A 72,089-nucleotide genomic window follows, 5' to 3' on the forward strand; every position below is an offset into this window, starting at 1 on the left:
GTGGGGATGCTGACCCTCCAGCCAGTGGCCCATACAAAGGGGGGAAGGCAAGCAGTGATGCAAGAAATTGAATAACGTCTGGCAGTACACAAGGGTGAATGGCACTGCCTCTCCACTAACCCACACTCACAGTGTCATCATTCTGGTTAACTCTGTCATTGCATAGGGATCTCACGACCAGTTATAATCTACAAGTCTCAACGCTACATATATAATATGCACTCACCTCACCCTCTCAAATACTAACTCCTTCTGGACATGGTGCTTCCTGTTCACTTATTGGGGATGAATCATCACTTGAAATGGTCATACAGGCTCTCAAACTGATCCTGACTCCATTTCCATTACATATCTTCTGTTTAGCTCATTGCAAATGATGCTGGCACACAACACTATTGAGAGGGCTAAGACTGACAGAGCTGTGTCATGTATAAATTGATCGTCTGTTAAGCCTTTCATCTGTTAGAATACAGTGATAGTTTCACTTCTTTCATGTATAAATCACAAAACCCTTTTTTTAAAAGTTCGATTCTCGGGTTAGCTGTTAAAGTGGTGATAGCTAGACAATCAATTTTTTCAATGTATAATTTCAGTTACATCACACTGCAACTTTTTGCTATAAATTCTGTGTTATGATCGAGCCCTCCAAAATCACCTGATGAAGGAGCATCGCTCCAAAAGCTAGTGTGCTTCCAGAAAAACATTGATCTGCGTAAGTTATTCTATATACACAGCAATTAGTTATTTCTCTTCTCTTCAGCAGACAGCAGTGCCAGCTAATACCAGGCCTTGTGCAAAAGGTTGCAGGAAAATGCAATCCCTACACAGGCAGTCACCTGAGGGTGCAATCAAACCCAGGTCCTTGGCACTGTGAGGCAGCAGTGCTAACCACTGAGCCACCGTGCAACCCTTTAATAAAATAGAGCAGAGTGATAGGAGGAGGTGAGGCTCCTCAACATTAGTCCAGTTATCTTTCCTCTTCTAGCAGGATGCACAGGAAGGAGGAGTGTGAAACAAGCAACCCAGCATAATCCTCTCAGGATATTGACTTCAGATGTAGCCCGTAACAACGTTGTCAAAGAGTTTGCTGAGGCATTGCAGGACTTGAGTGCATTCTCAGCTCTGTAGAAATACTGAGTGCATAAGGTGCTTGAAGAGCATTCTCAGGATGTGGACTGACTCTACAGTCCTAGCCAGGCAGTGGACTTCTTGGAATATATACGTCTTTTGTGTAAGGACCCTTTAATGGCAGTACTCACTGTATCACAGCTGATTTAGCACTAATGTTATTCATGGATAAGATTTAAACAGGCACTTTAGCTTTTACAGATATAAAGATATTAGTATTATATAAATTCAACATTTTATTGCACAGATAAATCCAATTAATCAAATCCTAGAATCATTGGTGATACTGGCATGTAGGACGCAGAGTGCTGTCATCCATCCATATTAACAAAACTTAAAAAGTCGCAACAACTCACAGTCATCCTGGAAGAAAGTGGTTAGAATGTTGGCTCTGGCTGCTTTGGTTCAGTGGACAGTTTCCCTCTCTGACTGTCATTCTGGCTTATCTTGGGATCGTCACCTTCATCCTCATCCTTTTCTTCAGAGGTTTCTTCTCACACATGCATCTCCCCCTCAGCCTATACATTGAGCCTTTGGTGACTGAGGTTGGGGAGCATTCAGCAACCCATGACACTGCAGGATACCCCTTCAGGAGGTGTACCAATTGATCCTGGTCCAGACATTGGGACCTCATGTTGGTTGTGTACGGTAGTAGCTCTAAATTTGTTAGTAATGGTGATTGGATTAGATTTCATCCTAATCTGATGATATCATGGAGCTGTGGATGGAGAAAGAGAAGTATTCATTGCTAAATGGGTTGAGTTTAAAAGTAGAGAGGTAACATTATAGCTGCACAAGGTGCTGGTGAGGTCACGTTCGGAGCACTATGCATGATTTTGCTCTCTTGAGAAAGGATGTACTGGCATTGGAGGGGTGCAGAGGAGTTTCACCAGGTTGATTCCAGAGTTGAGGGGATTGGCTTATGAGGAGATGCTGAGTAGGTTGGGATTATATTCATTGGAATTCAGAAGAATGAGGGGAAACCTTTTGAAACATATAAAAATTATGAAGGGAATCGATAAAATAGAAATAGATAGGACGTTTCCACTGGTAGGTGAGGCTAGGACTAGAAGGCATGGCCTCAAGATTAGAGGAAGCAGGTTTAGAATGGAACTGAGAAGGAACTTCTTCACCCAGAGGGTTGTTAATCTGTGGAATTCCTTGCCCAGGGATGTAGTTGACGCTACTTCAATGATCATTTTTAAAGCTTTTGAAAAATAAAGGAATTAAGAGATATGGTGAAAACATGGGTTAATGGAACCGATTCCACGAGAAGATCAGCCATGATCTTACTGAGTGGCAGAGCAGGCTCAAGGGCTGGCGGCCTACTCCTGCTCCTAGTTCTTATGTTCTTATTACTTGAAACCCTGCTGAGCTCAGGTAAATCAACTCTGGCTCTTCATAATCTTAGTTATTTAAGTAGCCAACCTAACTTGCAACAATTGCATTCATGCAATAAACTACATCATCTTGTTAAGCCAAGTGCCTCATTTTGTTCAGACTTGAAAGTGGTTTATTCTCTATCATTGTTAACCCTTAGTCTCAGTATGAGAAGGAAGATTACTGGCAGCACATTAACCTAACCATTAACTGATTTGTTCCACAAGTCATAAAACAATTGGCTTGGTCAAACATGGACAGTGTTCTGTCTATCGGTGACAGATTGAGCATTATTTAGCTGTATCATCAGCCAGGAGTGGAAGGGATATCACTTGTTGCCCAACTCCCAACCTTGTACAGGGTGAGAGCCTTTGAAAGAATCTGGTAGCTGTGGGTGGATCAATGATATAAGAGTTGTGGTAGTTCCTTCAATATCTAGAATAAACCTGCAGTGATGGTTGTGGTCATAAATAATTTGTTCATTAAGAGGGTAGTATCGTTTTCAGATTTAAAAGGGAGCTAAGAGACAACTTGTTCATGCAAAGGGTGGTGCATGTATGGAATGGGCTGCCAAAGGAAGTGGTGGAGGCTGGTACACTTAAAACACTTTAAAGGCATCTGCATGGATATATGAATAGGAAGTGTATAGAGAGACATGGCCAAGTGCTGGCAAATGGGACTAGATTAGGTTACGATATCTGGTCAGTGTGGATGAGTTAGACCAAAAGGTCTGTTTCCATGCAATACATCTCTATGATTCAATGGCTAAGTTTGCTAGGGTGTTGTGATTGCTATGTATGCATAATTGATTGTACCCTGGATCTGTCGGAGACAATTGATGACTGAGAATCTAAGCCTGGGCAGACTTAGTCCAAATCGTTGTATTATTCTTTTGATGACGGCTCAGAATGATAATATACTTTGAAGAAATATAACAAAGAATTGCAGGTGCTGGAGATTTGAAGCAAAACAAAAGAGATTTCTGGAGAAACTCAGCAAGTCTGCAGCATCTGTGGAGAGGAAGCAGAGTTAACATTTTGGGTCCAGTGACCCTTCTTCAGAACTCAACTGCATATCTTTGAGAAAGATCACATCATGAAATGCAGCATTGCTAGAAAGGGACTCACCTTACCTTCAGTAACAGTAGTAATAGCAGTAGCAATATTCTGCTTGTAGTTGCTATATCTTTGCTCTATATAATCAGGAAGCACAGAATCTAGGCTCAATGTGAGTCTGAGACATTATCACTATATAAGTAGCTAGTTGTTAAGAAATTCCACAACATTTATCTCAAAAGTTCCGAGTCTTCATGGTATATGTTACAAGAGTTAACATATAGGGAATACTGGCTGAGGCGTTTTACCCAGAAACCATATCAAGATATATAAGTCAGGGTATATAATCAGCTATATAAATTTAGAACTGAAATTTGCATGATAAAGAACATGAGAGAAGATGCTTAGGCCCTAAAATTATTGCATTCAGTATAGAGTTCTCCTGCTGGGTCCCCAGGTTCTTCCAGCTTGAGCTTCACTTCGCTGGAGCACTGCAGCAACCCTGAGACAGTGATATCGGCCAGGGAACAGGGTGGTGTGCTGAAGTGGCAGGTAACTGGAAGCTCAGGGTCTATTTTACTGATAGAACACAGGTGTTCTGCAAAGAGGTCAGTGCTTCAGTTCCTCTATGTGGAGGAGATCATGGTGTAACCCCAATTCCCACACACCAGGCCTTGTCATTATATGGTCTGTCAACACAATTAACCCATTATCCCCATTAGCAGCTATTGATTCTCTCAAGCTGACCTTTACCAGGTCCTTTGTCAGTCCAACTGCTGTTGTCTCTCTCTGTCTCTCTCTCTCTAGACTCCATTTTCACCTATAGTCTACTGCTCACACTAATCACCTCTCCCCCCAACTCGGTCCCACACATCTTCAACATTTATGCCTTCCTCTAACCACAATCAGTTCTGAGGAAGGATCATTGGATCTTAACATTAACTCTGCTTTGTCTCCACAGATGCTGCCAAGGGTGAAGAGTTTCTCTAGTATTGCCTGTTTTTTTTGTTACAGATTTCCAACATCTGCATTTCTTTGCTTTTTTGAGGAGGTTTTTTTGTTTTCTTTCTCGTGGTGTTTTGTGTTGTTTTTGTTTTTCTTTGTTATTTTTGATAATAAAGAACTACTCTTTGGACTGAAGCATGTCAGTTTTCAAGATACTTTCTGAGAATTTGGGGTGGCACGGTGGCTCAGTGGTTAGCACTACTGTCTCACAGTGCCAGAAACCCAGGTTCGATTTCAGCCTTGGGTGACTGTCTATGTGGAGTTTGTGTTTCCTCTGGGTGCTCTGTTTTGCATCAGCAGTTTCAGTAGATTGGCCATATGATCTGCAGGCTAAGTGAGTTAGTCACAGTAAATGGAGAGTTACAGGGAGACAGTAGGGTCTGAATTGAGGTGCTCATCTGATGGTCAGTGCAGACTTTGATCCTTCCACACTGTAGAGGTTCTAAAAAAAGTATAAATTATACTCTTCTTGTTAATTTAAATAAAATAATTCCAGAGTATCCTGTGATCTCGAATGCAGTGTTTTAAATTTTCTCTTCCAATCACAGTTATTTAGTCTAACCTCCATCCTTCAAGCCGGACAACCATTTCCCTTTGTAAGAGTGCAGATTGCAATAGTTACCTTCCTTTTCCCAGAGGAGCTCAGCAGGATTTATCCCCTAGATATAACCATGACTGTGTTTAACTGCTGAGGATTTCTTACCCTCCTGCTGTCGGGAGCTGGATTTACATGGACAGGTTGTGATTGCTACTTTAATTATTTTCTGCCAGTTTCTGTGAAAATGCTGATTTGTTTTTACAATTAGAGTCCAGCCTTTACTGGCACGTGTGCTTTGCTTTGTAAGATTGGGAGTGTCCCAGGGAAAAGCAGAACCAGAGCATCACATCTCACATAAACAGTTTCCCAGACAACCGCTTTGCATATAGAGCTGGGTTTTATTGGTTCAGTGGGTTCCAGCTTCACTCAGTGTTGTTCTCTTCAAATGGTCTCGGCAGTGAAACAGTTGTTCAAGATTGCTGATGATTTCCTCCACACCATTCCTGGTAGCAGTGTGCCTTCCTGCACACTTCCATGCAAATGGCATGGGAATTAGGAGTCTGAAGTAGACCTGTCACAAAACAATAAATATCTGGCTCATTGTGGTCAGCCAAAGGTGTTAGGTTAGCCCCAACCTGCACAAGATGGGTGCATCATTGCTAGGATGGTGGACATTCACTGAAAGGATTATTTCAGGGGTGGTTTCACAGTAATTGCATACTGCTGGGGAATCAAAGTCACCATGCTCTTTCCAACCCCTGTGGCTGCACTCTGATTAGAGGGAGACAACAGGTGGTGGTTTAACCTGAGGGTCACAGTGCCTCTGGCAAAGGGAGAGGTTGAGAAGGAGAGTCCTTCATGGTAACCAGAGCCAGAATGGGAATTGAACGCATGCAGTTGGCATCACTCTATATTACGAAATGACTGTTGAGCCAGCTGGGTTAGCCAGCCCATAATACACATTATCCATCAAACAATGCCGTACTGAGGGAGTACTGTGCAGTGTGAGGTGATATCTTTCAGATGAAATGTTTAGCAGATTCCAAATCTGTCTGCCCAGGTGGATGTAAAAGACCATGACATTATTTAAAAAAAGAGCAAGCTAATTGTCATGAGGTGTGTGTGTGTGTGTGTGTGTGTGTGTGTGAAAGTTTGTGTGTGTGTGTGTGAGAGAGAGAGAGAGAGTGTATGTGTGTGTGTGCGTGTGTGAGAGAGAGTGTGTGTGTGTGTGAGCGAGAGTGTGTGTGTGTGTGTGTGAGAGAGAGAGAGTGTATGTGTGTGTGTGTGTGTGTGAGAGAGAGAGTGTGTGTGTGTGTGAGAGAGAGAGTGTGTGTGTGTGTGAGAGAGAGAGAGAGTGTATGTGTGTGTGTGCGTGTGTGAGAGAGAGAGTGTGTGTGTGAGAGAGAGATTGTGTGTGTGTGCGTGTGTGAGAGAGAGAGTGTGTGTGTGAGAGAGAGAGTGTGTGTGTGTGAGAGAGAGAGAGTGTGTGTGTGTGTGTGAGAGAGAGAGAGAGAGAGAGCGATAGAGAGTGTGTGTATTGTGTGTAAAAGAGAGAGAATTGGCAAGGCCAGCATTTCTTCCAATCTCTAATTGTCTTTGGTCTGAGTGACGTCCTCCACCATGTCAGGGGGTGGTTAATAATGAACCTCATTGCTTTGGGTCCAGAGTTCCAAGGAGCTAGACCAGATGAGGATTACAGATTTCCTTCATCTGAAGGATATGACTGAATCAGATGTGTTTTTCTGATAACCAATGATAGTTGTCATGCTTACAATTACCAAGACCATCTTTATATTCCAGATTTAATAATTGAATCTAAATTCCATCAACTGATGTGGTGGAATTTGAACAACCTTCTCCAGATATTAGGCTAGCCTCTGAATTATTGGTCCAATGATATTCTCACTATGGTGCAATCTCCCTCTGTTTTGTCCAGTATCCTGCCAATATTTATCCCTCAATCAATATCCAAAAAAATGGATCATCTGTTATCGCTTTGCTGTCCGTGAGAGTTGCTGAGTATAAATTATACTGTCACATTTTCCACATTAGGATATTGACTACATTTCAAAAACAATTCATGTGAAGTGATTTGAAATATCTGGTGGTTGTGAAAGTGCCGTACAGAGGCAATTCTTTCTTTTTATTAAAGATGCAAAAAACAAGCTCATAATATCATACAAATGAGATATTATGTTACACTATAGGAGTATGCTTGTTGTAACCTGCTGTGATCACATTGACAGCAAGTATGTCAAATGAAGCATAAGAAAGGTTACTGGAGCAGAAAAGTTTATAATTATTCCACAGTTGGAAATTAGAAGGCCCAACTTTCTTCTTGACAGTACGTGTCTTGTTCTAGTGAAGAAATTAGGCGGCAGAGGGAGCATTCACTCAATTCATGCTCTAATTCACTTATAATTGCCAACTTAACTGCATATTATAACTTGTCTTCCATTATGTACAGTTATAACATAATTTGACTGCATCTGTATGGTTACACTGATACGTTATTCCAATACTTAGAGCAGGCACTGTCTGAATTCCTTAACATCAAATCCCTAGACAACCTGCAATGGAAGGTGAGTTTATAAGGTTCAGAACATGAGCTTGGTATAATAGTTCTTGGCTTGCCTGAGTATGACAACTGTGAGTTCAAGTCCCAATCCAGGGCCTAAACATAATAATTTAGATTGACATTTCAGTGCAGTACTGGACCAGTGATGTGCTGTTGGTGTTCATGCCTTTCAGATGAGCTAAAACACTGTCAGCTCAGGTGAAAATAAAACAGTCTACGGCAGTTCTTCAAAGTAATCATCCGATGCCCAGACCAACAGTCAGCCCGCGAACAAAAGCAAATTGTTTCGTGTTGATAAACTCTGTCTAAATTAGATAATTAACAGAATAATTGAATGAAACAAGCTGTGATTACCTCCTTGCATAACAATTATTTCAAAAAATATACCCAGTTAACAAATAAATGATTTGGGGGTGCAGGTGTTGGTCTGGGGTGAACAAAATTAAAAATCACACAGGGACTGCCATAGTGTTAAAGGTTTAGATGGAGAGGAATTTCTTAAGTTCGTACAATACAATTTTCTGATTCAGTATATGGATCTACCTACTAGAGAAGGTGTAAAACTTAACCTACTTTTGGGAAATATGGCAGAGCAGGTGACTGAGGTGTCAGTGGGGGAGCATTTTGGGGCCAGCAACCATAATTCTATTCATTTTAAAATTGTGATGGAAAAGGATAGACCAGATCTAAAAGTTGAAGTTCTAAATTGGAGAAAGACCAATTTTGACAGGATTAGGCAAAAACTTTCGAAAGATGATTGAAGGCTGATGTTCTCAAGTAAAGGGATGACTGGAAAATGGGAAGCCTTAAGAAATGAGATACCAAGGATCCAGAGAAAGTATATTCCTGTCAGGGTGACTGGAAAGGCTGGTAGGTACAGGGGATGCTGGATGACAAAGGAAATTGAGGGTTTGGTTAAGAAAAAGACGGAAGCATATGTCAGGTATAGACAAGATAGATTGAGTGAATCCTTAGAAGAGTATAAAGAAAGTAGGAGTATACTTAAGAGGGAAATCAGGAGGGCAAAACGGGGACATGAGATAGCTTTGGCAAATAGAATTAAGGAGAATCCAAAGGGTTTTTACAAATATATTAAGGGCAAAAGGGTAACTAGGGAGAGAATAGGGCCCCTCAAAGATCAACAAGGCAGCCTTTGTGTGAAGCCACAGAAAATGGGGGAGATACTAAATGAATATTTTGCATCAGTATTTACTGTGGGAAAGGATATGGATGATATAGACTGTAGGGAAATAGATGGTGACATCTTGCAAAATGTCCAGATTACAGAGGAGGAAGTGCTGGATGTCTTGAAAAGGATAAAGGTGGATAAATCCCCAGGACCTGATCAGGTATACCCGAGAACTCTGTGGGAAGCTAGAGAAGTGATTGCTGGGTCTTTTGCTGAGATATTTGCAACATCGATAGTCACAGGTGAGGTGCAGGAAGACTGGAGGTTTGCAAAAGTGGTGCCACTGTTTAAGACAAGCCAGGGAACTATAGACCAGTGAGCCTGAACTCAGTGGTAGGCAAATTATTGGAGGGAATCCTGAGGGACAGGGTGTACATGTGTTTGGAAAGGCAAGGACTGATTAGGGATAGTCAACATGGTTTTGTGCGTGGGAAATCATGTCTCACAAACTTGATTGAGTCTTTTGAAGAAGTAACAAAGAGGATTGATGAGGGCAGAGCAGTCGATGTGATCTATATGGACTTCAGTAAGGCGTTCGACAAGGTTCTCCATGGGAGACTGATTAGCAAGGTTAGATCTCATGGAATACAGGGAGAACTAGCCATTTGGATACAGAACTAGCTCAAAGGTAGGAGACAGAGGGTGGTGCTGGAGGGTTGTTTTTCAGACTGGAGGCCTGTGACCAGTGGAGTGCCACAAGGATCGGTGCTGGGTTCTCTACTTTTTGTCATTTACATAAATGATTTGGATGCGAGCATAAGAGGTACAGTTAGTAAGTTTGCAGATGCCACCAAAATTGAAGGTGTAATGGACCTTCCAGATTACAACAGGATCTGGACCAGATGGGCCAATGGGCTGAGAAGTGACAGCTGGAGTTCAATTCAGATAAATGCGAGGTGCTGCAGTTTGGGAAAGCAAATCTTAGTAGGACTTATAGACTTAATGGTAAGGTCCTAGGGAGCGTTGCTGAACAAAGAGACCTTGGAGTGCAGGCTCATAGCTCCTTGAAAGTGGAGTCACAGTTAGATAGGATAGGCATTAAGTATGCTTTCCTTTATTGGTCAGAGTATTGAGTACAGGTGTTGGGAGGTCATGTTGTGGCTTTACAGGACATTGGCTAGGCCACTGTTGGAATATTGCGTGCAATTCTGGTCTCCTTCCTATCGGAGAGATGTTGTGAAACTTGAAAGGGTTCAGAAAAGATTTACAAGGTTGTTGCCAGGGTTGGAGGATTTGAGCTATAGGGAGAGGCTGAACAGGTTGGGGCTGTTTTCCCTGGAGCGTTGGAGGCTGAGAGGTGACCTTATAGAGGTGTACAAAATTATGAGGGGATGGGATAAATAGACAAAGTCTTTTTCCTGGGGTCGGGTAGTCCAGAACTAGAGGGTATAGGTTTAGGGTGAGAGGGGAAAGATATAAAAGAGACCTCAGGGGCAACTTTTTCCACACAGAGGGTGGTACGTGTATGGAATGAGCTGCCAGAGGATGTGGTGGAGGCTGGTACAATTGCAACATTTAAGAGGCATTTGGATGGGTATATGAATAGGAAGGGTTTGGAGGGATAAGGGCTGGGTGCTGGCAGGTGGGACTAGATTAGGTTGGGATATCTGGCCGGCATGGACGGGTTGAATCGAAGGGTCTGTTTCCGTGCTGTACATCTTTATGACTCTATGACACAGCTTCAGGTTATAGTCTAACAGGTTTATTTGGAAGCACTACCTTTTGGAGCACTGCTCCACAACCACCTGATGAAGAAGCAGTGTTCTGAAACCTAGTGTCTCCAAATAAACCTCTTGGACTATAACCTGGTGTCGTGTGATTTTTAACCAAGTAAAACATTGTTACTTGCTCCCTGTCACAGAAAAAGGAAGGGAGAACCTTGGTTGCAGATGGCAAGAGATGGATGTGATTGTAAGTATATTGTAAAATGGCAGCCCCAGGGCCTGTATTGCTGATTATCACTAGGTAATGTTAGTTTATGTCATATGGTTGGATGGCACATGGAGAAGAATTGGAGAAAAATGGTATCGACTTCATGTGAGTTGTATTTGTAGACAAAGAGACTAGATTAGCTGAACTCAGTTGTGTTGGCCAGATGTCGGAGAATCTGCTGTACTCTCATCGAAAAAACATTACCACTATCATTAATTATGTTAGTTTAGAACAAAACATTTAACATTTAGTAAGCATCATTTTGTTTACATGGTTGAAGCGTAGCCCACTATAATTCTTCTGAGAAAATATAACCAGCAGGCAGCACAGGAGATTAGGTACTTTGCTGATAACAGAGACCTGACTTTAAAAAAGCATTAGGATCAGATATTAAATATTTGTATAATTTAGGGTAAAATGAATGTAATCTGTTCTGTGGTTTGCCCTAATGACTGACCTGGATGATATGTTTATTAAAGATTACAGGGTGACTGGGATTGTTTTGTTTGGAAATAAGGTGCAAAAATATTTAGAGCCAATGGCAGCAATATTTGTGTTTCGGGTGGTTAGGCTGCTGGTCTCTGAAATCTCAGAAAGGTGTTGAAAATGCCAGATTATAAACGGCTTTATATTTTAAACTGTTTGTTTACTTCCAAGATAAAAGCGAGTAATCGACACTTCTACCTGAATCCAAACCACGTTTTATGGAGATGATTTCTCAGAGGGGAAAGATTTCTAAGGTATCACCAAGAATATGCAGCCAGAGGCAATCTGCCCAGATCCAGCAGCGAAGGAGCAGCTAAAGTCCAGAAATCTTCATCATACAAGGAATGCACATGGAAGCTCACACTCCGATTGAGAAAACAAATTTGATATCAGGTTGAAAGACTCGCCTGGCTGGTGCTAGAAGGAGAATCTCTGAAAAAAGCCCTCACCATGATAAAAAGAGTTCTGGGGCAGAAAGGCTACAAGACCAAGCAAGGAAAAGAATGGAAAGAAATCCTCAGGAACTAACTATAAATCATCTTGCACTGCTCCCAGGAACACTGAATGTCAGACATAATTGTGAAGTGAGTTTTTTTGACTGTGGTAGGAATAAAAATATTTTTTTCTGTTTGTATTTTGAAATATCAGTCACCTAAGAGATAACATTGAGCTAACGTTTCTTTTATTTTGCTCATCGCAGTTTTAATGCCTTAATATTTGAAATATTGTGATGTCATTCTTTTTGCAATTTGGCTCAGAGAGAAATTGAAAAAGCAAATAAAAGAAACAAAACCAAATTACAAGAAGATAAAAGCTAATGGTAATGGTAACTAATCTAAAAGGGAACCCAAAATGCAACGGGATCTATTAGGTATCAAAAACAGGATTAATGCATGGAGATAGAGGGCTAGATAAGCTATTATATAGATAGTTTGCACCTGTTTTCCCCAAGATAGAAGATGCTGATTAGGATGTAGTTAAACAGAAGATAGTTCAGACATGTGAAGAGTTTCTAACTGAAAAGGAGGAAGTCTTGATAGGCTAGGGTTGTTAAAGTTTATATGGCACTATGACTGGATGAGATGCATGAAAGGATACTGAAGGTAGTGAGAATGGAAACTAGGAAACACTGGCCATAATTTTCCACTTTCGTTAGAAACAGCATTGGAGCCAGAAGACTGAGAAATTACAACTGTTACATATTTGTTCAAAAGCAGGTAAAAAGGCAAGCTTCAGTAACGAAGGCCTAGTCAGTTTAACCTTAGTGGTGGAGTGGCATTTAGAAATGACCACTAATATCCACTATAAATAGTCACTTGGGAAAATGCAAGTTAATTAATGCAAGCCAGCATACATTTGGTAAGTGTAAGTATGTTCAAATAACTTGCTTGAGTATTTTTAATGTAGTAGCAGAAAGGTTGATGAGCTTAATTCTGTTGATGTGGTATGCATGGATATCTAAATATGTTTAATGCAATGCCACTCAGAAGACTGGCAATAAAAGTTCATAGAATAAAATGGACAATAGCAACAGGAATAGACAAATGATTGGTGTATAGGAAACAGAGAGTAGTGTTGTACAGTTGTTTTATCTTCTTGATCTATATCAATGATGTGTAAGGTACAATTTCAAAATTCTCAGATGATACAAAATTCAGAGGCGAAATTGTGGGGACGATAGTGACAAAAGTCAAATTTCAAAAAGATATAGATAGTCTGGTGAAATGAGCAAACAAATGGCAGATGAAATTTAATGCAACAAGGAATGAAATTGTTCATTTTGATAGTAAAGGTGCAGAACAACAATGCAAAATAAAGAGTACAGTTCAAAAGGGTATGTAGGAGCAGAGGAACCTAGGTTTATATGTTCATTAATTATTGAAGGTGGCAAGAACACATTGGGAAAGCAATGAATAAAACATGTCGTCTCTTGACCTTTTTCAGTGGTGGCATTGAGAAGAAAAGCAAGGAAACTTATTTAAAAAACAAAAGAACTACAGATGCCATAAATCAGAAACAAAAATATAAGTTGCTGGAAAAGCTCAGTAGGTCTGACAGCATCTGTGGAGAGAAACCAGAGTTAATGTTTTGGGTTTGGTGATCTTTCCTCAGTACTAATTTTCTTCAGGTCAGAGGGGTAACAATGAGCACTTGCATGGGCCCCAGTTGTGCCTGTCTCGTTGTTGGGGTACATGGAATATTCCTTGCTCCAGTTCTATTCCGGCCCCACCCACAACTCTTTCTTCGATATATCTCTCGTCTGGAATTGGCAAAGTTGATCAATTTCGATTCCAATTTCCACACTGCTCTCACTTTCATCTGGTCTGTCTCTGACTCTTCCCTTTCCTTCCTCAACATCTAAGTTTCTAATTCTGGAGATAAACTGACAACTAATATCCACTATAAACCCAATGACTCCCACAGCTAGCTGGACTATGCTTCCACGCACCTTGTTTCCTGTAAAGACTTCAGTCCATTCTCCCAGTTCCTCCATTTCTGTCGTGTATGTTCCAATGAGGCCAACTTTGATAAGGAAGCCTCTGAAATGTCCACTTTCTTCCTCAACCAAGGATTCCCCAGCATCGTTTTTGACAGGGCCCTCAACTGGTTCCAACCCATTTCCCGGATTTCCACCCTCACTATCCCACTTCCTTCCTGCAACAACAATAGGGTTCCCATTGCCCTAACACACCATCCCACCAGCATCCACATCCAGAAGACCATGAGCTGCCGTTTCTACCACCTCCAATGAGATGCCACCACCAGACACACTATCCCCTTCCCTCACTTGTCAGCCTTCTGTAGGATTGCTCCCTCCGGAACACCCTAATCCATCTTTCCCTCACTCCTAGCACACCCCCTTACAGCCTCATGGCACTTTTCCATGCAATCGCCGATGGTGTAACACCTGCCCATTTTCCTCCCTCCTCAGTGTTCAAGGGCCCAAACACACCTTCCAGGTGAAGCAGCACTTTATCTGCACTTCACACAATCCAGTCTACTGCATTCACTACTCACAACGTGGTCTCCTCTACATCGAAGTGTAGGCTCGGTGACCGCTTCACAGAACACCTACATTCTGTTGGCAAAAAAGACCCTGAGCTTCCAGTTACCTGCCACTATAACACACCACCCTGTTCTCTGGCCAATATCTCTGTCTCAGGCTTGCTGCAGTGTTCCAGCAAAGCTCAGAGCAAGCTGGCAGAACAACACCTCATTTTCCACTTGGGAACCTGCAGCCCTCTGGACTCAATATCGAATTCAATAACTTTAGGCCCTGAACTCTCCCATGTTCTTGCCCCTACACAGCCTTGTTATCACATAGTTTTCCATCACACACTACCTATTGGGTGACACAGTGGTTAGCGCTGCTGCTTCATAGTGCCAGGGTTCCAGGTTTGATTCCAGCCTTGGGTGACTGTCTGTGTGGAGTTTGCACCTTCTCCTTGTGTCTGTGTGGGTTTCCTCCCATAGTCCAAAGATGTGCAGGTCAGCTGAATTGGCTATGTTAAATTGCCCATAGTGTTAGGTGCATTCGTCTAGATTTGTTACTCTTCAGAGGGTCGGTATGGACTGGTTGGGCTGAAGGGCCTGTTTCCACACCGTAGGAAATCTAGTTGTTAAACACTAACAGTCTCCATTAACAGCTATTCATCCTCCTCGGCAGATTGTTATCCACTTCTTTGTCTGTCCAAGTGTTCTCCTCTGTCTTTGGGCTATAACCCCACCTATAATTTACTTCCTATCTCTACCACGCCCACTTTACCTTCTGCATGTAAACCCATAGAAACTTACTTAATTGGTAAGGAGAAAGTGAGGACTGCAGATGCTGGAGATTAGAGCTGAAACTGTGTTGCTGGAAAAGCACAGCAGGTCAGGCAGCATCCAAGGAGCAGGAGAATTGACGTTTCGGGCATGAGTCCTTCTTCAGATTTTCAGCTCTGATCTCCAGCATCTGTAGTCCTCATTTTCTCCATTCCTGAAGAAGGGCTCATGCCCGAAACATTGATTCTCCTGCTCCTTGGATGCTGCCTGATCTGCTGCGCTTTTCCAGCAACACATTTTCAGTACTTAATTAGTAAACCAATTCTCAAAGTCTCAATTGTGCCCAGTTCTGGGTGCCACAATTTACGAAGGATATGAAGATATTGCAGAGGATACAAAAAAGATGCATCCATTGTTCCAGGAGCCGGGCTACAAAATCATGAAAGGTCTGGACAGAGCAGACAGAGAGAATCTGCGTTTGTGGAAGGATTGAGAATCAAAGAGCACGGCTTTAAGTTAATTAGCAAAAGAAGAACGTTTGAAACGAGTAAAATCATTTTCCCACCGTGAATTATTTGGATATGGAATGCACTACCCTTAAGGATGCAAGAGGTTCAATTTTTTGATGCTTTTGAAAGAAAATCGAATCATTATCTGAAAAGAAGACAGAATTCAGAGCTGTGTGTGAGTGGAGGGAAGATGCAAAACCCTCAATCACGGAGGTTTGGAAGTCCTCATGCTTGAATCTCAAAAGCTAGAATTCAAGTTCAGCTGGTAATAGGGAAGACAAATGGAATCTTGTTTTTAAGGACATTGAGAATAAAAATAGAGAAGTTACTTAAACTGTACAAAGCACTGGTCAGACCACACATAGAATACTGTGAACAGTTTTGATTCCCTTATCTAATGAAAGACCTCCCAGCATTGGAAACAGTCCAGAGCAGGTTCAGTAGGCTGATTCTAGTTATGGAGAGATTTTCTCATGAGGAGAGGTTGAATGTGTTGGACTTGTAGTGATTGAATTTTAGATGGATGAATGGAGACTTTATTCAAATATATCAGATACTTAGATGGCTTGAAAGGTTAGATACTGGGAAGTTGTAATTTATCCTTTGTTGATGAATTCTGGATCACAGGCCACAAAATCAGAATAAGGGTCACCAATTAAGATAGTGATGTGGATTTTTTTTTCTCTCAAATGATAGTGAATCTTCAGAATTCTTTGAGTATGCAAGGGTAAGAGAACATATTTGAAATCAGTAATGGAATTGAAGATTAGGAGAATGGAGTTGAGAACTCGAAGATCAGCCATAATCTCATTGACTGGCAGAGCAGACTCCTTCGGCCATATGGATTCCATGCCCACAACGGGGGACATGAATTGCTTCTCCAAAGGGCAAGCACAGATATGCTGGGCACAATGGCCTTATTCTGTGTTGTAACCATTCATAATCCTATGGGTCTTGGTATTGAGTATGATATTTGACCAAATATATTTGCTCTTTCTATATATACTTTAGGTTTATGCTCTCATGGACCTCTACCTTTAAATCTCTGAAAAAAAAATCCTTTTTGACCTCTAATTGTAATTGAGGAAAACTCCAGATTATCTCTTGAACTTTACAGCCCCCATATTTCATTTCCAGATGGTCGAAGCCCATGGTCTAGCAGAAATGGAACAACAGTTTTATAAAGTCTTAGATCATTTCTGCCCAGCAATTTCAATCCTGTTTTACTTCTTATCTGATGATTTTTGAATTGTAGTAAAAAAATTGCATAAAAATTGTACATTGATTGAACACAAGACAGTTTAGAGAATGAAATTGAATTTTAATAAGAACGTATTTTAAAATGTCTTATTAATAACTGTGTTATCAAAAGCTTACAAAATGGATTGTCATTTATTTATAGGTTTGACAAAATGCAATAATTATGTCATGTAAAAACGGGCATTTTAATTAATGTATTTACTTCTAGTTTTTTTTATAATTAGGTTGTTACTCAGCATTGATCTGTTTTATATTGGGATGTGTACTGAGAAACTTCATAGAAAGCATAAAATGAGCCTTATAAATATGTTCTTGTTCATAGTGGACAGGTTAAATAAGATTACATCCAGACAGTTTAAGGATATGCAAGCATACATTTGTTTTTTAAAATAAATTGGTTATCGACCTCAACCATTGGGGGAAGATATATTCTCTTACACTGGGGGCATGGGGATCCTGAATCAGGCAGGAGAGTGTGAAGTGAAGACCTCGTTGTTTTCTGGTTCACCCCAATTATCGTTTATTTTCAGGTGGGAAGGCTCATGTGCAAACGTCCCACTCAGAAACCAATTGAGGTCCTTAAGTGGCCATGTAAGGATTTTATTTCTTTGCTGCTAGTTCTTAACTATCAGGTGTGACCATGATATGTAGCATCCTGTAGCCTAGTAGAGGTCCCTTCTACTTTGGTAGTCCATGCTAAACCAAGATGACTGCTGGAGGTATGGGTCACTCTTGGTTAAGAATCCCCCTGCTCTAAATACTAATCCCTCTCCACTTCATTATTAGGGCTTGCCTTTGCTCCAAGTGAACCTGCTCCACTTATCTTACTCCTGGACATTATAAAACACCAGTACTTGCCACCTCTCCTACTGGTACTGCTGTCATTGGTGAATTGGCAGCATTCATTAACTCTCAGAAGTAAGGAATTTCTCCTGAGAACAGCAAAGGTCCCAACTCTGACCAGATAAATGCCTGATTGGCACTTAAACTTGTTGGGGGTAGCAAAAGGGCACCAGCTCTCTCTCTCTCTCTCTCTCTCACTCACTCACTCACTGTTGTGCATATTAAAACCCATCTGCTCAGTCCAATTTTCTCTCCCTAAGTATTAGCAACGTTGTTTGATTGAATTTTGAGTTTCCAGCAGCTGCCGTATTTCACTCTTGTGTTGCTTTCTTTCACCTATTTCATTTTGGTTTAGTGTGCTTGCATCTAAAAGGTCGCTGTGAGTCATCAATATGTGGATGCAGAGAGTTAGTATGCTTTTTGTGATTGCACGCAATGTTTTGCTTTTCATTTTCATTCCTCTCCCCTTGCTCGCAGCAATGCAATGAAGAGAGCTAAAGGTGAAAGGTTCTCCTTATCAGCACACAGCCTTGCTATTGGAAAGTTCTCTGCTGTACGTCCTCATAATGATATACAGAAACTGGATCCCTTGTGGCCCCTGTCTAAAGTTTCACAGGATCTTCGAGGAGCTTCGATTCTTACATATGTATTGGCACATGGACACATTCTGACACTCATGAGCTGAACACCCTGCTGTGGGCAAAATTCTCAACGGCCTTGTGGATATCTTGACAGAATTGAAGACTGAGGGAATAAACGCTAACAAAATATCTGGAGTAGAGCCCAAGACTGGGCTGTTGCCTGAATCTTTCCAGCAGTTCCTGAAACAAAGCAGGCATAAACTCTAAATCTTTACATTCCTTTGGATTCAAATGGAATGAGTGAAAGGGGAACCCATACAATAGGCAGCTCAGGAGTTTTATAATTTTGCTTGGGCCTATGCTCTGGAGCAGGCCAAGCTTGGATATTTTTCTTGCATTTGCAAGTTCTTGCAATTGGACATACTCTCCTTCAGTCACAAATGTTTTTGAGCATTGTGCAATCATCAGTAAATCTCCTCCTTCTGTCTTTACGATGGAGGGAGGGTCATTGATGAAGAAGCTAAAGATGCAACAATGGCTCAGGACATGACACTGAGGAACTCCTGCATGGAGAGTAGATTGATAGTTTAGTCATTGGCTTAGTTACAATTGCTCCTTTTTTTGAGCACAGGTCAGCTCTGGGTAATTTTCCATATTGCTGGGTAGATCCAGAAATTGTAGTTGTACTGGAACAGTTTGTGCAGCATGTTCTGGAGCACAATTCTTCAGTACAATTGCCAGAATGTTGCTGGTGCTCACAGCCTTTGCAGTATACAATGCTTCAGCCACTTCTTGATTATCACATGGATGAATCAAATTGACTGAAGACTCACGCCTGTGATGTTAGGAACCCCTAGAGGAGGCCAAGACAGATCATCCACTTGGTTCTTCTCGAGTTTTGAGAAGATTTGCAGATCATGTTGAGGTTCTGGATGTAGGTTTGCTCGCTGAGCTGGAAGGTACATTTTCAGATGTTTCACCACCATACTAGGTAACATCTTTAGTGAGCCTAAGGATGAAGCACTAGTACTAGTGGCATGGCCCACTATTTATTTATGTGTTTAGATTTCCTGGGCATGGTGATGTCATTTCCTGTGGTGACATCATTTTCTGTGGAAATGTCATTTCCTGTTCCTTTTCTCAGGGTGTGGTAAATGGGATCCAAGTCAATGTGTTTGTTGATAGAGTTCTGATTGGAATGTCATGCTTCTAAGAATTCTCGTGCGTGTCTTTGTTTGGCTTGTCCTAGGATGAATGTGTTGTCCAGTTGAAGTGATGTCCTTCCTCATCCGTATGTGAGGATACTAGTGAGAGTGGGTCATGTCTTTTTGTGGCTAATTGATGTTGTTTTTTAGATTAGATTACTTACAGTGTGGAAACAGACCCTTCGGCCCAACAAGTCCACACCGACCCGCCAAAGGGCAACCCACCCAGACCCATTCCCCTACATTTACCCCTGCACCTAACACTACAGGCAATTTAGCACGGCCAATTCACCTAACCTGTGGGAGGAAACCGGAGCACCTGGAGGAAACCCACGCAGACACGGGGAGAATGTGCAAACTCCACACAGTCAGTCGCCTCAGGCGGGAATTGAACCCGGGTCTCTGGCGCTGTGAGGCAGGACTGCTAACCACTGTGCCACCGTGCCGCCCACCATGTTCATGTATCCTGGTGGCTAGTTTTCTGCCTGTTTGTCCAATGTAGTGTTTGTTGTACTTCTTGCAAGGTATTTTGTAAATGTCATTTGTTTTGCTTGTTGTCTGTAGTTCATTAGCTGTTGTTTTAGTGTGTTGGTGGGTTTGTGGGCTACCATGATGCTAAGAGGTCTGAGTATCCTGATAGTCATTTCTGAGATGTATTTGATGTAGGGGAGAGTGGTTAGGGTTTCTGGATGTGTTTTGTCTGCTTGTTGAGTTTGTTGCTGAGAAATCAGCTGACTGTGTTCATCGGGTGCCCGTTCTTTTTGAATACATTGTATAGGTGATTTTGCTCTTTTCTGCATAGTTCCTCTGTGCTGCATATGTAGTGGCTCATTGAAACAATGTTCTAGTGCAGCTTCGTTTGTGGGTGTTGAGATGATTGATTCTGTAATTCAGTATTTGGTCAATATGTGTTGTTTTCCTGAGAACCACCCCTGAGCAAAACAGGAAATAACATCACCACAGAAAATGACATCTCCATAGGAAATGACATCACCAACCCAAGGAAACCTAAACACATAAATAGAAAGTGGGCTATGCCACCAATGCTTCATCCAGAGGCTCACTGATAATGTTATCAGTATGTTGATGAAACGTTTGAAAACGAACCTGCCAGCTCAGTGAGCAAACCTACACCCATTTGGTACTTCTGGCTGAGGATTATTGGCACTGTTGTGCTGGGCTCTTCCATCATTGAGGATGGGGGTATTGTGGAGCCTCCCCTTCCAGTGAACTGTTCAATTGTCCACTAACATTCGTAACTGATTGTGGTAAGAATTCAAAGTTTAGATCTGATCTGTTGGCTGTGGAATCACATTGCTCTGTCTATCAGTGACTGTTTATGTTGTTTGGTATGCAAGTAGTCCTGTGTCATAGCCTCACTAGGTTAACATCGTAATTTTAGATATGCTTAGTGCTACTCTTGATGTGAGTTAATCTCTGGGCTTGTTTGTAATGCTAGTCGGGGTATATGCTGGGCCATGAAGTTGCAGATTGTGTCTGAGAACAATTCTATTGCTTCAAAGGCCCCAAATGCCTGATGGAAGTCCAGATTTGTGTTGCTGGATCTGCTTAAAATCTATCCCTTTTAAGCACAGTGTGAGTGCCACACAACACAGTACAGGGAATCCTTGATGTGAAGGTGGATCATTGTTCTATCAAGGACTATGCAGTGGCCATTCTTAGTGATACTGCAACGGATAAGTGCAATTTGTCCATGTAGATAAGTGAGGGTGAGGTGAAATATATTTTTCCGTCTTGTGTTTCCCTCAACACGTGCTGCAGACTGAGGGCTATACCCATTAGGACCCAACCAGCCAATCAGTGATGCTGCTGCTGAGCTGCCTCTGCTGATGGCCAGTGAAATTGCTCACACAGAGTATGTTTTGCCTCCTTTTCACTCTCAGTGCTACCTCCAAATGGTTTTCACCATGAAGGGGTACTGCTATATGAGCAGAACAGGTAGGAGTGGATAAGTAGTCATTAGCAGGAGATTTCCTTGTGATTCAGTCTTCGTGGGATGCAGAGTTCTCATTGCGAACTCCAACGGCAACTCATTCCCAACAGTCTACCACCATGCCACCAACTCTGTTGTGTCTGTTCTAGCAGTAGGACAGGACATACTCTGGAATTGACCATTTTGATTTTTTGGAATGTGGGTCTCGCTGGCTGGCCAGCATTTATTGCCTGTCCCTAGTTGGCCTTCAGGTGATTGTGAGCTGCCTTCTTGAACCGCTGCAGTCCACCTGCTATGGGTTGATCCACAATGCCATTAGGGAGGGAATTCCAGGATTGTGACCCAGCAACAGTGAAGGAACAGTAATTTATTTTCAAGTCAGGATGGTGAGTGGCTTGGAGGGGAAATTGTGGGTGGTGATATTCCCATGTATTTGCTTCTAGATAGAAGTGGTCATGGGTTTGGAAAATGCTGTCTGATAATCTTTGGTGAATTCCTGCAGTGCATCTTGTACATAGTGCACACTGCTGCTGCTGTGTGTCGATGGTAGAGGGAGTGGATGTGTTTAAATGTAGTGTCAATCAAGCTTACTACTTTCTCCTTGTCAAGCTTCTTGACTGTTGTTGGGGCTGCAATCATCCAGGCAAGTGGAGAGTATTCCATCACAATGTAGACTTGTGCTTTGTAGATGGTGGACAGGCTTTGGTGAGTCAGGAGGTGAGTTACTTGCTGCAGTATTCTTAGCTTGTGCCCTGCTCTTGTAGCCACTGTATTTATGTGGCAAGTCCAATTGAGTTTCTGGACAATGGTAACCCACACGATGTTGATAGTGGGGGATTCAGTGATTGTAATACCATTGAATGTCAAGGATAGTGGTTAGATTGTCTCTTAATAATGATGGTCATACCCTGGCATTTGAGTGACATGAATGTTACTTGCCACTTGTCAGCCCATACCTGGATATAGTTCAGATCTTGTTGCATTTGAACACGGACTGCTTCAGTATCTGAGAAGTCACAATTGGTGCTAAACATTGTGCAGTCATTGGTGAACATCCCCATTTTTGACCTTATGGTGGAGGGAAGGTAATTGAAGTAGTAGCAAAAGATGGTTGGGCTGAGAACACTATGCTGAGGAACTCCTGCAGCGATGTCCTGGAGCTGAGATGGTTGACCTCTAATAATCACAGCCATCTTTCTATGTGCCAGGTAAGACTCCAACCAGGGGAGAATTTGCCCGTGGGGTACTCATTGATTCCAGTTCTGCTAGGGCTCCTTGATGCCATACCCTGTTGAATGCAGCCTTGATGTTAAGGGCTGTGACTCTCAACTCCCCTCTACAACTCAGCTCTTTTGTCCATGTTTGAATCAAGGCTGTAATGAGGTCAGAAGCTAAGTGGCCCTAACATAACCCAAACTGGACCTCCCAGAGTAGGTGCTGCTTGATAGCACTGTTCCATCACTTATGATCGAGAGTAAACTGATGAGGCAATGATTGGCGAGGTCGAATTTGTCCTGCTATGCAGGACATACCTGACCAATCTTCCACATTGTTGGGTAGACATCAGTATTGCACCTGAACTGGAACAACTTGGCTAAGGGACTAGCAAATTCTTGAATACAAATTTTCAATACTATTGCTGGAATGTTGTCAGGATCCATAGCATTTTCGGTATTTAATGTCTTCAATCATTTCTTATCATCACTTGGAGTGAATTGAATTGGCTGAAGACTAGTATCTGTGATGCTGGGATCACTAGAGGAAACAGAGATGGATCATTCATTTGGCACTTCAGGCTGAAGATTGCTGTGAAAGCTTCAGCCTTATCTTTGGCACTGATGTACTGGGCTCTTCGATCATTGAAGATATTTGTGGAACCTCCTCCTCCTCCAGTGAGTTGTTGAATTGTCCACCACCATTCACACCTGGATGTTGCAGGACTGCAGAGCTTAGATCTGATCTGTTGATTGTGGGATTACTTAGCTCTATCTATCTATCACTTGCTGCTTATGCTGTTTGACTGAAAATAGTCCTGTTTGGGAGCTTCACCAGGTTGATACCTCATCTTCAGCTATGCCTGATGCTACACTTGGCACACCCTCCCGCACTCTCCATTGAACCAGGGTTGTTCCCTGGCTTGATGGTAATGGTTGAGTGGTGAAAATGCCAGGCTATGAGGTTACAGATTGTGCTGGAGTATAATTTTGCTACTGTTGATGGCCCACAGTACCTCATGGATGTTCAACCTTAAGTTGTCAGATTTGCTCGAAATCTGTCCCATTTAGCACGATGACAGTGGACACAATGATTCTCAATGTGAAGATGTGACCTTGTCTCCACAAGGACTGCGCCATACTTACTTTTACCAATACTGTCACGGACAGATGTATCTGCAGCAGACAGATTGATAAGGATGAGGTCAAGTATGTTTCTCCCTCTTGAAAAAGTTGTTGGGGATATTGTTTCTAAGGTATGATTCCATGAGAATAACTATGCCAGGTGGTTGTTTGGCCATTCTGTGGGATAGCTCTCTCAGCTTTGGCATTAACCTCCAGATACTAGAAAAGACTTTCCAGTATTGGCAGAGCTGAGTATACTGTTGTCATTTCTGGTGCCTAAAGTGACTATGATCTACCTGGTTTCAATCTTTTATTGAGGCTTTGTAACAGTTTGATGGAGCTAACTGGCTTGATAAATCATTTCAGAGAGAATTAGTTCAGAGGTCCACACTTTGCTGTAGGTCTGGAGTCCTATGTAGGTCAGACCAGTTAAGGACAGTAAATTTCCTTCCTTAAGGGGCATTAGTGAACCAACAATTGACAGTGTTTTTATGGTCATAATTAGACTTTCGATTACAGATTTTGAAAACCAATTCTACCAACTGCTGTGGTAGGATTTGAGCCAGGGATCCAGAGTTTATCTGAATTACTTGTCCAGTGAGGAGACCAGATGACATGAAGATTGGTGGAGTAGCAGAAAGCATAGGGGACTGTCAAAGAATACAGGAGAACATAGATAGACTGGAGAGTTGGACGGAGAAGTGGAAGATGAAGTTCAATCCAGGCAAATGTGAGATGATGCATTTTGGGAAGTCTAATTCTAGAGAAAACTATACAGTAAACGGAAGAGCCTTTGGAAAAGTTGATGAGCAGAGAGATCTGGGAGTTCAGGTCCATTGTACCCTGAAGGTGGCTAGACAGGTGGATAGAGTGGTCAAGAAGAAGGCATATGGTATGCTTGCCTTCATCAGATGGGGTATTGAGTATAAGAGCTGGCAGATGATGTTAAAATTGTATAAAACTTTGGCTTGGCCACATTTAAAATACTGTGTACAGTTCTGGTCCCCAACATTACCAAAACAATGTGGACACTTTTGAGAGGATGCAGAGAAGGTTTACGAGGATATTGCCTGGTGTAGAATTGTTTTCATTAGAAAAAAGGAGATTGAGGTTGGACCTGATTGAGGTCTAAAAAATCATGAAGGGTATAGACAGGGTAGATAGAGAGAGGCTTTTTCCCAGGGTGAAGGATTCAATAAAGAGAGGTCACGTGTTCAAGGTGAGAGGTGAAAAGTTTAAGGGGGATACACGTAGAATGTACTTTATACAGAGGGTGGTGGGGTCTGGAACGCGTTGGACAGATGCATGTGTAGGTGGGGAGCAGAGGGATACAGATCGTTAGGAATTGGGCGATAGGTTTAGACAGTGGATTTGGATCTGCTCTGGCTTGGAGGGCCGAAGGGCCTGTTCCTGGGCCGTACATTTTCTTTGTTCTTTGTTACACTACTGCACAACTGCCTTCCTAATACCAAGACCAGAAGGACAATTTGCTGAGTGAGAAGTCCCCAACTTACTGAAGAATAATGAGTTTGTTGAAGCTCTTCACACTTTTCCATTCAATCACAGCAGGCAGGTGTAATGACTTATCCTTTTATTCAGAGTAAGAATTTCTCCTTAAATGGCATGTTAAAGTGGACCAAGAGGAGTAGGCAATCCTATTCATGGTGACTGTGATGGAAGTTACAACTTATCCAAGATTACATGTCAGGTATGCGGAGGTCATTATAAGTAACTTGCTGTCCAGAACAGAAGCTGAAATTCAATAAAACTCTGGTGATCAACTGATTTCCATGAAGGACTGTATTGGTCACTGCATTTGTAGTTTACAAAAGAAAACACCTATAGATTCCAATTCCTGGCCTGACACATACAATCCAACACCAATCACAAACAAATATTTGATGAAATTTGAAAATTTTACACCAGTGTTTCACTTAAACATAGGTAAGTAAACGATTTTTTTCCTTTTTCACTGACATCTTAAAAATAACTTAGTAATTCAGTAAGAACTAAGGGGAAGAAATACAAAAACTTGTATTATTGGAACAGTTGGTGAAAAAACTATCTGTAATTGTGCATATACTTTGTTGAATATCAGGATTCCAAGTCCCTTACTGATTAAGTTTCAATACAGTTTCTAAATAACTATTTCAACAATTTTTATAGTCCGAGAGGAAGTTATATGTCACTTTTAATAACCCGTGAAATATAAGAAAGAAAAATGATTTTCAATTTATTATCTAACTCTGTTTTCAAAAACATATTGCTTAGTGGTGCGCTATGGTTCAATAATCCCATTTTACACATCTGAAAGGAAGTAATTATTAGAACAATCCAACCTATTTTACAGAGTGATTCTATTTGCTGTCACACCATGTTATCAGATGGCGATGGTCATTTAGAATACATAAAAATGATACAGATATATCCAGAGACCACTAACCCCATTCCGACATCCATGCCAGAAATCTCATTCTAAAGAGCACTGTAAAATCCACTTTTTTGAAGGGTAGAGATTTGGCAGACTTCTGCACTATAATATGTGTTGATTCAAATATGTGCATGTTGTAGACATTCAGATCTAGTTATCAAGCATTTGAAAAGCATGTACATTTATTTAGTATTGGACAAGCTGCATGATTTTCTGTTAGTCTATTCAATTGAAAACTATGGCTGGCTTCCTCCCAATTTCAAAGTAGGACTGAGATGAGAGATTTTTTTTCATCCCAGCGAGTGGCGAGTATGTGGAATTGTCTGTTACAGGAAGCATTGAAGTCATAACATTGAATATTTTCAAGAAGGAGACAGATACAGTTAGAATCCCTATAGTTTGGAAGCAGGTCATTTGGCCCATTGAGTCCACACCAACCCTCTGAATAGCATCCCACCCAAGTCTACCTCCCTACTCTATCCCTGTAACTATGCATTTCCTATGGCTAATCCATCTAGCATGCACATCCCTGGACACTAATGGCAATTTGGTATGGCCAGTCCACCTAACCTGCATGTCCTTGGATTGTTAAAGGAAACCCATAGACACAGGGAGAACATGCACATCCACACAAATAGTCACCCAAGGGTAGAATTGAACCTGGGTCTCTGGGGCAGCAGTGCTAACCACTGAACCACTGTGCAAGGTTCACACTACATAGTGTAAAAGTGAGAACAGGTAACCAATTTGGATGATCGACTTTGAGCTCATTGAATGATGGAACAGGCTTGAGTGCTCAAAGGTGCCCAAATCCTTGCTAACGTGATCTAGTTTGTTCAGACATTCCTATAGGCTGAATGTTCTCGTCAATGTTGAAACTCCAACATTTTACACCCATGTAGTCAGAATGTCCACATCACAACTTACCAAAAGACTGTGTCCTAATTGACTGTCTTTGTGTTTGCTGTGCAGGGTGACGTACTTGTGTTTTCTATGCGTTCATCTCCATTACATATACCACAGTGAGTCAGAGTCTTGATCTCATTGACTCTGCTGTAACCAAAAATGTCTGCAATCGATTGTTGCTTTGAGAGCTTTGTTGCAATTGATGGATTTGGTTTTTCACGACTTGTAAGAATAAATATAAAATATACATATATCTCTGCACACTGGCAGAAGAGTAATGGAAGATCTTTTTTAAAAAATGCCTTTATATTCCTTGTCTATTGTATTCACTTATCCAGCACTCACAGCAGTTTACCAACACTCTTAGTTGTAGCTGAAGCTATAATTTGATCTGTGGCATTTTCCTTTTGAGTTCATTTTTTTGGATTCATTCTCATGAAACCAATAAGCCTCATGGGTTTCCCTCATAATTTCCAGTGTTCTAAATGAATATGTCTAATTTTATTACATTAAAAATATTGACGCCTTCAATGTTTGCCTCCAACCTCAGTACTTTCTTTACTGGCCTGAAGAAGAGAACTTGGGGCATTCCCAGTTATGCACTCTTCATCCTGGCTACTTGCCTTCTTTTCACTCTCCAAACTTTTCTCCCTTTTGAATTTATGAGAGTGATATAAAAAGATTTATGCTTATGGATCAGCTCATAATTGTCAGCCATTACTGCAGCCTGTCTCATAGTTGCATTTTTATTATGGCAGGTAGTGAGTTTAAATTTTTCTAAGAGAATGATCTCTCCGAGGACTTCAGCTTCTAATGCCTGTATCCATTTGTCAAAATTACTTTCCTTAACTCTTTCAAATTCAGTGCAGATTTACAGACACAGAAGCTGCTGGAAAAGCTCAGCAGGTCTGGTAACATCTCTGAAGAGAAGTTGGAGTTAACGTTTCGGATCCAGTGACCCTTCCTCAGACCCCAATCTGAAATGTTAAGTTTGATTTCTCTTCACAGATGCTGCCAGACCTCCTGGGCTTTTCCACAAACATCTGCTCTTGTTTCTGATTTACAGCATCTGCCGTTCTTTCTGTTTTTATTCAGTGTAGGTTTACACTGGTTGTTCCCTTAAATTCTGAAAGCTTTGCTCATATGCTAATTAATATGTGCTCAATTTAGCACTTTTTACAGCATCATAATCCCCATGAATCTCCTCTGACAGTGAAGTGTACATTTCTTGTGCTTTCCCTGTCAGCTTGCTCTGCCTTCTTTTGACCAATGCACTTGTCTTTTGTCAAACATCTGAAAAGATAGAAAGAACAACTCCATATCCTCTTCCTCAAATTTTGGCAGGAACTGAAATATTTCCTTACTGGACTTCAGATTATGACCAGGTTTCTCCCCATCAGTGTCCACATAAACATTTGATGACTCATTTTCAAAATGCAGCATTTTAAGCTGATTGTCATGTTCTCTCTTTTTCTCCTCTTTTTGTCTCCGTAATTTAATACGAACTTTCTCATTTCCTTTCTTTTCAATCCCATGACTCTTCAATTCCAACCAATTCTAACCATAAGCAAAACTGTGAATTATAAGTACTAGCTGCAACTCTAACCAACCTTCCCCCCCCCCCCCCCCCCCCCCCCCCCCCCCCCGCCTTCTTAAATCACTACATCCACGTACAGGCAGGCACAGACAAACAAACAAATAAAAATATTATGAGTGAAATAAAAACTAGGGAAAGACAACTCAACATCACCAGTCGACAGGATTTAATGAGACATCCCTATCCTTCTGATCTCCAAGTTTCTTATTTTTGTGAGTCTTATCAGTTCTTTACTCCTAAGAATTGACATGTGAGTTGTTCATTCACTGGTTAATGGAAAATGCTTACAGCAACTGGTGGGGGAGAATAACTAGCTATATTTCAGGCTTTGCTTACTTCATTATAGAGAGAGATCTTTATTTCTCTTGAAACCTGGAGGCTTTTGCCCCTTTATTGTTCACACTCTCTATTCATCAAGAGTGAATCAGAGAGGTGTTTTCATTGCTGATGATGCCTGGCCTCTAACACAGGTCTTGACAGCACAAACAATAATGAGCAATCTCTTTCTGGCCTAGCCTGCTTTGCACACACCTATTGCACTGTGGAATCTTAAAGCCTTCCTCCCACTGCTTAAACAAAACAACAGTGTAAACATAACCCACAATGAGTTCCAGTGACTCATTTTTAAAAGTGTCACAACTCCTTCACAACCCTTAGTTTAAATCACTTGGTCTGAAAATTTTGCTTGAAAGGAAGAAAGTGAGGATTGCAGATGCTGGAGATCAGAGCTGAAATCACTTGGTCCACATTTCAAAATAAAGAAAATTAAAAGGATGTGGCCTTCACTGTTTCAACCATTAGTACCCACGTATTGGCACTAACTGGTGTCATAACTACCTTCTGGGGCCCACATTTTGCCACCATCACTGCCAATATTGCATACCTTACGGTTTTCTATGTGTTATCCTATGTCAAATGTACCACAGTCCATGTGATTCTTATTGAGACAGACATCTTTACATAGCTACAATTTGGTGACAGGTGCATATGTGCAAAGACACTTTGGTATCCTTGTCAATAAGGCTAATATTCAGGTGTAAGCCATTAGGAAGGCTAAGGGAAGTTAGCTTTAGAAATTGAATACAGGAGTACTGAAGTCTTGCTTTAATTACCTAGGAGCTTAGTTAGACTATACCTGAAGTAATGTATGAAAGTTTAGTCTCAGAAGGAGATGTTATTACTGTATAGAGAGTGCAACCAGATCTGTTCACATGATGGCAGGACAGCCCTCTGAAGAGAATGGCAAACTAGGCCTGTATTCTGTAATGTTACAAACAATGAGAGGTGAGTTCATTGAAACTAAGGCAGTTAAGAATAGCATCAAACTGAAAGCCAATACCATGTAAGACAGCAAAGATTGATATTGGGAAAGGTTTGAAAATGAACAAAAGATGGTCAATCCAATAATAAAGAGGGAGAAAATAAGCTTTGATTGTAAACTTGAAAGTAATATCAAGATGGACAGCAAGAGCTTCATTAAATACATGAAAAAAATAAGAGAGGCCAAAGTAAATATAGGGCACTCAGAGAACAAGACTCTGAATATAATAATGGCAAGCCAGGAAACGGCAGAGGATTAAATATATACTTTGCATCTTTTTTCTACAGTAGAAATCATCAATAGCATTCCAAAACTACTAAATAATCAAGAGACAAAAGAGAAGGAAATAAATGCAATTAACATCACAAGAGAAAATAAATGTGTGAACAATAACGGTCGAAGCCTCCAGACTCCAAGAGAAAAAGGACTTCTCTCTCTCTCTCTGTTTGTCTTTCTCTGTTGTGGGCGGCACGGTGGCACAGTGGTTAGCACTGCTGCCTCATAGCGCCTGAGACCCGGGTTCAATTCCCGACTCAGGCGACTGACTGTGTGGAGTTTGCACGTTCTCCCTGTGTCTACGTGGGTTTCCTCCGGGTGCTCCGGTTTCCTCCCACAGTCCAAAGATGTGCGGGTCAGGTGAATTGGCCATGCTAAACTCTCCATAGTGTTAGGTAAGGGGTAAATGTAGGGGTATGGGTGGGTTTCGCTTCGGCGGGTCGGTGTGGACTTGTTGGGCCGAAGGGCCTGATTCCACACTGTAAATCTAATCTAAAAAAAATCAAAGCCAAAGATGGATAGGTCCCCTGGAACTGATGGGATTCATCATAAGAAATTAAAACATGTAGACACAGATACAATAAACCTAGTGGACGAAATCTTCCAAGCATCCTTAGGTTCTTGAAAAGTCCTGGAAAATTGGAAACCTGCCAAAGTAACACATCTGCTTGAAAAAAAAAGACATGAAACCAGGTAACAATAGGTTAATTAGCTTAACATCTGTTAATGGGAACATGTTAGAGTTGAATATAAATGGTACAATAACAGAGCATTTAGAAATACATAACAAAATCAAGTAAAGTCATCATGACGTTGTTAAAGCATAAAATGAAAAAAAATTGTGAGAAATAAATTTGCTACTGTCATTCTGAAAGTTTTTAGCAATGACTTTGCATTCCACCCCACAAATAAACATAGTTCTGACACCCTTATTCTTCCCTTCCCTGTGTAAATGTTAGGGCTGCACATGGTGCTTAGTTAAGATAAACTACAATCAATGGGAACCAGACCACAAACTCCCTATTGGATGAAATCATACCTGGCACATAGGAAGACGGTCATGGTTGTTTGAGATGAGTCATCTTAGCTCCAAGACATCTCTGCAGATGTTCCTTAGGGTAGTGTTGTATGCTGAGCCACCTACAGTTGCTTCATCAATGACTTCCCCTCCATCATAAGGTCAGAAGTGGGGATGTTCATTGATGATTGTAAAATGTTCAGCCCCATTCACAATTCCTCAGATACTGAAGCAATCCATGTGCAAATGCAACAAGATCTGGACAATATCCAGGCTTCAGCTGACAAGTGACAAGTAACATTTGCTCAACACAAATGACAGGCTATGACCATCACCAAGAAGACACAATCTAATCACAGCGCCTTGACAGTCATTAGTGTTACCATCACTGAATCCTCCACTGTCAACATTCTAGGGGTTACTATTGACCAGAAACTCAATTGAAGAGACCTGATAAACACAGTGGCTATCACAGCAGAGTCAGAGTCTAGGAATATTGACTCTCTAAAGCCTGTCCATCATCCACAGGACACAAGAGAGGAGTGTGATGGATACTCCCACTTGCCTGGATGAGCGCAAGACGTTTGACAGCATCCACACCAAAGCAGTCCACTTGATTGGCACCACAACCACAAACATCCACTCCCTCCACCACCAACACTCAGTGCACACTGCTGCTACTATCTACAAGATGGACTGTAAAAATTCACCAAAGATCCTCAGACAGAGCACTTTCTAAACTCAAGGCCACTTCCATTTAGAAGGATAAGGATGGAAACACACACACACACACACACACACACACACACACACACACACACACACACACATATTCTCCTCCAAGCCATAAACCTTCCTAATTTGGAAATACATCACTGTTCCTTCACTGTCATTGGGTCAAAATCCTGAAATTCCCTCCCTAGTGGCATTGTGGGTCAACAGACAGCAGGTGGACTGCAGCAGTTCAAGAAGGTAGCTCACCATGCATATTTTCCTTAAACTTTTTCCATCTCACCCTGAACTCATGACCTCTAGTAATTGAGTACCCCATTTTGGGAAAAAGCTTCTTGCTATCCATCCTGTCTATACTCTCATGATTTTGTCACCCTCAATCAGGTTCCCCCTCAACCTCCATCTTTCTAATGAAAGTAATCCTGATCTACTCAACCTCTCTTCATTGCTAGTGCCCTCCATACCCAGCAACATCCTGGTGAACTTAGTCTGCACCCTCTCCAAAGCATCTACATCCTTTTGGTAATGTGGGGACCCGAATTGTACGCAGTATTCCAAATGTGACCGAACCAAAGTCCAATGCAACTATAACATGGCCTGCCAACTCTTATACTCAGTACCCCACCCGATGAAGGAAAACATGCCATATACCTTGTTGACCACTCTATCGACCTGCATTGCCAACTTTCAGGGAACAATGGACTTGAACACCTAGATCTCGCTACTGTATATCAATTGTCCCCAGAGCTTTTCCATTTACTATATAGTTCACTTCAGAATTTGATTTTCCAAAGTGCATCACCTAGCATTTGCCTGGATTGAACTCCAATTGCCATTTCTCTGCCCAACTCACCAATCTATCTATATTCTGCTGCATTCTCTGACAGTCCCCTTCACTATCTGCTACTCCACCAATGTTAGTACCATCTAAAAACTTGCTAATCAGATCACCTATATCTCCCTCCAGATCATTTATGTATATCACAAACAATAGTGGTCCCAGCATGGATCCCCGATGAACATCACTGGTCTTAAGTGTCCATTTTGAGAAACTCTCTTCCACAACTACTCTCTGTCCCCTGCTGCCCAGCCAGTTCTCTATCCATCTAGCTAGTACACTCTGGACCCCATACAACTTCATCTTCTCCATCAGGCTACCATGGGGAAGCTTATCAAATACCTCACTGAAGTCCATGTATCTGACATCTACAGCCCTTCCCTCATCAATCAACTTTGCCACTTCCTCAAAGAATTCTATTAAGTTGATAAGACATTACCTTTCCTGCACAAAATCATGCTGCCTATCACTGATAAGCCCATTTTCTTCTAAGTGTAAATAGATCTTATCCCTCAGTATCTTCTCTAGCACCACTGACATCAGGCTGTCTGGTCTCTACTTACTTGGATTATACTTGCTACCCTTCTTAAACAAGGGGACAACATTGACAATTCTCCAGTCCTCCGGCACCTCACCCATGTTCAAGGATGCTGCAATGATATCTATTAAGGACCCAACTATTTCCTCTTTCACTTCCCTCAGTGACCTGGATAAATCCCATCTGGACCTTGGGACTTGTCCACCTTAATGTCTTTTAGAAAACCCAATATTTCCTGTCTCCTTATGCTGACTTGACCTAGAGTAATTAAACACCTATCCCTAATCTCAATATCCATCATGTCCCTCTCCTGGGTGAATACCGATGCAAAGTACTCATGAAAAATCTCACCCATTTTCTCTGTCTCCATGCATATCTTACCTCTTTTGTCCTTGAGTGGGCCAACCCTTTCCCTAGTTATCCTCTTGCTCTTTATATATGAATAAAACGCTTTGGGATTTTCCTTAACCCTGTTTGCTAAAGATATTTCATGACCCCTTTTAGTTCTCATTTGAGATTGGTTCTACTTTTCCATGATTCTTCCAAACCCTTCATCTGTTTTCTGTCACCTCAACCTTACGTATGCTTCCTTTCTCCTTTTAGCTAGTCTCACAATTTCATCTGTCATCCATGGTTCTCTAATCCTGCCATTTCTATCCCTCAGTTTCACAGAACATGTCTGTCCTGCACCCCAATGAACTTCTTTTTAAAAACCTCCCACATATCAGATGTGGATTTACTCTCAAACAGCTGTTCCCAACCATATTCGCCAGCTCCTGCCAAATTTTGCTGTAGTTTGCCTTCCCACAATTTAACACCCTTCCTTTTGGACCAATCTTGTCTTTGGCCATGAGTATTCTAAAACTTATGGAATTGTGATCACTATTCCCAAAGTAATCCCCACTGTAACTTCAACCAGCTGGCCGGGCTCATTCCTCAACACCAGGTCCAATATGGCCCCTGCCCAAGTTGGATTATTTACATTCTGCTCTAGAAAACCCTTCTGAATGCTCCTTAAAAATTCTGCTCCATCTAAATCTCTCACACTAAGTGAATCCCAGTCAATGTTGGGAAAATTAAAACTCACCACCATCCTATTGATCCCACATCTTTCCATAATCTGTCCATATATTTGTACCTCTATCTCACATTCGCTGTTGGGAGGCCTGTAGTACAGCCCCAAAATTGTTACCCACCCTTCCTATTTCTGAGCTCTGCCCATATTGCCTTACTGCCTGAGTGCACAGCGTTTATACATTGGTGCAATAATGCAATTCCTCCACCCGTTTTACCTCCCTCTTTATCCCATCTGAAGCATCTATATCCTGGGATATTTAGTAGCCAATCATGCCCTTCCCTCAATCAAGTCTCAGTAATAGCAATAACATCATACTCCCAGGTCCTAATCCAAGCCCTAAGTTCATCTGCTTTACCTACTACACTTCTCGCATTAAAAAAAATGAACCTCAGAACACCTGTCTGTTTGCATTCATGATCTGCTCCCTGGCTACTCTTTCGCTCCAACATGCTGACTTCATTATCTTGTTCCTTACAGGCTTTAGTTACTGCCTCCTTACTGTCCACTAAGTAACTCATTTGGTTCTCATTCCCCAGCCACATAGTTTAAACCCTACCCAACAGCATGAACAAAAGTATCCCCAAGGACACTAGTTCCAGTCCGGCCCAGGTGTAGGCCCGTCCAATTTGTAATAGTCCCACCTCCTCCAAAACTGGTCCCAATGTCGAGGATTAACAAGTCAGCCATGATCATCGCGAGTAACAAAGCCAAACTGATGGGCTGAATGGTCTACTTATGCTTGTACGTTCTTTGGTTTTAATGGAAATCTCAAAATACTTGAAGGCATTGACAGGCTGGGTGCAAATAAAATGGTTCTCCAGGTTCAGGACACTAGGGTGCACAATTTAAAAATAAGTGGCATGCCATTTAGGACCAAAGTGAGTAGAAAGAATTTTATTCAGAGAAGTTTAAATCTTTACCCCAGAGGACTGCAGAGGCTCAGTCTTTAAGTCTGTTTAGACTATAGATTGGCAAAGTCAATGGTACAAAGGGTTATGGAGATGGCACATATAAGATGGCACATTGAAGTATTTGAACAGCCAAAAACATGGTAAATGGTGAACCAGGCTTGATCAGCTGAAGGTGAGTTGGGTACTTTTTATATATGAATATCACATGCTTTGATATCATATAAGTGTCTTAAAGGTACATGTCTTTCTAGTCTGTGCCTTATGCTATGATATAATCCAGGTTTTCAAGGCTGAAGGCCCAATCAGAGGTCCTGCAGCCATTCAGCCCGGCAGGACAGGTGGGGCCACCTCACCAAGGAGGCAGCTTAACTTTTGAAACTCAAAAGAATACAAACCATCTTGACAAAGTCTATCGTAAATTATAAACTTTAAAACCCAGTGCTATTTTGATGAATCAGTACAGCACCCACTTCAAGGATTTCCTGTTGTACAGTGGCCAAAACTAAATGCAATGCTTCAGATCAAGTCTAATCAATGCTCTGTACAACTGAAGTATCACTTTGTTACAGAACTTGATTTTAGAAACTTAATATTCATAGGCACCTTAATCACTTTGCTCCTCCATAACTGCTAGATTCTTGGTGTTATGAGTACATTTAGATTTTTACTTCTCATATCTAAAGCCTCATTTCCACATATTGAACTCCATCTGTTCTAGCTTTTGCCACTTGCTTGATCAATGTTTATTCCTTTGGAACTTTCAGCTCTCGTCAATACAAATGACTGTAGTGAATAACTTAGTATAATCTGCAATATTGGATATAAAGATCTCTGTACCTTCAACCATATCATTTATGTTAATATTGAAAATCAAGACACCAGTGAAGATCTCTGAAAAATACCATTAAATGGTGAGGGAGAGAGTTTTGAGAACTTCCACTGTCAGCAATCCTTCTTGCTGGTATTAGTCTAAATTTCTAATGCTGTGTGAGGAAGGATGCCTGCAGGAACTCTTCAGCAGAACATAGACTCAGCGCTGATGCACAATCAATAGGATTATTGCATTTTCCTTAATAGTTGGTGTCATTAGATCTGAGATATATGATGGCTTCTAATGAGACATCAGGCTGGACTTAAGAGTAAATTTATATTACTACCACTGATACATTCTCTCACAGGTTTGATAACAAACTAACTGTTTGCCTCTTCTTAGGAAACGTTCTTTATACCTTGTCGGGTGGAACTTAGGATGCCTTTCAGGTACTAATTGTCTCATACAACAAACACCACTTGTTTCAACTTGCCAAACAATAATAATCTCTTTATTTCTAACCTCAGATTCTATCTCCAAATTAATGACCCATTTCACTTCTTTGCATTTGAAACTGTATTGTTGCTAATTTCTTGTTCAGAACCTTGTCAAATGACTGAATAGTTGCTTCCAATGCAATCCTTTCAGATATACACAGGCATCTCCCACTGATTATCTAATTGAAACAGACACCAAGGAAACAAAAATGAAGCAAGTAACTTTTCTGCAGGTAAGAAAGTTGAATGTTTACAAAGAAAAACCTTCTGCCCACTCTCTGTAGTTGGGAGTATTTACAGCCAAGAAGTATTTGATGACTATGTACTTAACCTTTAACTTTCAATATGCTGGGTTTAATTTCAGAAAAAGGATGGATTGCCACACTGCTAATATTTGGACACTGGCACTTTGAGTAAACAAGCTATTTGTGTCAGCATTGCTCATTTTTGGTATAAAATAAATATACTTAACATAAATTCAAGGCTATTCCACAATAGATAAAGAGCATATTTGTAACAATAAGCAAGTGAATATTTCGATATTGCTGATGTTTTAAAATAATCCCTTCTTTCTTTGCTTTTTGTCTCTATTGGCATGCATGTGTTGACATTTTTACTCACGTTACCAAGGAAACAAATTTGTTCAGTGATGTAATGTCATTTTGTCAGCAAAAATATGCTATTGTACAATATTTAACAGTCTCCAGCCTCTTCAGAGTGAATGCATTTCTCTAATTAAAATGGGGTGCACACAGCCTGACCTAATTAAATTTGCAAAATCCAACCACTTTAAACACCAGAATATGGACTCTTGGTTTATTTAAGAATTAGGTTGCTATTATGGAAAGGGTGAAGCAAGCCAGCTTTCATATATGTCAAATAATCTGTCCTAAATACTTATTTTTAAAAAAAAAGTCTAGAATTTTCTAATTTTGGAATGCATGATTTATAATACATCTTTTTAAGTAAAGATGTAATTCTTCTTTGTTAAACAAAATTTAAAAATCTCATAGTCCAGTGCAATAATGAAAGGTTCAACCACAATCTGCAAATTATTATTTTACAAATATTTGCAGCAATATTGTAGGGCTGTTAATACTAGCCATTCTATACATCATGCTATATAATGTGTTGCTTGTTTACAGAATCATAGATAACAGTAAACAAATCAAACTTCCCTTGTGTTGAAGACATTATATTAACTTCCATGCCCAAGTTAAGTTCGAGATGAAACTCCGAAGGCACTGCTATGATGGTACTTTACGGGAAAACTTCACTGACAACTGTTATTCAGCTATTCAGCTGAAACATCATTTTAATGATTGAAATATTATGTTTTCCATGTAGTTACAGATATAATTAGATAATTGTAATGATTCTGGATTAGTGGTGCTGGAAGAGCACAGCAGTTCAGGCAGCATCCAAGGAGCAGCAAAATTGACGTTTCGGGCAAAAGCCCTTCATCAGGAATAAAGGCAGTGAGCCTGAAGCGTGGAGAGATAAGCTAGAGGAAGGTGGGGGTGGGGAGAAAGTAGCATAGAGTACAATGGGTGAGTGGGGGAGGGGATGAAGGTGATAGGTCAGGGAGAAGAGGGTGGAGTGAATAGGTGGAAAAGGAGATAGGCAGGTAGGACAAGTCCGGAGGAAGTGGGAGGATTCAAAGGAGAAATTGTTAAGGGTGAGAACCAGATCAGCTAAACGAATGAGAGTGTTGGTGGAAGGGTACTGTTGGGGATGGCTGGAGAGGAAAAAACGGAGGGCTTGGAGGCCCTGGTCATGGTGGATGGAGGTGTAGAGGATTGGATATCCATGGTGAAGATGAGGCATTGGGGAAATGGAAGTCTTGGAGGAGGTGGATGGCGTGGGTGGTGTCTCGAATGTATGGGCTCCAGCTATGCCTGTCTCTTTGTTGTCTACGTAGAACAGTTCTCCCACTTCTTCCAGACCAAAGGGGCAGCCATGGGCACACGTATGGGCCCCAGCTATCCCTGTCTCTTTGTTGGCTACGTAGAACAGTCAAATCTTCTGTAATTACACCAGCACCACTCCCCACCTCTTCCTCCGCTACATTGATGACTGCATTGGCGCCACCTTGTGCTCCCGCAAGGAGGTTGAGAAATTCATCAACTTCACCAACACATTTCACCCTGACCTTCAATTTACCTGGACCATCTCTGACACCTCCCTCCCCTTACTGGACCTCTCCATCTCCATTAATGACAACCGACTTGACACTGACATTTTTACAAACCCACCGACTCCCACAGCTACCTGGATTACACCTCTTCCCACCCTACCTCTTGCAAAAATGCCATTCCATATTCCCAATTTCTCCGCCTCCACTGTATCTGCTCCCAGGAGGACCAGTTACACCACACAACACACCAGATGGCCTCCTTCTTTAGAGACCGCAATTTCCCTTCCCACGTGGTTAAAGATGCCCTCCAACGCATCTCGTCCACATCCCATACCTCCGCCCTCAGACCCCACCCCTTCCAACCGTAACAAGGACAGAACGCCCTGGTGCTCACCTTCCACCCTACAAACCTTGCATAAACCAAATCATCCGCCGACATTTCCGCCACCACCAAAAAGACCCCACCACCAGGGATATATTTCCCTCCCCGCCCCTTTCTGCCCTCCACAAAGACCATTCCCTCCAGGTCCACGCCCGCCTACAACCCACCCTCCCATCCTGGCACTTTCCCCTGCCACCGCAGGAACTGTAAAACCTGCGCCCACACCTCCTCCCTCACCTCTATCCAAGGCCCTAAAGGAGCCTTCCACATCAATCAAAGTTTTACCTGCACATCCACTAATATCATTTATTATCTCCGTTGCTCCCACTGCGGTCTCCTCTACATTGGGGAGACTGGGTGCCTCCTAGCAGAGCGCTTTAGGGAACATCTCCGGGACACCCGCACCAATCAACTACACCGCCCCGTGGCCCAACATTTCAACTCAACCTCCCACTCTGCCAAGGACATAGAGGTCCTGGGCCTCCTTCACCACCGCTCCCTCACCACCAAATGCCTGGAGGAAGAACGCATCTTCTTCCGCCTCAGAACAATTCAACCCCAGAGTATCAATGTGGACTTCAACAGTTTCCTCATTTCCCCTTCCCCCACCTCACCCTAGTTCCAAACTTCCAGCTCAGCACTGTCGCCATGACTTGTCCGGACTTATCCTACCTGCCTAGCTCCTTTTCCATCTATTCACTCCACTCTCTCCTCCCTGACCTATCACCTTCATCCCCTCCCCCACTCACCCATTGTACTCTATGCTACTTTCTCCCCACCCCCACCCTCCCCTAGCTTATCTTTCCACGCTTCAGGCTCACTGCCTTTATTCCTGATGAAAGGCTTTTGCCCGAAACGTCAATTTCGCTGCACCTTGGATGCTGCCTGAACTGCTGTGCTCTTCCACTAATCTAGAATCTGGTTTTCAGCATCTGCAGTCATTGTTTTTACCTAATTGTGATTACCTTATGAACAGATGACGTTTATAAATTTATCAAATGTGATATTTTAGAACAATGATGCATTGTCACAAGGAGGATTTATTTTAAGCATTTTATTTATGGAATAATCACATTTTAATTCCAAGCATGACATTTAGAAAGGTATTCAGAACACTGAGATGATTTAATAACTGGCAGAAATAGGGTCATAGAGTCATGCAGCATGGAAGCAGACCCATCGGTCCATCTAGTCCATGCCAACCATGTTCCCAAACCAAACTAGTCCAACTTGCCTGCATTTAGCCCACATCCCTCTTAACCTTTCCTATTCATGTACTTATCCAGATGTATTTTAAATGTTATAGCTGTACCTGCATCCATCACTTTCTCTGGCAGTTCATTCGCAGACAAACCACTCCCTGCATAAAGAAGTTGCCCCTCATCTCCTTCTTTAATCTTTCTCCTCTCTTAAAAATATGGCCCTATTTTTGTACTCCCCACTCTAGGGAAAAGACTCTCACTATTCACCTGATCTATGCCTTGTATGATTTTATAAACCTCAATCAGGTCACTCTCAACTTCCTATAGCCCCGTGAAAAGAGACTTAGCTTATCTAGTCTATCTTTATCACTGAAACCCTCCATTCCTGGCAACACACTGGTAAAGCTTTTCTATAACTAGGCGATAGGAATACTGTGTCCAATTCTTGAAGAGGCCTCACCAATGTCTTATACAATCTCAACATGACATCGCAGCCCCAATGATCAAAGGCCTGAGCAATGAAGGCAAGCATGCCAAACACTGTCTTAACCGCCCTGTCTACCTGCAATGTAAATTTCAAAGGTTCATGTACCTGAATCCCAAGGTCTCTATATTAGTCTATGTTACCTGGGGTGGTACCATTAATTGTATAAATCCCGTCCTTGTTTGTTTTACCAAATCATAATACCTCACATTTATCTGAATTAAATTCTATCTGCCACTCCTCAGCCAATTGACCCAGTTGATCAAGATCTCTTTGTAATCTTAGATAACCTTCTTCACTGTCAACTATACTACCAATTTTGTGTCATCCACAAACTTACTAATTATGCCTCCTCAATTCTCATCCAAATCATTCCATAAATGACAAACAAAAGTAGACTCAGACCGATTTTTGTGGAACACTGCCAGTCACAGGCCTCCATCCTGGAAATAACACTTCGCCACCAGCTTCTGTCCCATACCATTAAGCTAATTTTGTACTCAGTTGGCAAGCACTCCCTGAATCCCATGTAATCAACTTTATTAATCAGTCTACCATGCAGAACCTTATCAAAAACTTTACTGAAGTCTATCTTTTTGCCCTCATCCATATTTTTGATTACTTCCTCAAAAAAACTCAGTCAAGTTTGTGAGACACAATTTCCTTTGCACAAAGCCATACTGGCTGTCCTTAATCAGTCTTTATCTCTCGAAATGCATATAAGTTCTATCTTTCAGAATCAATTTCAACAACCCACACACCACTGATATCAGACTCACAAGTCTATAGTTTCCAGGCTCCTCCTTACAGCCTTTCTTAAATAAAGGCACGACATTAGCCACCCTCCAGACTTCCAGTACCTTTCCTTTGATTGTAGATGATACAAATATTTCTGCTAGGGGCCTCGCAATTTCTTCTCTAACTTCCCACAATGTCCTGACATACACTTGATTAGGTCTTGGAAATTCTTCCACCTTTAAGTTTTCTTAAGACCTCTAGCACTTACTCTTCTGTAATGTGAACAGTTTTCAAAGCATCAATATGGAGTCCTCTAGCCTCCACTTCTTTTTCCACAGCAAAAACTGACAAAAAAAATCATTTAGTTTCTCTCCCATCTCCTGAGGTTCAACACATAGACAACCTTGTTGATCTTTAAGGGACCCTATTCTCTCCCAAGTTGCTCTTTTGCTCTTAATGTACTTGTCAAATAGATTGACAGTCTATTGTTTTGAGAACTTGCGTAAAGCTGCAAGATGAAAAGTGATTGTTGTAAGAATTATATTTGGATCAATGATTAAACTGATCAAATGTCTTTAAAGAAATAAGATGAAAGAATGTTCAAACAGGACCCTGTGGTTTTTTAAATGTACCAACTCATGTTCCTGTGCTTCTCTGAGATCAAAGCCAACATGAATTATTGATGTAAAAAATCAGCAATCTCTCTAACCTTTGATCCTAACACTAACCTTGCTTCATGCTGTGCTGGTACAGCTAGCCTTCTCACAGAGGTTTAGAGTAGCTGAATGCCATTCATTGTTATGGCAGGGTGCTATGCTCAGAAATATTACTATGCAATCCAAAGCTCCATACCCTTGCAGCACATGATATCTGATTTGTCATGTGCTGCATACATTATCCTGTGTCAAAAAGAGCAGTGCACTGCACAACCCAATCATTGTATAATTGTTTAGACAAGGTTTTCCATTGCATAAAACAACCAGAATTGCACTCTTTCAGGAATAGCTGTAATTATCACATCTTGGAAATGAAGATCAATTTTAAGATTTCACATTCATTTCAGGCACTGCACCAGTTAACCCTGGAATGTCTGAAGTTTCAGGCAATGTCAAATGTGTTGACAAAACAATTTATAAATCCACACCCAATATATTTTAATTTTTTACATTATTTCTGGCCTATTAGTAGCTCTAGGCTCATAGACAGATGGTTGATCCTCAGAGGTGGTGAAGGCCTAATGCCCGAAACGTCAATTTTCCTGCACCTCAGATGCTGCCTAACCAGCTGTGCTTTTCCAGCACCACTCTCTCGACTCTACCCTCTGACATGGTCTAGCAAGCCTCTTAGTTAACTCCGGCAGTTTAAGACTGTGCTCAACTACCTTCATGAGGACATATTAGGATGAGCAATAATTGTCCAACCATATCCTGCAGGCTACGCTTTTTTTAAGGTAACAGTTTACCTTTGAGGAAGAGCTCCATAAATACAATGTGAAATATTTGAAGATATGAAATTGTTTGCATGATTCCTGGGTTGAAAATGATTTTAACATGTGGTTTCTTAGAAATGAAATCAACAGTTTTAAGTAAGCTGTGGCTTACCTGCTATTTAAAGTAAGTCAAGTGACCTTGGGAAAAAAATACAGCCAAAGCTTTTAGCGAGATAAAAGATGGGGTATATGGCCTTTAAGTGCTGGAAAATTTAGCTTTGAAAAGGCTGTGGGAGGTCTCTGTGCTGATGTCTGTCCAGTAACCCTTTCTAGACTTCAGTTTTGGAATGCCCTCGAATTGGGAAAGTGTAGAACATCAAAAGCCCAAAACACACAGATATAAATATGATGAAGTAAAAGTCAATCCTCAGCACAAGCAACATGGAGTTAAATTCAGACCTCAAGGAAATGACAGTAGCTCAGCAACAGCAATACAACACTGGTCTGACTGCTATCATGGAACATTGGTACAGATAAATGTCATCGCCTGATGTAATTAAGGAATTGAATAAATAACACAACAGTGTTGGAATCTGGCCGTTGTTACTATGATGAGTTCCCATTGAGAATGGAAATGGATAAGTTCAACCTGTATCAATCTCGGGACCATGTGTTGTTGCCATCACCAAATTGGAGAGATGTTGACAACCAATCACGTTGCCTTCACTTTTTGTTTCAATGATTATACTTGTTTGGACTGTGTGTGGAATTTAGTCAGGACGGTTAGCTGTTGGACTTCATGAATAGCATGAACAATTGATGTGGTCATGATATGCTTGAACTGAGGCTTTAAAAAAGAGATAAAATTGAAAGAATTTACTGCAGGGCAAAGAAGGATCAAGAGCAGTCAGCCTGACTCAAGTTGTAATCAACAGCAGATAGACAAGCCAGGCTGGGGAGGAAGTGTTCCAGCCAGATAATGGTGATCTTGGTTGGTGGTTCAGGTGATGTGCAGTCAAGGAGGAGGGTCATGAATGGTCAGCCTGGACCATGGACCTTAACTTCTCACTGGAAGGACTAACTGCATGAAGGATTGTAAATTATCAGCCAGATACGAAGGGATATGGCAGACTAAATCAAGTGGTTAAGATGTTAAAGCTATTTGAAAATAACAACCAATTGTCAAACTCTGAATTCAGTAAGGAATGAGGCAGATGTGTAAGGTTATGCCTGTGTCTTTTTTTGTCAAACTCTTTCCTGATAAGTCGTGGTGACCATGTTTTTGGTTGGTAGTTGGAGTTAAATCATAAAAGAATTTAATCAGATTTTGGGTCACTTGGGCCATGTTAGAGATTTGGATCAGTAATTGGGATGTTTATTTTAATAAACAGCAAGCTAATGGTTGAACAAAGTCCTGTGTCTGTGCAATTTTATATTTTGTAATTATTCAGAAGTTCAAGCACCATTGTAACTAAATGTCAATATTTCTAAATAGCTTGTAAACCCTGACAAGCTGAACTGTGACAATTTTCCAAATAGAGCATAGAGTCATACAGCATGGAAACAGACTCTTCAACCCAACTAGTCCATGCCAACCAAGTTTCTGAAACTAAACCGGTCCCATTTGCCTGCATTTAGCCGATATACCTCTAAATCTTTCCTAGTCATATACCTGTCTTTTAAAAGTTGTAACTGTATCTGCGTCTATTAATTCCTCTGATAGTTTATTCCAGCCTCTGTGTAAAACAGTTACCCATCGGGTGCCTTTTAAATCTTTATCTTCTCACCTTAAAATTATACCCTCAACTTTTGATCTCCCTAACCTTAGGGAAAAGACCTTTGCTATTCACCTTATCTATGTCCGTCATGATTTTATAAATCTCTACAAAGTCAGTCCTCAACCTCCTATGCTGCAATGAAAAATGCCCGAGTTTATCCAGCCTTTCCTTATAACTCAAAGCCTCCAGCCTTGGGGACATCTTTGTGAATATTTTCTGCATCCTCTCCAGTTTCATTATATCTTTACTACAACAGGTGAATACTTGACCCAGCTTGATTTCAATCCACATAGAAGATCTTCCGTCAGTCTTCGGTTGTCGGCATTTATTTTCATTTATTGACAAGAATCCTCAGGGATCATGAAAAGTATCACATTTTAACCTTTGTTTTTGGGTGTTTGGCAGCACTAGTGTATTGTTAAACTTTACCCTTTCCATTCATTTTTTTAAAAAAAATCATCTCTGCAGATACTGTTGTCTCTTAGATTGTGTGCATACGTCTGTTTGGGATTAGGGGATGATTTGGAGATGCTGGTGTTGGACTGGGGTGTACAAAGTTAAAAGTCACACAACACCAGATTATAGTCCAACAGGTTTAATGGGAAGCATTAGCTTTCGGAGTGGAACAACCATCTGATGAAGGAGCAGCGCTCTGAAAGCTAGTGCCTCCAACTAAACCTATTGGACTATAACCTGGTGTTGTGTGATTTTTAACTAGGATTAGGGGGATATCATTTTAATTTTGTATTATACCTTCGACGTTGAACGGCATTTGCCATTTGTTCTCTAGAGTAAGTTTTGTATTATTAAAAAATGGATAGTTTTGGGTTTATTAAAGAATCTTGATAAAAATCTCTTTTATTCTGGAGAGCAATACAAAAGGAGAATTGTTCGACCACCTTAATATTTGAAGCAAAACAATTGTATCAGTCACAGAATCTGTAGAGTGTGGAGTTTGGTCCATCAAGTCCACATCAACCTTCTGAAGTGCACCCCGTCCAATCCCTGCATTTACATGGCTAATCCTCCTAACCCATACACCCCTGGACAATCTAGCTAATCTGCACAACTTTGGACTGTGGGAGAGAATCCAGAGGAAACCCCCACAAGCATGGGGAGAAAGTACAAATTCCACACAGTGCCCCATAGGTGGAATTGATCCCAGGCATCTGGCACTGTGAGGCAGCTAACCAGTGAGTCACCATGGCATAATTCATAGAGTGGTGAGGTTTTATTTCCAATGGATGCCTCTTGTCACAGTCAAAATCACTGTGCCCTCATGTTTTGTGCCCAGTAGGAAACATGTCCATAAGTGTCAACTCACAGCTGGCACTGAACTTCCTTTGTCTTGCTAAGTGCACACTTGAGCCTAACTATACTTTTACTACTGACTTCAGACATTCCAGAATATACCGTTTTCTTAGCCTTGACAATTCATCTTCTTGTTCTCCGTACCTGCCATAACAGTCAATGTATGTCGATTGGTGAAAATAACTCTAATATTTCCATGTGCATTCATCTTACAAGATTGTAAATTACACTCTTCTTTGATGGTTAAGATTTCACACTGGGATCCTGGGATCCAAACAAAATGATTGAATGCCTACAGATGATGTTTACCACATAGATTTGTGGTACCAAGCTTTGGGCAGGCTAACAATTTCCATTATGAGAGAGACCTTCTAATTGGAAATCTCATCAAACTAAATTACCCAAGTTGTCCTGAGTCCAGCTAACCTTTTGGGAGTTTCTTGCACTTACAGCTTATTTCTGTAAATACACCTTCACTTGAGGTCAAATTTGGAGTTGCACCTCCAGTATTTTTAGAAATAAGCATGCTCTGTTGTATGCATTAAAAGAACATGTGATCTCAGACAATGACAGCAAATCCAAAAGCTGGAGAGGTATAGGATATTTCAGAGTTTAAAGCCTACATGACTGAAGGCAAGGCTAACAATGGTGGAATGATGAAATGACAGGAATGAATAAGAGGCCACAATTACTTAGAATCCCGACAATGTGGAAACAGACTATTTGGCCAATCGTATGGAGAGCATCCCACCCAAACCTATCCCTGTAACCCAACATTTCCCATGGCTAATGCACCTAATCTACACATCCCTGAACACTCTTGGTAATTTAGCATGACAATCCACCTAATTTGCACATCTTTGGACTGTGGGAGGAAACCATAACATCTGGCAGAAACAGGAAGAACGTGCAAACTCCACCCAGGCAGTCACTTGAAGGTGGAATCAAACACATTGTGGGCATTGTGAGGCAGCAGTGCTAACCACTGAGCCACCATGCTGCCCTGTACTTAGTGTAGTGGAGAAAGTTTGGAAAATAAAGAGACTGGCAGAAATTACAAAGTTAGGGAGAGTTTGGTGTTGTAAATCTGTTGCTTGACTGGGCACGAAGATTGGTTAGCAAATACAGGTGTGATGAGTTGGTAAGACATAGCGTCAGCTAAGATAATTGTAGTTGAAGTTTGACTGAATTGATATTTATGAAGAGTAGAATGCAGGAGGCCAGTAGAAATGTGTAAACATTAAAGGTCATATTTGACCCTACATCAAAAGACTCATCCAATATTTATGAAGATGCCCAGCTCATAGCATTGTTCTTAACTCAGGAATAATTTTTAAAGGGGAGACTGAAAATACCACCTCCAATTTTCACTTTTTTATGTTTCAACAGGTTCAGGTGGAACACATTAGGTCAAGATTCAAATGTTATCATACATTCGATCATAATTTTTGACAACATGTAGGAATAATATTTAAAATTAACATTTAAGTTTAAACATTTTATTCATGTAGCTCTTTAATATTCAATCGGGATGGGACTTTATAATAGGTTTACTTTAGAAAGGATCCTGTCTATATGGTAATATTTCATTGCAAAGTTGGCAGTTAAATCTTGTGCCTTCTAAATCTGATTTATTCTTTAATTGCTGGTGAAAACATTTAATGATAAAGCAGACATTTTATTGTAGTGTAGCCAAAAACAAACAACAGGGACCAGCACTTTTTCTGCAATTATTTTAAGATGGCAGTGAATTGCTGCTGCTGTAATTAATTCAGTAGGATGTTGATTTATTCTTTAGATTTACACCTTCTTGAACAGTAATTTCTCTAGGGTCAGTTTCTATTTGCAGTCTAGGTATCATCAATGCATATACACATGGGAGTAAAAATTTGGAAGCAATCAAAATAATAACAAAGACCACCAGGCGGAGAGTGAAAAGATCATGAATCATGCAGAATTGGTCCTCTTGCATCTTATTGTCAATCTGTTTTATTGGCTGTCACAACTAAAATGAAAGTACTTGCAGCAAAGGTGGATGTAATATAACTAGGGCAATCCAGCCAGTCTACTACGTACAAATGCACTTCAACAAATATTTCACTTTTCGCAAAAGGAAACAAAAAGTTGCACATGCTATCATTTGTAGCTACAAGTTAACCAAGTTATGCAATATCTGTGAGCAACAAAGAAAATGACAAATTATGAAGCAATTATATAATTCTAATCAGTCAAACCTTTTATATTACTGGCATATTTATTGCATACATTAATAATGCAAATTGTGCAAGTCTTCTAATGGTGCACATGCATATTGTTCATGTGGGCTGCTCAGTTTTAGAGTGATGTTCTTTCTCCCATTTGTGTTTCTGTGGCAAATACAGTGGCTCAGTGGTTAGCATTGCTGCTTCAAGTGCTAGGGAGCGAGGTTCAATTCCACCACTGGGTGACTAATTGTGTAGACTTTGCACAATCTCCTCTTGTTTGTGTGGGGTTTCCTCCCACAACCCAAAGATATGCAGGTTCGGTGGATTAGCCATGGGAAATGCAGGGTTACCAGGATAGGGTAGGGGTGGGATGGTCTTCAGAGATTTGGTGTGGACTCAATGGGCTGCTTTCATGTTGTATGGGTACTGTATTCATTTGACTTTAGAATAATACGAAATGATATTATTGAATCATAAGATTTCAAGGTGGCTTGACAGGATGTATGGTAAGAGGATGTTTCTACAACTAATGGCCACAGTTTAAAATTAAGTGGTTGCTCATTTAAGACAGAAATGAGGAGGATAATTTCTTTCTGTCAGCGGATTGTTAGACACAGAGATTAAGACCATAAACAGATTAGCCATGATTTAATTGAATAACCAAGCAGGGTTAAGGGGCTTTCAAAGAAATGTACAACACCCCTTGGAGAATTCTTTTGGAGCAGGGTAGATCTGTGGAAAGGCAGTACATTAGCAGCTGCCTGGTAAGTTTAAAAGTCTAGTCTTTACGTGTGAATGAATAGGTAATTGGATCAGTGAGTCAGTATGTGAATGTGAGCTGGGTAGATTAGAGGGGAGTAGAGGAGTAAATGGGTGAATGGGTAGTTGCTCGGATGGGAAGAGTAATCAAGTGAGATAATCAGATCGGGGAGATGGCTGAGTCAGATCAGAAGGGTAGTTGTGTTGGATGCATTTAGTTTTATGCTCAAGTCTTTGGTATGGGATTTGAACACTCAATTTTCCACCTAATCTAATTCTGAAGTGCAAACTGATGGCAAATGTTGCAGCTTCCACTGGAGGCTGTGCATCTGAATGGAATGGCTAACTGCTGTGATGGAAGCTCAGGCAGATTCCATGTCGGTTGTAGAGTCTTCAGTTAGAAACAACTTGCATAATGTCTTCCAGATCACCTCATCACTGCAGAGCCCCAGAATTGGAATTGGTATTGGAATCATGGAGCAGGAATCTATTGGCCTGTCCCATGAACCCAACATTGTTGGTGCATCTTCTGCCACTCCAGTCTTGCCCTGACTATATTGTCCATGAACCAAACAGCACTGACTACTGAAGAGATTGCCTCTCTAGGACATCCCTGGAAAACATTTAAACAGCCTTTATCCACTTCATCTGCTGCTACAACTGAAGCTGCACTTCATAGAAGTACCAGTTTAGACACAGATCTTATAGATAGTCACTAGGATTAAGCATCAGTGTGGGTGGATTAATATTTGTAATTACTTAAGTTCTATTGTTATGTTTCTATATTTGCTTTTGTTTTATAAAATCAATAAGAATGGTCATTGAATACTGGGAGACTTAGTCATTGTGTTCATTGTAGATTTCATGACAAGGGCTGAAAGGACTGGATTCTAATGATAGCCTTCTTAATAGATTATAAAGAATGGAAGGTATATCGTGTGGCACTAAGTGTGGAGCACAACTTGCAGAAATCTGGAGTCTGCCATATGGTGGTGAGCTTCCCATCCAGGTGAGGTCTGATTCTCTGCCAATCTCTATCACGGTGGCACAGTGGTTAGCACTGCTGCCTCACTGGGCGGCACGGTGGCACAGTGGTTAGCACTGCTGCCTCACAGCGCCTGTAGACCCGGGTTCAATTCCCGACTCAGGCGACTGACTGTGTGGAGTTTGCACGTTCTCCCCGTGTCTGCGTGGGTTTCCTCCGGGTGCTCCGTTTTCCTCCCACAGTCCAAAGATGTGCGGGTCAGGTGAATTGGCCAAGCTAAATTGCCCGTAGTGTTAGGTAAGGGGTAATATGTAGGGGTATGGGTGGGTTGCGCTTCGGCGGGTCGGTGTGGACTTGTTGGGCCGAAGGGCCTGTTTCCACACTGTAAGTCTAATCTAATCTAATCTAATCTAATCTCACAGTCTCCCTCTTCTTCGGCCTCAACACCCTCCTCTTGTGATTCTGAAACTTTACCTTCTGGCACAATTACTGCTGGTGGTGATTGACCTTTCATGATCTCCAACTTGTAAAGGATGCTACAAATCAGCAGAGATTGGGAGATTTCCTCAGTCAGATACTGTAAGGCAGCCTTAGCCAGTCAAGGAATCTAAGTATCTGCTTGAAAACCCAATTTTCTCCTCAAGCTATCTCTAGTAACTGAGTGGTTCTTATTTTGTGAGTATTCGTCCAGTCTCTGGTGGTCTCTTAGCAGAATCATGATTTGTGACATCAGGAGGTATTTCTCAGCACACAAGAAAGAGCCATGCACCTTGTGTTGAGGCTCAAAGCTCTGTGGGATAGTTGACTATCCCATAATAGTTACACTGTTCCTGCTCACTCAATAATCACTGTTTGATGCACTATTGTGGTTACGTTGAAAGAATGCCTCCAAATGAAAAAAAGATTCGTCTGGCCACGTGTACAGTTAATGACTGCTTCCATTGCCATGGAGAACCATGCAATCCTGTTGCATTTTCATGTACCATACCTTTGGCCTTCCCTGGTAATGATATTGAGCCATTCCTCAGAGTGTATAAAGCTGCAGAAACCTCCCTTAAGTAGAAGGACTCATTGAATTGAAAGGTGTGCCTGATATCTCCTGAGGCAGTTGGGAAGGTTCAAGTTGCATAAAATTACGTGCTATAATGACCTTTCTTTCTGTAAGTAATGCAGTGCTATAGTATTTGAGTCTTTCCTACATAGACTATCTGATTAGGGTGGGTCAGCTCAATAGGCTGAACAACAGATTTGTAATGTAATTATGTCAATAGTGTGGATCTAATTCCTGTGTTGTTGAGATCACCATGAAGGCCATGCATTCTCATACTTGGACCTCACACAAAGTAAGGAGAACCTGAGGTTAAACTCGCCAACAGTTGCATCTCTTTCTGTCATTAATAGAAGAGCAGCCTTTGTGACAACCTCTCAATCTTCTCATTTATTACTCTGGGTATATGAATGCTAGAGTTCTGCTCTCTGAAGACCCTTGGTTGGTAGGGATGTTTGTTGAGAGCCCTCCCCATTCGCCTGGAACCTACATCCTCTTTTTAAAAAACGTTTCCATCATCTTCATCTTCATCTAAACCCATTCATTTCATGAAATTTACAATTTGCGATCTTGTGATTGTAAAGATCTGCAAATAGTAGTGTGCATCAGCATATGTTATAGTTTACAAAATTAACACAGTACCTAATATCGCAAATTCGTGGACCCACCATTATTGGTGTTTAAGAGGTCAATCAAATTTTTAGATTAGATTACTTAGTGTGGAAACAACAAGTCCACACCGACCCTCTGAAGAGCAACCCACCCAGACCCATTCCCCTATGTTTACCCCTTCACCTAACACTACAGGCAATTTAGCATGGCCAATTCACCTAACTTGCACATTTTTGGACTGTGGGAGGAAACCGGAGCAAACCCACGCAGACACGGGGAGAATGTGCAAACTCCACACAGACAGTTGCCTGAGGCAGGAATTGAATCCAGGTCTCTGGCACTGTGAGGCAGCAGTGCTAGCCACTGTGCCACCGTGCTCCCATTGTTGTGCTCAAGAGACATATATCTGGAGATCCAATGTATCATAAATCATTGGATAGTTTACTGCTGGCCCTTCAAAGTATACAATATTAGGGCCTGAAGCCTCCCCAGTGTGTTCAACTATGAATGAATATGGAAAAGGATCAGCCAAAGGAGATGGCAGACAACTTGCTGTGGACATTTTCTCACAAGCAAATTATTAACTTTGGCACAAAAAGAAGTTCTTTTTTGGGCCAGTGTGGACTCACCATCCCCGAGAATAAATTGACAGGAATAAAATTAGCATCATTGATAAAGCTAAGGAAGAGCTAGAGAGACAAAATTGAAACGATCCCTGTGGAAATGTGAATAAATGGTCCAATAAATCTGACCAAAAATAATTTGTAAATACCATAGGATGTGATCCTAATACTGGATGAGAAGTGGAGCTAGGTTTATCAGAGTAAGGATAGTGCAAACAGAGGATTGTCATAGTAATATCACCAGCAGAGATTCTAGACTGATAAAACTAGAGTACTCCAACAGGAAATGAAAATGAAGATAAAACAATATTTACCTAGAAATTCAGTGATGCAGCAGCAGTTACTCACCTCCTAAGAAGCCTCCTAAACCTTTAATATAGCAGAAAGGAAGTGCAAGCTTATTGTGAGTCAGGAGTGCACCTTTCATTATACTGGAAAAGACCAAAATATTTGATGCAGGCATCAGAAACTTTACATCTATAAATGGATACTCTTTAATCTTTTTGAGGCTCACACTTTAAGGTGATGAATGTACTCAGAATAACAGAGTTTTATGTGGGTGAATAAACAGCCCTTAAGGGGACTCTGCAAGCCAGCACCAATTAAATGAGATTTTATAAATATGTTTAAATAACTACTTCATCCCACTCAAAATTCTGCCAAGTTCTATTACCCTACTCATAGCCTCCACTTCTTCACTACTACCAATTGCCAGCACTACTCTAACCTGGCCAACCTTCCTTCCTCTTTGATTGTTCTTAATCTGTGATCTGTTTGCTGCCCTTTAAAACTTGTTTGTTGCATATATTGAGCCAAGAGGCCAGTTATCTGGCATTTCTCCATCATCACTATTCTGATGCAGGACTAGACTTATATGCCACCATTTTATAATTATTTCAGGGAAGGTCTGCTTCATTGGCAAGGCCAGCATGGGTTGCCTCTCCGTAATTGCCCTGATGTTGAAATGCCCTCTTGAGCCAGTGCCATCCATTTCTTTTTGCCTCCTCTTTTTTTGCTGTGCAAAGTTGCATATAACTCTGCAGGCTACAATAATGTGGACTTTATTTCTACTTAATGCTGCTGCACTCTATTTAATCTTGTCATACAGCTTCATTTTTAATAGTCCATTATTACACACTATTGTTGTCTTTGGTGAGATACAGGAGGCATCATGTCTCTCCTTAGTTGCATTTTGTAGGTTCTGCTCTAGTGACATTTGCCAAGTCTTCTGTTTGTATCTCCTGTTCCCAAGGAACTTTCTTGCCAACTGATGGTGGGAAGCAAACACCTATGGTACCTGTGAATTACTGAGGATATTGAAATTGCAAAGAATTGTTTATGATAGGGTTGAGCATGAAATGGAGTTCTCTACTATAGTCCTACCCTTAGGCTAAGACTTGTTCATTTTGTACTGATCCCCTTAGTGCTGAACTGTATTTGCTATAACTGTATCAGTGATCTGGTCATAGCCATTCCAACTCCATGTCTACACTGTTTAAATTACTCTAGTCTTATAGAAAGTGTTGCCTTTCTAACAGTCTCCAACTCTGATTCTACAGTGTAGATTCTGCTATGTCATGGTCACACCATCATGTCCAACTGATGTAAGTGATAAACTTACATTAACCCCTTGCTCCACAGAAGGTCCTTGGAAGTTGTGAGTACCCGAAGAAGTTTTTATTTACCCGTGGTTACAGGCTAACTGCACATTCCAAGCTTGAAATCTCTTTCAGGTTATGAGCATTGCTCGCTGCTCCCAGGGACCTTTAACGCTGCATGTGTCCAATCACTTGCTCCTTGCTCTTGTAGCAATCCTGTGATGGCAACAAAATCCCACACTCCGGCTGCCGGTCTCTCAGGAACTGTTGGGAATCTAGCAAATCTATTTTCCTTTTGAATACCTCATTGTTACATTCCTGAGCTGGTGACTGATATTTCACACAAAGGCACCCTGGTAAGACTCACTGGCATAGTCCCATTGGATCTCAGATGAGTGAGACCCATGGGTCAGGCAGCAAAGCTAGTGTTTTCAAAGGGTAACCACAGGGATGGGAATATATTGAGCATGGTTCTCAGTCATTAATCTCATGATTATCAGGGAGTTGCTGAAGTTGGCCTAAACCATTCACCATCTATTGCATCCACTCAAAGCAGCTGCCCTCCAGCTCTGAAATAATGCACTTTCAAGTTCCTGAAGAAGGGCTTATGGCCAAAACGTCGAATCTCCTGTTTCTTGGATGCTGCCTGACCTGCTGTGCTTTTCCAGCAACACAGTTTCAGCTCCCCACCATCAAGGCTGGGAAAGTTTGTGGAACGTCATCCACCTTCACTGAGTTGTTTATTTGTCCAGCACCATGGACCTGAACATAGCAAGACTACAGAGCATGGATCTAATTTGTTGGCGTGAAATTTCCTAGCTCTGTTTCACGAGTTACTTATGCTGTTTGGTACACAGCTAGATACATCCTGTGGCTTCACCAGACTGACACCTCATTTTTAGTTATGTCCAATTCTGCTGCTGGCTTGCCCTCCTACATTCTCCATTGAACCAGAGTTGATCTCTTGTCTTGATGGTAATTGTTAAGTGAAGGATATGACAGGCCATGAGGTTTCAGATTGCGTTGGAATGCAGTTATGCTGCTATTGATGGATCACAGTGCCTCGTGGATGCCCAGTCTTGAGTTGCTAGTTATGTTCAAAGCCTGTTGCATTTAGAATGGTGATTGTGCCGCACAACACGATGGAGGATAGTTTCATAGTGAAGACAAGACTTCATCTCCATATGGTTGTCCTACCAATACCCCCACTGACAGATGCATCTAATGAAAATGAGGCCAAGTATGTGGGCAACCAGTTGAGATGATTAGAACTTCAACTAATAAGGTAATTTTGCAGCCTACACAATGGAGAAAGCCTCCACGTGGCAGGTGGCCATTACAGGCAGAGACTGCAGGCTCAGTAATCCAGGCAACGGGAGTGAAATTTTATACTTTTTGATCAAATAGTTCCTCCAGTAAGATTTCCTATCTGCACTGAGGACACTAAAGTCTTCAGCTATCTTTGTTTTTAAAACAAATATTCATCTCAGAAGAACCTGAATGCTGAGACACCTTCATACTGCCTGACCTGCCTCTCCTTAACTGGCTGCCTAGGCTCGAAGGCCATTTGGGGGTCGTTGAGCTGACAGATTCACGAGCCTGCCTACCACCTTTAAGGCAAAAACCAATGCAGAGGCAACCAGTTAGGAGTCTGCCTCCTGAGAGACTGCACTGGAGAGTTTGCTGATTGGAATTGTTTATTCAGGACTAACACTTGGTGCCAACGTCAGCGTCTCAGAATCTATCCCATAGGAACAGGAATCCTGACAATTTCCTAACATTGAAGCACATTTTCATTATGGGGTTTTCAGTTAATAGTCAATTTAAATTGTGATCCACCATAAATAACCTCGTAATCTTGCTTGACTGCCTCAGGAAATTGGAGTGGAATTTCTTATTGTTTTTCTGTAATGGCTACAGCTCTTTGCCTGCATTGTTTTGTCTCTCTAGGGAGATAGAAAGCTTCATGGAAAGTGTGTGAGAGCAATCTGTTGAATGGGACAGACTTGACAATATTTTCCCACTCCTCTTCTCATAAGTCTGGTCTATTATGATTTGTTTTTATGATGCATGGGAAGCTAATATAGATTCACTTATTGTTCATCACTATTTATCTGTGATCCCTTCCCTAGGATCATTGCAGTACCTGTGTTAATATTGTGTAAATATACAGTTCAGCAATGTGGATAATGATTAAGCTCCTATATACTAGTAAGTGCAATATGTCATCAGTAATGCCTATTGATATCGAGACACGCTTGGTGCTAGGACTGAGCCAGCAAGATGTTGGAAATGTACCCAACTACCTGGGATAACAAGACTGGGATAAATGCTGAATCCAGAAAAAAACATACTCAAAAATTAATAAAGAAAGAAAATAAACTATGAGGAAAACCCACAAGGAGTATAAAAGCCGACAATAAGAGCTTCTTTAAATATACAAAGAGAAAGAATCCAAGATATAGAATCCCAAGATGGCGGTGGAGTAGCAAGTTCATCCGCTCCAATCATTCTTTTCTTTTTTCTCTATTTTTGTTTCTCTCTTGTGTTTTTTCTCCCTTCTGTCCTTTTCCTCATCTGCCAATGACCAGAGTGTGAGGACAATGGTGAGCAGCTCAAAATGGAGTAGGGACAGAGGCCAGTGGCCCGTAGTGGAGTGGGAGTGGCCAGTGACTCCAGGGAGAAGATGGCTATTGATTGGGAACCAGTGGAGCAGACTACATGGAAGCTGACTGTAATGCCTATCATTTTAACTTTATTTCCAATTTTCCCAACTTATATGAATATCTGTAATGTAGAGTAACTTTTCTCTATTTTTTTAAACCGAAGATGGCGTCATGTTTTGGTGACATTGCACACTTTTCACTCTATTATTGTTATAGAGTCATAGAGATGTACAACATAGAAACAGACCCTTCAGTCCATCTTGTCCATACTAACCAGATATCTCAAATGAATCTAGTCCCATTTACCAGCAGTTGGCCTATATCCCTCTAAACCCATCCTAGTCATGTATCTATCCAGGTGCCTTTTAAATGTTGTAATTGTACCCACCTCCACCATTTCCCCTGGCAACTCATTCCATACGTGTATCACCCTCTGCGTGAAAAAGTTGTCTTTTAAATCTTTCTCCTCTCAACTTCAACTTATGCCCTCTAAGTTTGGACTCCCCTATCCTGGGAAAAAAGACCATATATATATATATATATATATATATATATATATATCACCCTATCTATGACCCTCATGATTTTATAAACTTCTATAAGGTTTATAAACCTTTGACACTCTAGGGAAAACAGCCCCAGCCTATTCAGCCTTTCTCTATAGTTCAAACCTTCCAACCCTGGCAACATCCTTGTAAATCTTTACTAAATCCTTTCAAGTTTCACAATATCCTTCATATAGAAGGGTGACCAGAACTGAATGCAGTTTTCTAAACATGGCCTATATAGCCACAACATGACCTCCCAACTCCTACACTCAATGCACTGACAAGTAAAGTAAAGCACACCAAACATCTTCTTCACCACCCTGCCTACCAGCAACTCTATGTTCAAGGAACCATGAATCTGCACTCTAAGGTCTCTTTGTTCAGCAACACTACCTATGACCCTACCATTAACTGTATAAGTCCTACCCTGATTTACTTTTCCAAAATGTAGCACATCATAGCTCAGATGGTTAGAGTGTAGTGCTAATAACACCAAGCTTGTGGGTTCAATCCCCGCCCTGCCCAAGGGTCATCTTAATGTTGGCAAGTGTATGATGTTTGCAGAGCTGTGTCACGCTCGGTTGTTGCTTTAGGGCGGTGTGGTGGCTCAGTGGTTAGCACTGCTGCCTCACAGCACCAGGGTCCTAGGTTCGATTCCAGCCACAGTTGCGGAGTTTGCACATTCTTCCCCTGTCTGCGTGGGTTTCCTCCGGGTGATCTGGCTTCCTCTCACAGTCCAAACCTGTGCAGGTCAGGTGAATTGGCGATGCTAAATTACCCATGGTGTTAGGTGCATTAGTCAGAGGGAAATGGGTCTGGGTGGGTTATTCTTCGGCAGGTCACTGTGGACTGGTTGGGCCGAAGGACCTGTTTCCACACTGTAGGGGATCTAATTTAATATTTATCTAAATTAACTTCACCTGTCACTCCTCAGCCCATTGGCCCATCTGATCAAGATCCTGCTGTACTCCAAGGTAATTTTCTTTGCTGTCCACTACAGTTGCAATTTGGTGTCATCTGCAAACTTACGAACTGCACCTCCTATGTTTACATCTAAATTATTCCTGTAAATAACAAAAGGCAGTGGACCCAGCACTGATCTTTGTGGTACACCACTAGTCACAGGCCTCCAACCTAAAAAGCAACCCGACACCACCACCCTCTGTTTTATGCCTTTGAATCATTTCTGCCTCCAAATGGCTAGTTCTCCCTGTATTCAATGAGATCTAAGCTTGCTAACCAGTCTACCATGAGGAACCTTGTTGAATGCCTTACTGAAATTAATATAGAGATCATGCCCTCCATTTTACCTTTATCAATTCTCTTCCTTACTTCTTTTGTAACTGCAATATACATGACAATAAACCTAATTCTAAAGAAAAGAATAGGAAGAATAGGAAGAGAATAAAGGCCTCTTAAAAAACATAGTTGAGGAGATAGTTAATGGAACAAGGCATTAAACAGATATTTTGCATCAGTGTTTACAGTGGAAAATATTTTGAACATCCCATTAATGCAAAAGAATACAGGGGAGAAATTAAGTGCCATCACTGTCACTAGAGACATATTAGTTGAAAATGTGTTGCTGGTTAAAGCACAGCAGGTCAGGCAGCATCCAAGGAATAGGAAATTCGACGTTTCGGGCATAAGCCCTTCATCAGGAATGAGGAGAGTGTGCCAAGCAGGCTAAGATAAAAGATAGAGAGGAGGGACTTGGGGGAGGGGCGATGGAGATGTGATAGGTGGAAGGAGGTCAAGGTGAGGGTGATAGGCCGGAGTGGGGTCGGGGCGGAGAGGTCAGGAAGAAGATTGCAGGTTAGGAGGGCGGTGCTGAGTTGAGGGAACCGACTGAGACAAGATGGGGGGAGGGGAAATGAGGAAACTGGAGAAATCTGAGTTCATCCCTTGTGGTTGGAGGGTTCCCAGGCGGAAGATGAGGCGCTCCTCCTCCAGCCGTCGTGTTGTTATGTTCTGCTGGTGGAGGAGTCCAAGGACCTGCATGTCCTCGGTGGAGTAGGAGGGAGAGTTAAAGTGTTGAGTCACGGGGTGGTTGGGTTGGTTGGTCCGGGCATCCCTGAGGTGTTCTCTGAAGCGTTCCGCAAGTAAGTGGCCCGTCTCCCCAATATAGAGGAGGCCACATCGGGTGCAGCGGATGCAATAGATGATGTGTGTGGAGGTACAGGTGAACTTGTGGCAGATATGGAAGGATCCCTTGGGGCCTTGGAGGGAAGTGAGGGAGGAGGTGTGGGCGCAAGTTTTACATTTCCTGCAGTTGCAGGGGAAGGTGCCGGGAGTGGAGGTTGGGTTGGTGTGGGGTGTGGACCTGACGAGGGAGTCACGAAGGGAGTGGTCTTTGCGGAATGCTGATAGGGGAGGGGAGGGAAATATATCCCTGGTGGTGGGGTCCGTTTGGAGGTGGCGGAAATGACGCCAGATGATACGTTGTATATGGAGGTTGGTGGGGTGGTAGGTGAGAACCAGTGGGGTTCTGACCTGGTGGCGGTTGGAGGGGCGGGCTCAAGGGCGGAGGAGCGGGAAGTGGAGGAGATGCGGTGGAGGGCATCGTCGATCACGTTTGGGGGGAATCTGCGGTCCTTGAAGAAGGAGGCCATCTGGGCTGTGCGGTGTTGGAATTGGTCCTCCTGGGAGCAGATGCGACGGAGACGAAGGAATTGGGAATATGGGATGGAGTTTTTACAGGGGGCAGGGTGGGAGGAGGTGTAGTCCAGATAGCTGTGGGAGTCAGTCGGTTTATAGTAGATGTCTGTGTTGAGTCGGTCGCCTGAGATAGAAATGGAAAGGTCTAGGAAGGGGAGGGAGGAGTCTGAGACAGTCCAGGTGAATTTGAGGTCGGGATGGAAGGTGTTAGTAAAGTTGATGAACTGTTCAACCTCCTCGTGGGAGCACGAGGCAGCGCCGATACAGTCATCGATGTAGCGGAGGAAAAGGTGGGGGGTAGTGCCAGTGTAGTTGCGGAAGATGGACTGTTCCACATATCCTACGAAGAGACAGGCATAGCTGGGGCCCATGCGGGTCCCCATGGCAACTCCTTTAGTTTGGAGGAAGTGGGAGGATTGAAAAGAGAAGTTACCTTTAGTTTGGAGGAAGTGGGAGAGCGAATGCAATAGATGAGCAAAGTACAATGTTACAAATCATGTAATGAATTTGTCAGCCTTTATTTCCTTTTCATGAAGTCATGTTGACTTTGCTTGATTAATTACAATTGTCCAGAAGTTCTGCTATTACATCATCTATTGCATCCGCTGCACCCGATGTGGCCTCCTCTATATTGGGGAGACGGGCCGCTTACTTGCGGAACGCTTCAGAGAACATCTCAGGGACGCCCGGACCAACCAACCCAACCACCCCATGGCTCAACACTTTAACTCTCCCTCCCACTCCACCGAGGACATGCAGGTCCTTGGACTCCTCCACCGGCAGAACATAACAACACAACGGCTGGAGGAGGAGCACCTCATCTTCCGCCTGGGAACCCTCCAACCACAAGGGATGAACTCAGATTTCTCCAGTTTCCTCATTTCCCCTCCCCCCACCTTGTCTCAGTCGGTTCCCTCAACTCAGCACCGCCCTCCTAACCTGCAATCTTCTTCCTGACCTCTCCGCCCCGACCCCACTCCGGCCTTTCACCCTTACCTTGACCTCCTTCCACCTATCACATCTCCATCGCCCCTCCCCCAAGTCCCTCCTCCCTACCTTTTATCTTAGCCTGCTTGGCACACTCTCCTCATTCCTGATGAAGGGCTTATGCCCGAAACGTCGAATTTCCTATTCCTTGGATGCTGCCTGACCTGCTGTGCTTTAACCAGCAACACATTTTCAACTGTGATCTCCAGCATCTGCAGACTTCATTTTTTACTAGAGACATATTAGACAAGCTAATGGAGTTAAAGGCAAATAAATCCCCTGGTCCAGATGGCTTACATCCTGAGATCCTAAAAGAAGTGGCTACTGAAATAGTGTAATTTTCTAACCATCTTGGAATCTGGAGAAATACTGGAGGATTGGAAATTTCCACTGTAACAACCTTACTTAAAGAGAGAGGGACACCAAAGGAAGGTAACTATAGGCCGATTAATCTAACATGTATCATTGGAAAAAAAATGGAATCAATTATTAAAGAAGTAATAGCAGAACTTCTGGACAATTGTAATAAATCAAGTAAAGTCAACATGACTCCATGAAAAGGAAATAAAGGCTGACTAATTCATTACATGATTTGTAACATTGCACTTTGCTCAAAAACTGCATGAAACCATGTACGATTCTGTTAATTCATTTTTTAGATTAGAATCAATCTAAACATTATGGCACAGACTGCAGCACACAGAGGTGCTAATACCCAATATATTATCTGGGCTGACACCAATTGTTAAAGTTGACTTGAGAATGTAACTTTTTCTCTTTAAAAAAGTTTTACGATTTACATCTGAAAGAAGAGAAACTAACACAGTCATTTTAACAGGTGAGAGACCTAACAAACAATCAAGGTATTTTTCAATGTATATTTTCAGTTACATTACACTGCTAACTTTTGCTATAAATTCTGTGTCTTACAGTTGTGCACTCTACAACCACTGATGAAGGAGCAGCGCTCTGAAAGCTAGCGCTTAAAGGCAGACTGTCAAACTCATTTGGCAGAATGCCCCATCGCCTGAACTTTCCAACAAGCACCAAGACATGGCTTGACTGGTGGCGAGAAGAGCTCTGCCTGTGAGATCCTTTATGCACGCCCGGACTCTCTGCCGCACCGCACGCTGCCCTCAAAGCGGCTGTAGAGGGGACGAGACTGTCACACACCTCCTTCTGGAATGTGCCTACGCAAAGGAAGTCTGGACAAGAATGCAGTGGTGTTTGTCGAGGTTCGTCCCGAGCAGCTCTGTGACGTGGGACTCCGTGCTCTACAGTCTGTACCTCGGGACGCACACAGAGATGAACATCAACTGTGCCTGGAGATCATCAAAGACGCTCTTTGGTCTGTCCGAAACCTGTTGATCTTCCAGCTGAAGGAGCTAACCCCGACTGAGTTTTGCAGACTGGCACATTCCAAGGTCCAGGACTATGTGTTGAGGGACACGCTGAAGCTTGGGGCAACTGCCGCCAAGGCGCGGTAGGAAAAGACCACCGTGTAGCGTCTGCCTGCTAAAGAAGAACAGGGGGCCCACTCAGTAAGTGAGTTCTGCTGAAGCCTCAGCTAAATATGTGGATGGTGAATGTACAGACTTGTATACACGCATGATTAATTCCGATCTCTGTATGTGAAGAAATGCAAGGTGCGTCTATGAATGGCACTACCAATTGTACAGATCATCAAAATATTTTTTTGAATAAAGTATATTTTTGAAATTAAAAAAGTGCTTCCAATTAAACCTGTTGGAATATAACCAGGTGGTGTGTGATTTTTAATTTATCAGTTTTCAAGGAAGTCTCAATAACAGTAAAAGGGAACCAGCATTTTCAGAAGGCCATCAATAAGGTAACTCACAAAAACTTATGACATAAGATATAAGACTGTGGTGGTGGAGGTAATAGCTGAAAATGTGTTGCTGGTTAAAGCACAGCAGGTTAGGCAGCATCCAAGGAACAGGAAATTCGACGTTTCGGGCATAAGCCCTTCATCAGGAATGAGGAGAGTGTGCCAAGCAGGCTAAGATAAAAGGTAGGGAGGAGGGACTTGGGGAAGGGGCGATGGAGATGTGATAGGTGGAAGGAGGTCAAGGTGAGGGTGATAGGCCGGAGTGGGGTGGGGGCGGAGAGGTCTGAAGAGCTTCTGTGCAGAGGAGATGACCTGGGGGGTACAGTGAGAGAGAGACCACCGCAGGTTAGGAGGGTGGTGCTGAGTTCAAGGGAATCAACTGAGACAAGGTGGGGGGAGGGGAAATGCTGCCTAACCTGCTGTGCTTTAACCAGCAACACATTTTCAGCTGTGATCTCCAGCATCTGCAGACCTCATTTTTTACCCGAAGATTTTAACCTACTGCGAATCCTCTTGCAAGGATGCCTTCCTTGAAGAAGTTCTCTTCCTCCCTCTACAAGGATTTCAGTGAGTCTGTCTCACTGCACCCCCCAGGTCATCTCCTCTGCACAGAAGCTCTTCAGACCTCTCCGCCCCCACCCCACTCCGGCCTATCACCCTCACCTTGACCTCCTTCCACCTATCACATCTCCATCGCCCCTCCCCCAAGTCCCTCCTCCCTACCTTTTATCTTAGCCTGCTTGGCACACTCTCCTCATTCCTGATGAAGGGCTTAAGCCCTACACGTCGAATTTCCTATTCCTTGGATGCTGCTAACCTGCTGTGCTTTAACCAGCAACACATTTTCAGCTGTGATCTCCAACATCTGCAGACCTGGTGGAGGTAATACTTTGGCATGGACCAAGAACTGGATAATGAGCAGGAAACAGAGAGTGGGGATAAAGGGTTTTTTTTCAGGTTGATGACCAGCGACCAGTGGGGTCCCACCAGTCAAGATCAGTGTTTGGACTGCAAACCTTTCCAATATACATTAATGTCTTGGAGGAATGAAGTCAATGTACTGTAGCCAAATTTGCTGATGACACAAAAATAGGTGGAAAGTCAAGTTGATACAAACATAGGTCAGATATATCCCTCCTCCTACTCAAACCTTTGGACTATGAGCTTGAATCAAATTGGGTGAGTAAGTGGATTAGGTAGAGTTGAGTACCTGATACTGTATTGCCTCAGGCCCTGCTTGTAAACCTGATAAAACCTAGCTTAGTGGGCTTTAATTAACCATCATTAACCTGATTCAGGTTAGAAAAGAAACACGAAAGTAAAAATTTAGCTGAGGTGCCCGACACCTGCCTTAGTCGAAACTATGGCAGTTTCCCACTGTGCTAAGTTCAATGCATGCAATCAGGTGTCAGGAAAGAGTATGAATTATTTTGTAACTAATTTCTATCTGTAATGACAGATCCCTACAGGACAGTTTATCCATGTGCATATTATAGTTGACATCACAGATAAGGTTCTCTCTGATCTTCCAAGGAGGATCTCATGTTGTCTAGAGCTGTTCAAACAGCCCAACAAGTTGAAATGCATAAGCAGAAAAAGCCCCTTCACTGAACGCAAAAGATATCCCTGAAAGCTCACAGCTGAGTATTTCCGGTTTGTTAACCACAAGCCAACTTGACCATTTAGAGACTGGAAGCAATGGGAAGAGAGCACTGTCACCGCCATTGCTCCTTGATGATGGTGTAATGGGAATTATTCCCATTGGAGAGAAAACTGCCAAGTCATTTAAGCAGCATACATGGCTGTAATGAAACAAGTCAGTTTGAAGAAAGTGAAGCTTGAACCATAGTACAGTACCAGGAAGAGCAGACACACATGCCCGATATCAAATCAGAAATCTGTTTATTTAATTTAACAGATTTGCACTTCCTGACAGAATGGTGGAGGAACAGCACTCCCAGCAGCAGGTTAAAATAACAAACCGAACTATCAACAACCTACTCCCAGTCAAAAAGCAGATTCTAATGAAGAACAAGATGATTTTTGTTTTTACTGGGATCATGTGATAAAACTTCAAGATGACTTCTGGTAGTCAGATAGTTTTCGCTTCATGGCAATGATTAGACTGACAATATTGTTACAGTGCGGAGGGAGGCCATTTGGCCTGTCAAGTTTGTGCCAGTTCTTCAAATGAACACCTCACATAGTTTTCTCCTCATACCCTGCACATTTTTCCAGTTAAAATTACATTCTAATCCTCTTCTGAATACCTCAATTTAATGGTCCCCCAGCATTCTGTCAGCAAGTGTTAAATTAAGTAAACTCATTCCTAACATAGACATAGAAAAATACAGCGCAGTACAGGTCCTTCGGGCCTCGATGTTGCGCCGACCGAAGCCTACCTAACCTACACTAGCCCAATAATCTCCATATGCTTATCCAATGCCCGCTTGAATGACCATAAAGAGGGAGAGTCCACCACTGATACTGGCAGGGCATTCCATGAACTCACAACCCACTGAGTAAAGAATCTACCCCTAACATCTGTCTTATAACAACCTCCCCTTAATTTAAAGCTGTGTCCCCTAGTAACAGCTGACTCCATACGCGGAAAAAGGTTCTCACTGTCAACCCTATCTAAACCCCTAATCATCTTGTACACCTCTATCAAATTTCCCCTAAACCTTCTTTTCTCCAATGAGAACAGCCCCAAGTGCCTCAGCCTTTCCTCATACGATCTTCCTACCATGCCAGGCAACATCCTGGTAAACCTCCTCTGCACCCATTCCAGTGCCTCCACATCCTTCCTAGAGTATGGCGACCAAAACTGCACACAATACTCCAGATGAGGCCGCACCAGAGTCTTATACAACTGCAACATGACCTCAGGACTCCGGAACTCAATTCCTCTACTAATAAAGCCCAGTACGCCATATGCCTTCGTCACAGCACTATTTACCTGGGTGGCAACTTTCAGAGATCTGTGTACATGGACGCCAAGATCCCTCTGCTCATCCACTCTACCAAGTAGCCTACCATTAGCCCAGTAATCCATCTTCTTGTTACTCCTACCGAATTGAATGACTTCACACTTAGCTACATTGAACTCCATTTGCCACCTTTCTGCCCAGCTCTGCAACTTATCTATATCCCGCTGTAACCTGCCACATCCTTCTTCGCTGTCCACCACTCCACCGACTTTTGTATCATCCTCAAATTTGCTCACCCAGCCTTCAAGCCCCTCCTCCAGGTCATTTATAAAAATGACAAACAGCAATGGTCCCAAAACAGATCCTTGTGGAACACCGCTAGTAACTGCACTCCAAGATGAACCTTTACCATCAACTACTACCCTCTGTCTCCTTCCAGCCAGCCAATTCCTAATCCAAATCTCTAATGCACCCTCAATGCCATACCTAAGTAATTTTTGCAGTAGCCTAACATGGGGTACTTTATCAAACGCCTTGCTAAAATCTATATACACCACACCTACTGCTTTACCCTCGTCCACTTCCTTGGTCACCTTCTCAAAGAATTCAATAAGGTTTGTGAGGCACGACCTGCCCTTCACAAAGCCATGCTGACTATCCTTGATCACATTTTTCCTATCCAGATGTTCATAAATCCTATCCCTTACAATTCTCTCTAAGACTTTGCCCACAACAGAAGTGAGACTCACTGGCCTATAGTTACTAGGGCTGTCCCTACTCCCCTTCTTGAACAAGGGGACAACATTCGCTATCCTCCAGTCTTCTGGCACTATTCCTGTAGACAACGATGACATAAAAATCAAGGCCAATGGCTCCGCTATCTCCTCCCTAGCTTCCCAGAGGATCCTAGGATAAATGCCATCAGGCCCAGGGGACTTATCTATTTTCACTCTTTCCAGTATTCCCCGGACCTCTTCCCTACATACCTCAAAGCCATCTATTCTAATCACTTGTGACTCAATATTCACATCAGCAACAATGTCCTGTTCCTGAGTGAATACTGACGAAAAGTATTAGATTACTTACAGTGTGGAAACAGGCCCTTCGGCCCAACAAGTCCACACCGACCCGCCGAAGCGAAACCCACCCATACCCCTACATATACCCCTTACCTAACACTACGGGCAATTTAGCATGGCCAATTCACCTGACCCGCACATCTTTGGACTGTGGGAGGAAACCGGAGCACCCGGAGGAAACCCACGCAGACACGGGGAGAACGTGCAAACTCCACACAGTCAGTCGCCTGAGTCGGGAATTGAACCCGGGTCTCAGGCGCTGTGAGGCAGCAGTGCTAACCACTGTGCCACCGTGCCGCCCATAATTAGATTACTAACAGTGTGGAAACAGGCCCTTCGGCCCAACAAGTCCACACCGACCCGCCGAAGCGCAACCCACCCATACCCCTACATTATCCCTTACCCCTTGCCACTATGGGCAATTTAGAATGGCCAATTCACCTGACCCGCACATCTTTGGACTGTGGGAGGAAACCGGAGCACCCGGAGGAAACCCACGCAGACACGGGGAGAACGTGCAAACTCCACACAGTCAGTCGCCTGAGTCGGGAAATGAACCCGGGTCTCCAGGCGCTGTGAGGCAGCAGTGCTAACCACTGTGCCACCGTGCCGCCCACTAATCATTTAGTGTCTCTCCAATCTCCTCTGCCTCCACGCACAACTTCCCACTACTATCCTTGACTGGACCGATACCTACCCTAGTCATCCTTTTATTCCTGACATACCTATAGAAAGCCTTTGGGTTTTCCCTAATCCTACCAACCAAGGACTTTACATGTCCCCTTCTCGCTGCTCTTAGCTCTCTCTTTAGATCCTTCCTGTCTACCTTATAACTCTCAATCGCCCCAATTGAACCTTCACGCCTCATCTTGACATAGGCCGTCCTCTTCCCTTTTACAAGGGATTCCAATTCCTTATTAAACCACGGCTCCCTCACAAGACCCTTTCCTCCCTGCCTGACTGGTACATACTTATCAAGGACACCCAATAGCTGCTCCTTGAACAAGCTCCACATATCATTTGTGTCCTTCCCTTGAAGCCTATTTTTCCAATCCACACATCCTAAGTCATGCCTCACCGCATCATAATTTCCCTGCCCCCAGCTATAACTCTTGCCCTGCAGTGCACACTTATCCCTCTCCATCACTAGAGTAAAAGTCACCGAGTTGTGGTCACTGTCCCCGAAGTGCTCACCTACTTCCAAGTCTAACACCTGGCCTGGTTCATTACCTAGAACCAAATCCAGTATAGCCTCACCTCTTGTTGGCCTGTCTACATATTGTGTCAGGAAACCCTCCTGCACGCATTGGACAAACAGCGACCCATCTAACGAACTCGAGCTATAGCTTTCCCACCCAATATCTGGGAAGTTAAAGTCCCCCATAACAACCACCCTGCTACTTTCACTCTTCTCCTGAATCATCCTCGCAATACTTTCCTCTACTTCTCTCGGACTATTAGGAGGCCTGTAGAAAACTCCTAACAGGGTGACCTCACCTTTCCTATTTCTAACCTCAACCCAAACTACCTCAGATGGCAAGTCTTCCTCCATCGTCCTTTCCACCGCTGTAATACTATCCTTGACAAGCAATACCACATCTCCCCCTCTTTTACCCCCATCTCTGACCCTACTAAAACATTTAAAGCCTGGAACCTGCAATAGCCATTCCTGTCCCTGTTGTACCCACGTCTCTGTAATGGCCACAACATCGAAGTCCCAGGTACCAACCCACGCTGCAAGTTCACCTACCTTATTTCTTATACTTCTGGCATTGAAGTATACACACTTCAAGCCACCTTCCTGTTTACCGGCACCCTCCTTTGAGATCGATGCTTTGTTCCTAACCTCCCTACACTCAAGATCCTGTACCCTAAAGCTACAGTCCAGGTTCCCATGCCCCTGCAGAGTTAGTTTAAACCCTCCCAAAGAGCACTAGCAAACCTCCCCCCAAGGATGCTGGTGCCCCTCAGGTTCAGGTGTAGACCATCCTGTTTATAGAGGTCCCACCTTCCCCAGAAAGAACCCCAGTTGTCCAGAAACCAGAATCCCTCCCTCCTGCACCATCCCTGTAGCCACGCATTTAACTGTTCTCTCTCCCTATTCCTCGACTCTCTATCACGTGGCACAGGTAACAAACCAGAGACAACAACTCTGTTCATTCTAGCTCTGAGCTTCCAACCTAGCTCCCTGAAAGCCTGCCTAACATCCTCACCCCTCTTCCTACCTATGTCATTGGTGCCAACGTGGACCACGACCTGGGGCTGCTCCCCCTCCCCCTTAAGGACCCGGAAAACACGATCAGAGACATCACGTGCCCTTGCACCTGGGGGGCAACATACAAGTCGTGAGTCTCTGTCGCCCCCGCAAAACCGCCCAACTGTGCCCCTCACTATTGAGTCCCCAATAACTATCGCTCTACCTTTCTCCGCCCTTCCCTTCTGAGCAATGGGGACAGGCTCCGTGCCAGAGGCCTGAACCTCATTGCTTACCCCTGATAAGTCCCCCCCCCACAGGTATCCAAAACGGTATACTTGTTATTGAGGGGAACGGCCGCAGGGGGTCTCTGCACTGGCTGCTTCCTCCCAGTCCCCCTCACTGTCACCCATCTGTCTATAACTTTTGGAGTAACTACTTCCCTAAAGCTCTGATCTATGACCACCTCTGCCTCCCGAATGATCCGTAGTTCATCCAACTCCAGCTCCAGTTCCCTAACACGGTCTTGGAGGAGCTGGAGATGGGTGCACATCCCGCAGTGTAATCAGCAGGGACGCTAATGGCTTCCCTCACCTCAAACATCTTGCAAGAGGAATATTGCAGTGCCTCCGCTGCCATCCCTCTAAAAGGTAAACTTTAAAAAGAAAACTAGATCTAAAGAAACAAACAAGCAAAATGCAGCACTTACCTGCTTACCACAACGGGTCTTATTATTAGGTTAGAGGAGGAGGGCGGGTGGGAGGCTCTACCCCCGTAGTGCCTCGGGTTCCTCGCCTGTGCACTTTTATAAGAAAAAAAACCTTCCCAGGTAAGCTAGTGCGACACCAGCTTCCGGGTCTGCTAGGCGCTTAAAAAAAAACTTTAAATTTTAACCGTTAAAAAAATCATAACTGGACTATAGTACGACTTAAAAAAAACACCACCAGACAGCTGTTACCTGCTCCGCCGGGAGAGTGAGCCCCGATTTGATGCAGAGCATGAGTGTGTCTGCTCTTCCCAATACTGTACTATGGTTCAAGCCTCACTTTCTTCAATCCTCTAACATCCAACTGGGAGGTCCAATGGAAATGAAGGGACTGCTGCATGTTATACTTTTGCTGTCTTGCTGGTGAGTTTCGGGACATTCTGTAAGTGGTTCCTAATCAGCGATATTCTTTAATAGATGGAGAAGCTTGTCCTGCCCTGATCCTTCTTTATTCAACAGCAACAGAAGATTATGATCTGCCCTTCTGAGGGATCGGGACATACAGTTACCCAAAAGATGATCAAGCAGGGATTCCTTATTCTACTGGCATCAGGTCAGTACGCATATGAAGGAAATTAGGGTTAACAAGGAATTAAGCTTGTGGTTTACATTTGAATAATTCCTTTAACTTTTTGATCCTTCCCCAACAGGCCTTCTTTCTCCCAGGAAGGGTCCATTTGACTGCTCAAGCTGCCCTGTTCCATGTATTCCCTCACCTTTGTCACCTGCTGCTGGAAGTCCTGACACAACTTCTCAAGCTTTCCTGCTCGGGCACTCCCTGACCATTGTCGCTTGTTGCTATAGGTCCTGTAACACACTTCCCTGTGAGAGATTTATCAGCCTGACAACTACATAGAACACATTGTGACATTTACTAAAAACAGTTGTGATTGGTCCACGTTAATGGCAGCAATCTCTTCTTGTATCATCAAACTGGGCAAATAGTAAGAGTTGGGGTAATATTAAACATGTGCTTGACAGGAGCTTTGATGAAGGGCTTATGCCCAAAACGTCAATTCTCCTGCTCTCAGCTGCCTCACCTGCTGTACTTTTCCAGTACCACACATTTCAACTAGGAGCTCTAAACCTCTTAACTATACTGATATCTTCCATGGGATCCAGGCTTTGTTTCAGATCACCTGCTTTGAGATCCAGGTTAGTCAGATCTTCAGGAATTGTATAATTGGCAGCACTTGATGCTTCAATTTTCAATTCATGGCCGATCATCCCTATGCCAACTTCCCGGCCTGGAATCAGCCTCCTATACACATTGAAAACACCCCCTGGATCACGACTCAAACAGGTCACTTCAGACTCATTCATTGCTATCTGGCTCCATTACACTTAAGTCACGAAATGCTTGAACACTCCAGGTTCTACAACACCAGTTGAGTGAGTTGCTTCCCTCTACATCATACACCAAATTCCAGCCTCAAGCAACTCCTCCCCGTGAACTGTTTTCTGAGGCTGCCCTCAGTTCAACATCTTGTATAGCCATCTGTGCCTGGATGCTTGATGACTCTACAGGGTTCAAAATCTTACCCCCAAACTTGGAGTAATATCCTAATGCTATTTGGAAGGCCAGTCCTGTCAGTCTTGCTATCAATCAATGTTTGTCTTTTCAGAGTTTTACTGTCAATCCTCCTCGACGTCATCTTGAAGGCTTGGTTTGGCCTTCGAAGAAGTTTGGCTCCCTCCACTCATTGGCCTAGCTAATGTGTGACAATGTAATGGCATGATGACCACATGAAATGGTTCACGGCATGGACTGGGTCTTGTCCAAAGACGAGAGTATGGAGAATAGCCTGTGGATGAGGCCAGGGCTGTTATAAGCATAAACCAGTGCTGGAAGATAGTCAGGTCAATTTCCATCACTCTCAGGAGGCAAGGTGATTAGATGGTCATGCAGAATGCATTTGAATCATTTTCATTGTCCATTACGCACTGGGCTATAGGAGGTACTGTGGATCATGTTAATGCTATAGATCTTGGAAATCTCATACAACATTGTGTTCTCAAAGTCGTGCCTCTGATCTCTTTAAATCTGAATGTGGAATACTGAAATGGTCAAACCAGTCATGTACAAAACTCAGGCTATTGGTAAGACCTCTTGGTTACTGTGGGAATAATCTGCATGGACAAAGGAAGGCATGTGATAGCAACTTCTTTCTGCCCTTGAACCTGCTCTGCTCTGAGGCCAAGAAAGCTGGCATCAGTTTCCTGTGAGAAAGGGAGTTGAAATCTGGGGACCCAAGGACAGGAGGTAGACATAAGTTTCTGCTTAAGTGTACCAAAGGAGTCTTATGCACTTGGGTCTAACTCCCTGTGATGAACTGTGAACTATCACATTTCCTAATCACTCCTGCAGCATTCTCTGATTTCCTCACCAAACCATAGAATGGGCTGTTTTGTTCAGGGGTG

Source organism: Hemiscyllium ocellatum, chromosome 1 (assembly GCF_020745735.1).
Source record: "Hemiscyllium ocellatum isolate sHemOce1 chromosome 1, sHemOce1.pat.X.cur, whole genome shotgun sequence".
Lineage (NCBI taxonomy): Eukaryota > Metazoa > Chordata > Chondrichthyes > Orectolobiformes > Hemiscylliidae > Hemiscyllium > Hemiscyllium ocellatum.